Source organism: Canis lupus, chromosome 24 (assembly GCF_011100685.1).
Source record: "Canis lupus familiaris isolate Mischka breed German Shepherd chromosome 24, alternate assembly UU_Cfam_GSD_1.0, whole genome shotgun sequence".
In the NCBI taxonomy this organism is placed as follows: Eukaryota; Metazoa; Chordata; class Mammalia; order Carnivora; family Canidae; genus Canis; species Canis lupus.
In genome coordinates, this window is record NC_049245.1 from 33,702,901 (window position 1) to 33,763,848 (window position 60,948).

General features: G+C 48.0%; 4 protein-coding genes across 11 annotated transcripts; 2 read left to right on the forward strand and 2 right to left on the reverse strand.

The window, feature by feature from the left end:
• Window positions 1-8,343: 8,343 nt before the first annotated feature.
• Window positions 8,344-23,241, reverse strand: WFDC3 (WAP four-disulfide core domain 3). 4 transcript variants are annotated; one of them, XR_005377925.1, is made up of 7 exons: window positions 23,116-23,241; window positions 20,439-20,756; window positions 19,829-19,960; window positions 19,080-19,226; window positions 10,545-10,672; window positions 9,152-9,336; window positions 8,344-8,573 (listed from the first exon to the last, which is right to left on the reverse strand). XR_005377925.1 is itself a non-coding variant. In XM_038572467.1 (7 exons), the coding sequence occupies exons 2-6, from the start codon at window positions 20,515-20,517 to the stop codon at window positions 9,152-9,154; spliced, it is 675 nt and encodes a 224-aa protein (XP_038428395.1). In that variant the 5' UTR covers window positions 20,518-20,756; window positions 23,116-23,227; the 3' UTR covers window positions 8,344-8,573. The 4 variants fall into 4 exon arrangements, 3 of the variants coding, with proteins under 3 accessions (XP_038428395.1, XP_038428397.1, XP_038428396.1); XM_038572467.1 differs by having other exon boundaries at window positions 10,541-10,672; window positions 23,116-23,227; XM_038572469.1 differs by lacking the exon at window positions 10,545-10,672.
• A 59-nt stretch (window positions 23,242-23,300) lies between these two features.
• On the forward strand, window positions 23,301-47,813 carry DNTTIP1 (deoxynucleotidyltransferase terminal interacting protein 1). Of its 2 annotated transcripts, XM_038572470.1 has the most exons (14): window positions 23,301-23,443; window positions 24,025-24,095; window positions 24,970-25,066; window positions 31,197-31,295; window positions 36,868-36,936; window positions 37,205-37,261; window positions 37,519-37,575; window positions 38,183-38,232; window positions 38,417-38,462; window positions 40,669-40,727; window positions 40,829-40,889; window positions 45,548-45,619; window positions 47,286-47,341; window positions 47,452-47,813. In XM_038572470.1, the coding sequence occupies exons 1-14, from the start codon at window positions 23,339-23,341 to the stop codon at window positions 47,588-47,590; spliced, it is 1,038 nt and encodes a 345-aa protein (XP_038428398.1). In that variant the 5' UTR covers window positions 23,301-23,338; the 3' UTR covers window positions 47,591-47,813. The 2 variants fall into 2 exon arrangements, with proteins under 2 accessions (XP_038428398.1, XP_038428399.1); XM_038572471.1 differs by lacking the exon at window positions 38,183-38,232 and having other exon boundaries at window positions 37,519-37,577.
• Window positions 47,814-48,683: 870 nt separating this feature from the next.
• Window positions 48,684-52,588, forward strand: UBE2C (ubiquitin conjugating enzyme E2 C). Of its 4 annotated transcripts, none has more exons than XM_038572472.1 (6): window positions 48,684-48,848; window positions 49,575-49,602; window positions 50,877-50,963; window positions 51,626-51,863; window positions 51,978-52,037; window positions 52,336-52,588. In XM_038572472.1, exons 1-6 carry the CDS (start codon window positions 48,748-48,750, stop codon window positions 52,392-52,394), a joined length of 573 nt encoding a protein of 190 aa, XP_038428400.1. In that variant the 5' UTR covers window positions 48,684-48,747; the 3' UTR covers window positions 52,395-52,588. The 4 variants fall into 4 exon arrangements, with proteins under 4 accessions (XP_038428400.1, XP_038428401.1, XP_038428402.1 ...); XM_038572473.1 differs by having other exon boundaries at window positions 48,687-48,848; window positions 51,659-51,863; XM_038572474.1 differs by lacking the exon at window positions 48,684-48,848 and adding an exon at window positions 48,920-49,041.
• Window positions 52,589-56,999: 4,411 nt separating this feature from the next.
• On the reverse strand, window positions 57,000-59,659 carry TNNC2 (troponin C2, fast skeletal type). Its single transcript, XM_038572476.1, has 6 exons — window positions 59,536-59,659; window positions 58,063-58,114; window positions 57,796-57,939; window positions 57,593-57,707; window positions 57,320-57,456; window positions 57,000-57,188 (listed from the first exon to the last, which is right to left on the reverse strand). The coding sequence occupies exons 1-6, from the start codon at window positions 59,536-59,538 to the stop codon at window positions 57,157-57,159; spliced, it is 483 nt and encodes a 160-aa protein (XP_038428404.1). The 5' UTR covers window positions 59,539-59,659; the 3' UTR covers window positions 57,000-57,156.
• Between the last annotated feature and the right edge of the window lie 1,289 nt (window positions 59,660-60,948).

The following is a 60,948-nucleotide window of genomic DNA, read 5'->3' on the forward strand; positions in this document are numbered from 1 at the left end:
ATAAACCTTTTTTAAAAATCATGTCTAAAAAAAAAAAAATCATGTCTATCTATGACATACTGTTGAGTGACAAAAGCCTACTGTAGAACAGCAGGAACTTCCTTCCCATTCTTGCTATCCTATCAACGTTTGCCTGAGTACCTAAGGGTAAGGCTGGAGGGATGCGCACCAGTTAGCAATGGTAATCTATGGGTGAGAGATCCTTCTCTTTGGACTTTTCCATGTTGTTTGAATATCTCAATAGTGATCACACATCCTTTCTCAAAAAATAAGAAACTGGAAAAGGAGGAGGAGGGAGAAGGGACAGAGGGGAAGAGGAAAAGAAAAACAAAAAAGATGTATGATCCCAAGCATATCAGCAGCTCTGACAATGCAAGAAAACTGAAGAAGAAAGAAAAACATGGAAGAGGTGAAGGAAGGATGAACGTTTGAGGTTACTGAGTTGGGCTCAGATATCCTCAGAGCTGGGAGGGGCTTTCACAAACTTCTAATTCAGAGATTACCAAACCAGATCATCCATGAGAATTCCCTGATGAGCATTTTTTTAAATGTAGCTACTAGGGGCATCTGGGTGGTTCAGTGAGCTAAGCATGTGCCTTTGGCTCAGGTCATGACCTCAGAGTCCTAGAATTGAGCCCTGCATTGGGATCCCTGCTCAACAGGGAGTCAGTTTCTCCTTTTGTCCCAAACCCTCCCCCTCCCCCTGCTCATGGGTACACTCACTCGCTCTCTCTCTCCCAGATAAATAAATAAGATCTTTAAAAATTATATAAATAATAGTGAAAGGGAATAGAGGGGAAGGGAGAAGAAATGGGTAGGAAATATCAGAAAGGGAGACAGAACATGGAAGACTCCTAACTCTAGGAAACGAAGTAGGGGTGGTAGAAGGGGAGGAGGGCGGGGGGTGGGGGTGACTGGGTGGTGGGCACTGAGGGGGGCACTTGACGGGATGAGCACTGGGTGTTATTCTGTATGTTGGCAAATTGAACACCAATAAAAAATAAATTTATTATTATTATTAATAATAATAATAATAATAATATAAAATGTAGCTACTAGTGGACAAACCAGCAGTTCCTTTGGCCTGCCCCACCTTTGACCAATTGAATCAAAATATCTGGGATGAAATTTGGGAATCTGCACATTGACAAGCCCTCTCAAGTAACTCTGCTCTAAAACTAGCCTCTGGCAACCTCTATTCTGCTTCCTGTCTGTATGGGTCTGCATAACTTAGGTATTTCTTATGAATGGAAGCCTACAGGAGGTGGCCTTCTGTGTCTGGCTTCGTTCACTCAACACAGTGTTTGCGAGGCTCGTCAAGTTGTAGCAAGTGTCAGTACTTCAGCCCTTTTCATGGCTGAATACTACTCCATTGGAGGGATAGGCTACATTTTGGGGGTTTTTTTTAATTTTTTTTTATTTTTTATTTTTTTATGATAGGCACACAGTGAGAGAGAGAGAGAGAGGCAGAGACATAGGCAGAGGGAGAAGCAGGCTCCATGCACCGGGAGCCCGACGTGGGATTTGATCCCGGGTCTCCAGGATCGCGCCTGGGCCAAAGGCAGGCGCTAAACCGCTGAGCCACCCAGCGATCCCCATTTTGGGTTTTTTATCTATATATCCTCTGATGGACATCTGCCTTGCTTCCACCTTCTGGCTATTGCAAACGGCATTCTGCGAACATTCAAGTACAAGTTTTGGGTTGAACACCTGTTTTCTATTCATTTAGTTCTATACCTGAGAGTAGAATCACTGGGTCGTATGGTAATTCCATGTTAACTTTTTGAGGAGCCACCAAACTTTTTACTTTTTTAATTTGGCCACTGGAAAACCTGAAATTACATATGTGACTTGCATTATATTTCTCTTGGAGAGCGCTGTTCTAGATGTTTCTTTCTGCCCACGCATTCCACAGATGCTAACCTCTCATGCATGTATACCACACCATCTGCCAAGCAGGATTAGAGGAACTTAATACTATAAAGTAGATTACAGGAAACTGAAAATCATTATACCAAGAGTAAAAGAGAGCCAAGAGATTAATTTTTCCAGGAAAACGTGAATAACCATCACTGAATGTGCCTTTTGTGTCAGGCTCTGTGCTAAGTGCTCTCTTTATGTATTCACTCAGCAATCCTGTGAGGTGGGCAATGTGATAATGTTATTGTCCTCATTCATATTGCACAGAGCTTACAAGCAGCAGAAGAGTTCAGATTCAAACCCAGACCTTACTGCAAAACCCAAGCTCTAGGCGTCCTGGTAGCCACAGCAAAAATGAAACACTTTTCCACAGGGGTCAGCAACAGAGGAGATGCCAGTGACTTTCCTGCCCATTCTCAGAATGGCTCACGGTCAGAAGGAAACTTTCTCCTGATATTGAGCTCCACAAAGAACTTGCCCTCTGTGACTTTATACAAGAAACACTGATACAAGGGGATCATAAGTGATACAATATAAGTGTTACCAAATGGCAGTCATTCCACAAGGTATGAAAAGAAAGGGCATAACATTAGGTCTTATAGGGGCGCCTGAGTGACTCAGTCGGTTAAGTGTCTGCTTTCAGCTCAGGTCATGATCCCTGGGTCCTGGGAAGGAGTCCCACATCGGGGTCCCTGCTCAGTGGGGAGTTTTCTTCTCCCTCTCCCCCCACTCCTCCCTGATGCTTGTGTTTGTTCTCTCTCTTTCTCTGTCAAATAAATTAATTAAATCTTTTTTAAAAACATATAGTAGGTCTTATAATTGATTAAGTGCAATTCAGTAGGAATCTGGAGTATAGAGCCAGCTGTAACTTTTTCTCATAGTGACTGGAAAAAGCTGGGAAGAACTCAGACAATACTGAACTTTTCCCTTAACTAGGCTTCTAGATTTTAGGTTCTTTTCTCTTGCCTGGAAATAGTCTGTTATTTAGACCTCTGCTGCCCTCTGGTGGCTGTGAGAATAAAGGCACCCAGCCAACAATTGTTCCCACTCAAAACTCCCCCACCCATTGTTGTTTCCACAAGTGTCCCCAAAACAGCTGAGCTCAGGGTCTGAGAAGAGGAGCATCTGAGCTCCTCACCACTCCTCATAGGCCTCGAGCCTTCGCTGAATACCCGCACCCCATTTTCACGGTCTGGGCTCTGCCCCCACCCTCACAAACTGCATTTCATTTGCCTGCCCTGGTTGCACAGTGTCCTGCTTCAGGCGGGAGCCAGGGCCCAGGTCACTGTTGGAAGAAAACAATTCAAGAACTGCTATCCGATATGGTTATGTAAGACCAGGAGGGCAGAGTGACCAGAATATGAATGAGAAAGATGAAAGGGAGGGTATGAATAGGTCACAGATTTCCAGGGCCAAGCTCCTTCCACCTGGGACCTGCTCGGCCCTAGAGTCCCAGGGCTGGAAGGGACTTTAACTCAGGTTATCCCCTTCTCTTTCTCTTAGTCTCCCTCCCTCTCCTTCTCTCCCTCCTTCTCTCCCTCCCTCCCTACAGAGGGAGCACCCTGCCCCAGCTCATGCAGCCAGTCTGGACTGGCACCCAGAGTTACCCCTGCCTATCCCTCTTTTCTTACTTCTCAAACTGTCGCAGTTGATCCCAAACCACTTGCCTACCACCATTTCACGGTGAGAGAAAGTAGTGTACCAAAATTGCCGGAGTCATACAGACCAAGGGTCAAACTACCCCGTGACACCCTCAGTGTCACCCTTGGGCAAGTTATTTAAACGTTCTCGGGGGACGCCTGGGTGGCTCAGTGGTTGAGCATCCGCCTTTGGCTCAGGGTGTGATCCCACAGTCCCAGGGATCACAGAGGGCTTCTCCCTCTGCCTATGTCTCTGCCTGCCTCTCTCTCTGTGTGTCTCTCATGAATAAATAAATAAATAAATCTTTAGGGGGGGAAAAAATGCTCTCGGTTTCCTCGTTAGCTCGTGTGGAAGACACAGAACGTCCCAGGGCCTCTCTGCATGTCCAGGTTCTGAGCCCAGCACTTGGGACCCGGTAGGCACTCAGTGTTAGCTGTTAACTCTTTGGCAGGGGACTTCTTCATTCTTTTCTGATGTTTGTGAATCTATTGGAATCTGGCCTTCTGGGCACCAATTCCCTTGACAAGAGGGCTTAACTTGGGTAGGAAAAGGAAGGTCACCCTCAAGAGCACTCCCTTGCCACGTCACCCCACATATCCCGCCTACCAATGACATTATGCCCCCCAGAGAGTAAGACCCAGAAGAGCAGCACACGGAAGAGGATCCAGGGCCCGTGATATCACTAAAGTGGCACACAAGTGTGCAGCCTGGGGTTTCTACCAGCTGTTGGTCAAGGAAAGGGATGAAGAAAGACCCAGTGACTTGGGTCAAAGAACAGATCTCAGGTGACTCACACTTGAGGACCAGGAAATATCAGAGCCCCAGAAATTCCTGCCCACTGTTCGGAAGTGTTGGAGGTCACAGAGAGGCCATGACCCCCTGTTGACCCCAGGGCAATGGGAGGCTCCTCCCCCTTCCCTGCCCTTAGAATGTACCACCACTCACGCCACTCACGTTCCACAGTGGGAGCCATCTGCCAGGATGTAGCCTGAGGGAGCAAGGTGTTGTGGAGACCCTCTGACAGGTGCCTGTGACTGAGCCCCGTTAAGGCCTCTCTGTAAACTGCTAAGGCTCTGGTGGGTGGGCAGGCGCTAAGATCTGCTGCCCTCAACAAGCATCCTGTGATAGCTCCCTGACTTATTACACCTGCTACCTGCTGATCAGAGCTGTGCTTCCCTCCCTCTCACCAGGCCCTCTGTGAATGGGGAGCTGGCTTCAGATTTCACACCCTAAGGTGAGCCACAGGAAGCTGAGGATGTGGGGAGGAGTGTGTGTGTGTGGTTTTTCAATCTGGCCAGGGCTAATTTCAGGGTGCAAGATTAGGGAGTCATAGGAGCAGGATCCACTGAGCCTATTCCTCCAGGCCCAAAGCTGACATGTCCTTAAACTGAGGAAGGAAAGGTTCTGATAGCTTCTTTGGTTTGGGGTACAACGGTAGGAAAAGCAACCTAGAAAGGCCTGGGAGGAGGGTGGGGTGACATGGAATTGGACCCCATCTCAATCCTTGACGTCCAAATACAACACAATCCCAAGGTCAAATTCGGCCCTTCAGTTCATGCTTTCTCTCTCTCTCTCTCTCTCTCTCTCTCACTGTCTCCCCTCCCCCTTCCCCATATCATTGCTCCTATGTGGACAGAGTGGGCTGCCCCCGATGAGGAGGAAAAATCTGGAAGGGACCTTTCTCCCAATGTTCAGCCTGAGCTGTGCTGGGGCTCAGGCCTTCCTTTCCAGTCTTAGCCCCACCCGCAACAGAAAATCACCCCAGCAGTATTTTAAGATCCCAGGACTGCTGTTTTGCATCAAAAGCTTCTCTGTGTTGATTTTTTTTTACTGGTGTGCATGTGTTGTTTTGTTTTTTTAATAAATCATAACATGATAAGCAAAACCATGGAAGAGTAACCTACCAAAAGTTTAGCAGCCTATTACACTGACCCTGGTGGGTCCTCCTACTTCCTTTCACTGAGCCTGAAGCCCTGAGTGTCCCTGGGATGGCCACTGCGATGCTTATGCCAGCCACTTCCTCCTGGCATCAGGCAACAGAGACATGTCTACTCATCTTTTTCAGTTCTCCTTGGTTCAGAACCCAGGAGAAACCAGAATTTCACAGGCTAGTGTGAAAACAGAGGGAGAAGGGGCACAAAAAGATAGCGTTAGTGGAAATTTTTTTTATTTTAAGATTTTTATGTATCTAGGGGGCAGGCAGAGGGAGCGAGAGTCTTAAGCAGACTCAGCTCACCATGGGGTTCAATACCACATCCCTGAGATCATGACCTGAGCTGAAACTTAAGTCGGATGCTTAACAGAATGAGCCACCCAAACGACCTAGAAATTGTTGTTGTTGTTGTTGTTGTTGTTTGAAGTTGTAACTCACCTTTTTCCATTAGTGTTGGGAATTATAAAGATATTTTTGCAATATTCAAGGTGAGCACTACTATTCTTTTTTTTGTTATAAAATCCCTGCCTACTTAGTAATTTCTGTCCACATTTTGGTTTTTGGGAGGATTTTTTTAATAAATTTATTTTTTATTGGTGTTCAATTTGTCAACATACAGAATAGCACCCAGTGCTCACCCCGTCAAGTGCGCACCTCAGTGTCCGCCACCCAGTCACCCCCACCCCCCGCCCACCTCCCCTTCCACCACCCCTAGTTCGTTTCCCAGAGTTAGGAGTCTTTCATGTTCTGTCTCCCTTTCTGATATTTCCCACTTCTTTTTTCTCCTTTCCCCTTTATTCTCTTTCACTATTTTTTATATTCCCCAAATGAATGAGACCATATAATGTTTGTCCTTCTCCGATTGACTTATTTCACTCAGCATAATACCCTCCAGTTCCATCCACGTCGAAGCAAATGGTGGGTATTTGTCGTTTCTTTTTTTTTTTTTTTTTTTTGTCGTTTCTTTTTATGTTTGTTTAATAATAAATTTATTTTTTATTGGTGTTCAATTTGCCAACATACAGAATAACACCCAGTGCTCATCCCGTCAAGTGCCCCCCTCAGTGCCCGCCAATCAGTCACCCCCACCCCCCGCCCACCTCCCCTTCCACCACCCCTAGTTCGTTTCCCAGTTAGGAGTCTTCCATGTTCTGTCTCCCTTTCTGATATTTCCCACTTCTTTTTTCTTCTTTCCCCTTTATTCTCTTTCACTATTTTTTATATTCCCCAAATGAATGAGACCATATAATGTTTGTCCTTCTCCGATTGACTTATTTCACTCAGCATAATACCCTCCAGTTCCATCCACGTTGAAGCAAATGGTGGGTATTTGTCATTTCTAATGGCTAATATTCCATTGTATACATTAACCACATCTTCTTTATCCATTCATCTTTCGATAGACACTGAGGCTCCTTCCACAGTTTGGCTATTGTGGCTGTCCACATTTTGAACATATATATCCTTTGACCCCATGCAACACACGCAGTTCATTACTTACCTACCCCAAAATCATTCTCCCCTTCTTTCTTGCTAATAGAATCTTGACTTTTATATCCAGGTGGGCTCCTCCCTCAGCTTCAAGGATAAAGCATGTATAATCTAAGAACAGTCACATTTTCCCTTTCCTATTTGCAGACATTTGCTTCTCTGTCCTCCCGGGCAGCAACACCTCTGGCCAATGAGAGGATGAGGAAAATGTGGGGAGGGGTCAGCTTCTGGGGAAGATGGTCGCCATCATTAAAAGGAGCTCACCAGGGGCACCTGGGTGGCTCAGTGGTTGAGTGTCTGCCTTTGGCTCAGGTTGTGATCCTGGAGTCCTGGAATCAAGTCCCACATCACGCTCTGCTTCTCCCTCTGCCTCTCTGTGTCTTCATGAGCACATCATTTGAGGTGAAGGTCTTTCCACCACTCTGCTCACCACAAACCTTCCTGCCATGACATCCAGATCTGCAGCAACTATACCAGGTGACAGTCTCACTGACATTGGTACAGGAGGAAGGAAGGAGTCTGCTCATTAGTATTGTGGGTGAGCTGCTGGACCAGCCTCACAGCCTCTCTCCGGAATCTAATATGAGAAAATTAAATGTCTTTATTGGCTAAGCCACTATTAGTTGGGTTTTCTATTACTTGCAGCTCAACAAATTCCTAATGGAAAGACTCAAGGATTATATTCATTCATTCAACAAACACTAATTGAAGGCATTTTTTGGGGTCAGGCTCTATTGAAGGAACTAGAATTCTACTACAAAGAATTTCCCCAGATTTACCTGCAAAAGTAGGCCAACACTTATAGGTACAAGCATTAATGTCCACCAGGAGATGACTAGTTAAATTAGCTATTTTCACGGTGTCCCATTACAAGAATAATGTGATGACATAAACTTCTCCAAGACATAGAAGGTGATCCATTTTGTATGCATTTTTAAATTATTTTTAATTGTTTATATTCTGAGACCCTAAGAACAACCCCTCCCTACAGCAAAGCTACCCAGAGAGGACAAACTGCCTGTCTTAGAGCTAAGGGACGAGCCCCCAAGGAAGGAACTCCAAGGTGGGAACATCCAAGGGACTACAGTAAACTAGTCGCCCACCCCCATTCCATCACCATTCATACTTTCCAACAAAAGAAAGGTCAGCAGGCCCAAGAAGGAGCCTGATGGTCCCACTCTTGAAGCTTGCGAGAGACATCTGTGACAAGTCAGCCTAGGCTGAGCTCTCACCTACCTGAGCAGCACCCAGGTTTGGTGTTCTCAGAAAGGATGGATTGCCTTAATCCTGTAATCCTGTAAACATGCTCAGACGCCTGGCTCTCTCTCCTCATCCTGGCCCTCAAACAGCACAGACAAGAAGGTGAGCAAAGTCTTTATTGGGGACACTGCACACCATTGCCCAAACCCACAACTCTGTTTCCCATGCTCAAGGCAGCAGCAGGAACAGAAGCAGAGCAAAGAGGGCCACGAGAGCCCCCACGAGGCTCACAGCCCCAGGGCATCACCCTCTCCTGGCAGCCAGAACAAGCCCCCTGCAGTCACCAAGCAGCTCAGGATAAATCAGGACAGCTAAGGCATCGGGCTCTCTACAAAAAGAAGAAACATCAGGTCAAAGCTGTGCCTTCCTGGCTCCCCCCATCCTAGAGATGTTTCCCCTCTACCCTAGAGAAGTTCGGCATGTGTTGCTACCCAGAGCCTTGAATGGTGTCCTGCTTTCCAGACAATCCAGTCCAAACTTGCAGTGAAGACTCTCCTCATTCAGATGTCAACCTTATATCTCCTGGCACAAAAACAGCCCACTCTCACCCACCCCACCCCGCTCCCCAAACACATCACATACATCCCACCCTTTGTGCCTTTGCTAACCACCAGACCACCCATCCAGCATGTTCTCTGTGCTGTCCTCCCTTTGTCACATCCTGCCTAGCCTCTAAGGCCCAGATCAAATCCGGCTTCAGGTGGGAAAAACTACCAAGGAGGCATACCCACTCTGAGAGCCTAGAAGACCATGATGTCAATAAAAAAGGGTTCTCATCTGTGACATAGGATCTTTTTCCCCAACTAGAACTTTGTCTTGACCTTCTGAAATCCCCTACCCAGCACCTAACCCAGTGCTCTACACATAGCAGTTCAGTTATTATCAGTGATGACAGACCATACTCACCTAATGCAGAATCAGACCTGAGGTCCAGTTGGAGTTCATGGCTGGTTCCGGTGGCAGAACTGGAGAGAAACAGAAGCGGCCGCAGCCTGACTTGCAGCATTTTGCCCCAGCCTGGCAGTTCTCATCCATCATGCAGCCAACAATGCACAGGCCCACCAAAATGTTTGGACAATCACCACCCCGCCCTGCAGGATAAACAGGCACAGGTAAAGAGACAGGACGGTCGGCTCCACCCACTCCAAGTTCCTGGCTACAACTGAGACCTGGAAGTTCCAGAGAAATCCATCCCTGACTGTAACTAGATCTTAACCAAAGATCTGCCTGGGAAACCTGGAAGCTAGAGCCTCTGAAAATCGGTAGGGCCCACGAGAACATCTGGACTAAAACTTTTCAAATGATACCCCATAGAGTTCCCCAGAGGTCCCTGGGTTTGATATCTCTGTGTGTGCGGCTGGGTGGGGTGCCAAGGAGCCCCCTTCTCTCTCCCCTCTGCCTGGGCTTCTCAGGGTCACTTCCTCAGGGAGGCCTCCTCTGCCATCCCAGACAAGGCTTGGTGTCCTGGGTTGTGCTCCTCTCATCAGGATTTATTACAATTCCTGATCTGATCTACCTTCCCTGATAAACTACATAATTTCAAGAATATGTCTTCAGAACCTTGAACACTGCCTGGGAATCTACATGTTGTCTAAAAACCACATCTGAGGGATGCCTGGGTGGCTCAGCAGGTGAGCATCTGCCTTTGGCTCAGGTTGTGATCCTGAGGTCTGGGGATCAAATCCCATATCGGGCTCCCTGCAAAGAGCCTGCTTTTCCCTCTGCCTGTGTCTCTCATGAATAAATAAATAAAATCTTTAAAACACACACACACACACCTGAGACAGTGATTCTGAAATGGAAGTTTTACAGCACCTGGTATAAAAGGAGCATTCATAAATATGGATTTGTTTTAAATATATATTTTTTGAAACAAAGAAATCAGATCAGGAATGCTTTTATCTGTTGCAGATATGTTCCTAAGAATTTGGTCAGAAAACCATGATCTTGGGCAGTTCCCTCATTTTACTGAGGAAGAAACTGGCTCAATGAGAGTTTGCTTCCCCAAGGCCACAGAGCCAGTCAGCAGTGGGACCAAGACCAGCAGCCATGCTACCAGTCTTCCAACCTCAGAACTTTTCCTACTAACCCACACTGCCTTCCCCTAGTTCTTAAAATGCCAGCATGGGCTCCGGAGCCTGAGGAGGAAGGGTGGCTTTGGGCTGGAGGCTAGGAGGACAGGAAGGATGAGAACTCTGACTCCCCCAAGGAAGGGAAAGACAATAAGGCCACCAACGGCTCCCTCCCCAACCAACCGTGGAACTCAAGGATTTCTTCCCCAAGGAGCCAACATACCTCCCTTAATGTCTCCACGGCAGGCGTGCCCACAGCCGGTGCTACAGCATTTTTGCCCCTGGGGACAGGACTCATCCCTGTCACATAGCTCCTCACATGGAAGGGGGTCAGCAGGACATTCACCACCAGACTCTGCAATAGAATCAGAGCATGGGGCCCAGAGGTGTTCAAGTCCAGTGTTTCCAGTTGTTTTCATTGTGATTCTTGAGTGCAAAATTACATTCATTGTGTATATTAATCCATAGACATGCTTAAACTTTATATATATATATATATATATATATATATATATATATGTGCATATATCTATATACTCTATAGTCTTTCTATGTATTTTTTCAAATGCTGGTCCTCAACTACTAAACTAATCTCAAGACTCACAGTCTGGAAAACACTATTGAGCTCTAACCTACTGTGGCAAACAGACCTATTGCCCACCTCATATTCACTCTTTCTCCCCCCTTCCTGTGGTAGACATCCATGGTGGTGGTCCCCAGTGAACCACACCTCCTATATTGTCTCTGGGCTGGACTGTGTGACTTGCTTTGACTAACAGGACACCATCAAGTGTGATGAGAGCAAAGGCTGGATAAGCACTTGTATATTGGGGCTTGGGAAACAGCGCCCCCCCCCCCCCCTTGGAAACAGGCTGCTACACTATGAAGCAGCTTGGGCTCAACTGTGGAATGATGAGATAAGCTAGATGAAGAGAAGCATCCTGAAAGGTCCAGCCATCATCAACTTCCCGGCTGAGCTACCAGCTACATGCAGCTACGTGAGTGACCTAGCTGTGCCATGTGGCTATAAGAACTGCCGAGCTGAGCCTGTTTGGGCCAGCTGTGAGAAAGAGTCAAATGCTGTTATCATAAGCCACTAAGTTTGGAGAGTGCTTGTTATGCAGCCATGGATAACTGAAACACCTGCTAATAAAACCGCAGGTTTGTTGTGAGGCAATGAGCCTGGCCAGCTACAATGATTTGCTTCCCCAAATTACCTTGTAACTAGGAGAGACTACAAACTAAGACATAAGCTGGGAAAACTTTTGCATTCTGACCCAGAAAATGCACCTTTCAAACTGCCCCCTGGCTTCTCTTTCTTCCAGTGCAAAGACAGACATAACACAGGGAGATAGAGCCGTCTTCTTTCAACCATGGGGGGCAACTAGACTGAGGATGGAGCTATGGAATGCAAAGGAGAAGGAAAATAAACAACCTCATCCTTGTTAGCATCATGGAGCCACCACCCCAGCCCTGGTCCCTACTTCAGGACTTCTTATATGAGAAAAATGAATCCCTATTTGGTTAATTTTCTGTTGTACAGAGTCAAGCACATCCATGATGCACTCCTTCACCACCCCTCTGAAGATAATAAGGCTCAGAGAAGAGAAGGGGTTTGCCCAGAACTACAGAGTGAGTCAGCAGGAAAGCAGGACAAAACTCAGCCTCTTGGTTTGCAAGGAAGCACTCTTTCTACTACACCATCCTTAAAACATGCAGGCACCAGGCCAGGTCCTCTGGTGCAGGCACTCCCTAGGAAGCCTCATCCAAGCCAAATTGACTTGCCATGACTCATTCATCTCAGTGTTTATTTCAGGTTTTTTTAAGTAGAGAAAAGAAGAGGCAGGCTATTAAAAGCATTGTAGAAAACCAACGCAGGACTGGCCCAGTGCCCTTGAGTAGGGACATGTAATAATTGCATATGTCTGGCTCTGGGAAGTCTGCCATGATGGAAAAGGCAAGTGTTGGACTCCAAGGAAAACACGTACAGCTAAACAATCATGGTCTAATAACCCTGCATCACAGGATTTTCCTGAACAGCCCCTATTTCAAAGGTTCTATGCCATTGTCAGATCACATCAAATCTTATTTTCTAATCCAGAAAATATGGTCACTGCCAGATGTAGCCCTCCACACCTCCCCACCTGCCAGATGAACACTAAAATCTATTTAACAAAGAGCAAAGTCTTTCATCCCACAGTTGAGAAGGCTGGGGGCATTAAAAAAAAATCTCTCTGGTGGAAAAAACCTAGCAACTTTAACTTTTCATGGAATTACACTGAGCAGAACACTTCCCAGATACCATTTTGCTGAGCTTGGCCCTGAAGTGACCAATACCAGGAGCACTCTGCTCTCTGCCCTCATACTGAGGACCAGGCATAAAGACCAAACCTCTACTCTCTTCCAGGCCAGACTTCCTTGAGGTCCCTGGGGTTGTGTCAAATACTAGACAGTGAAGAGACTCTTGGGGAATAGGCTGAAGCCCTGGGGGTCAGAACGCGTCCTTTGACCAGTGCCCACCATGGCCACCCACTACATCACCCATGTCTGATGCCTGAATCCCTGCCAAATAATTCCCTACTCTCAGCTCAAATGCTGGAATTCAGGGGGCCTCACAACCTCCAAGCCAGACTATGCCATCATTATACTTTTTTTTTAAAGATTAATTTATTTAAAAAAAAAAAGATTAATTTATTTATTTGAGAAAGACAGAGCACATGAGCAGGAGGGACAGAGGGAGAGTGAGAGAGAACCTCAGGCAGACCCCACACTGAGCACAGAGCCTAATGCACGGCTCAATCTCATGACCCTGAGACCATGACCTGAGCCTAAATCAAGAGTCAGTTAACCAACTGAGTCACCCAGGCACCCCCATCCTTACACTTTATCCTCAGCTGAAATCTGGCTGTCTAGAAGTTCTGTCCATTGGTCCAGGTCCTATGTCCAGAGACCTTGTGAAAACATGGCTTGTGCCATCAGCCTAGACAGGATCCTCTGCCTCTCACTGTCTCAGCTTTCCCAAACTAGGTAAGCTCAGTTCCTCATACCACATGGTTTCCAGGCACCTCACAGTTATCTTACCAGGAATCAGGATGACAAACAGGAATGAGAGTCAGAATGGGAATGGTCATCCCCACCCTGCAAATATATCCCTATTCCAAGACCCAAGATATCACCAAAAAAAAAGGTGGAATAAAAAGCTGAAGCCCAGGAAATACTCTTAGACTTTACTATTACCCCAGCTGTAACCTTCCACTATATCTGAGGGAAGGACAGTGGCGCTAGTTGAAAAGTGAAATCCCAAAACTTCTTAAGCCAAGGACTCTCTGAGTTATCAAACCTACTCCTCTTGCAAATAGACAGCCAGCCAGCCAGCCAGGAAAGGGGTAGGATTGGCCTGAGGTCAATGGTGGCAGAATTGGTTCCCAAATTCCCAGCTCTGACACTAGGACCAATGATGTGGTCCTTTAAGCCACTCATTATGATTCCCTACACTCTACAAGGATTACACAAGAACAAGAGCTGAGACTCAGTCATGGGGCACCTGGATGGCTCAGTCAGTTAAGCATCTGCGTCCCACTTGGGTCATGGTCTCAGGGTCCTGGGTATAGAGCCCCCTGGGTCTCAGGTTCCCTGCTCAGCTTCTCCATCTCCCTCTTCCCCTCCCCCCACCCTGCTCCCCCCCTCCACCCTCAAAGTAAATAAATAAAATATTTTTAAAAAGAAATAGCTAGGACTCATTCAGCTGTATTCTGACAAAAGTGAAGACCCAGTGGTAGAGAATTGCAGGGATTAGTAAAACCTAGCAAGAAACCAGTGTGTTGGGAGTCTCCAAGACAACTCCTAGGTTGGGTGATGTGTTACGACTCACAAGACTCAGTATACAGTTGTACTCATGACCACGCTATATTACAGGAAAAGATATAAAGCAAAATCATCTCAGGGAAAGGATGCATGAGGCAAAGTCTAGAGGAAATCAAGCACAAGCTTCCATGAGTCCTCTTCTAGTGGATTCCTTTTTTTTTTTTAATTTTTTTTTTTTAATTTATTTATGATAGTCACACAGAGAGACAGAGAGAGAGAGAGAGGCAGTTTCCTATAAGTCATGACAACACAGTGTGAAGGGTTGTCAACCAGGGAAGTTCATTAGAGACCTGGGGTTTTTATTGGGCACTCTCTGCTTAGCAGATATGATTCTTTTTTTTTTTTTTTTTTAAGATTTACTTATTTATTTATTCAGAGAGAGTGAAAGAAAGGCAGAGACACGGGCAGAGAGAGAAGCAGGCTCCATGCAGGGAGCCCAACGTGGGACTCGATCCTGGGTCTCCAGGATCACACCCCAGGCTGCAGGCGGCGCTAAACCGATGCACCACCAGGGCTGCCCTAGCAGGTATGATTCTTACCAGTTAGGGTAGTAGGAACACTTTCAAAATCTAAGTTCCCAGAAGCCAGTCAAGGCCGGTCTTGCAAGTAGACCTTTCTAAGAATATCAATCTCAAGCCTGCTATGTTAAGTCTTCTCTGAACAACCAGCAGTGAGGTTTCAGGAAAAGGTCATCCAAACACACAGGAAGCCCAGGCCATCCATCCACCCAAAGGATATAATTCACAGGTTGTAATAAGCAAAACAATGGGTCACTGGGTTTCATGGGGGAGGGGAGGCACCTTAAGGTAGCCAAAGGAGAGTCGTCTCTTAGGCTGTAATCTGCATTTTTGCTCCAAAACCTCTTGCCTCCAAGACCTCCCATCACTCAACTACTCAAGACAAACACTTTAGTACAGCTCTTGACACTTCCTCTCCCTCAGCACACACATCCACTTATTTCTTCACTTAGTCTTGTCAACTCTACCTTAAAAGTACTCCAAGTCTGTCACTTTTCCCTGTCCACACCATCACCACCCTGGTCTAAGCACCTCCCCCACCAAGCCTGCCTCAACCGCCTCTTAATGGGCCTGCCATCTGCTACATTTGTCTCCATCTCTTCTTCACACACCAACAGAGTGCTTATTTTAAAATAAATAAAATATACATATATTTGAAAAAAGAAAACCAGGGGCACCTTGGTGACTCAGTGGTTGAGTGTCTGCCTTTGGTCAGGTTGTGATCCCGGGGTTCTGGGATCGAGTCCTGCATAAGGCTCTCCACGGGGAGCCTGCTTCTCCCTCTGCCTATGTCTCTGCCTCTCTGTGTCTCTCATGAATAAGTAAAATCTTTAAAAATAATAAAATTAATTAACTAATTAATTAAAACCAAGGGGCACCTGGGTAACTTGGGCAGTTAAGTGTCCAACTGTTACTTTTGGCCCAGGTAGTGATCTTGGGGCATGCAATCCAGCCCTGCACTGGGCTCTGTGCTCAGTATGGAGTCCACTGGAAATTATCTCCCTCTCCTTCTGCCTCTGCTCCTCCTCCTGCTAGCACACACTCTCTCTCTCTCTCTCTCTCTATATATATATATATATATATATATAAATAAATACATAAAATCTTTTTAAATAAAGTAAAACAGGGCAGCCAGGGTGGCTCAGCAGTTTAGCACTGCCTTTGGCCTGGGATGTGATCCTGGGGCCCCGGGATCGAGTCCCACATCAGGCTCCCTACATGGAGCCTGCTTCTCCCTCTGCCTGTGTCTCTGCCTCTCTCTCTCTGTGTGTGTCATGAATAAATAAAATCTTTAAAATTAATAAATAAAATAAAATAAAGTAAAACGAAAACCAGACTAGGCCTCTCCTCTCTGCTTTCATAAGCCTTGCAAAGGCTTCCCAGTGCACTTAGAACAAGGGCTTTGACAGAGGCCCCAGAGACTCACTGGAGGTCTGGACTCTCCCTAACCGGAGCCACTTTCCTCCTCCTTCCCTTTCTCTTTTCTCCAACTCCACTGACCTCCTTTCACTTCCTTGAATCAGTAAGCTCTTTCCTACTCTTCACACACCCTACAGCCAGCTCTCTCTCATCCTGCAGGTTAAAATGACACCTCCCCTATAGCTCTCTTTGATTTTCCTCACAGCTCTCATCACAATCTCTGCCTATTATTTATAACCTCGGCTGCCTTGCTCACACCAGACACACATAATGTCAGCTGTAGACACTTGATAAGTAGTGAGGGAGGGGACACACAGATCTGACTTCAGATGGCAGGAGGGAACATGAGCAGAGAGGTGCTGCGCATCACAGCATGAGCTGCTGAGCATTATTTGGCAGGCTTTCTATAGGCTTTTAAAATAAATTTCTTCTTGGGATGCCTGGGTGGCCCAGTGGTTGAGCATCTGCCTTCATCTCAGGGTATGATCCTGGAGTCCCAGGATTGAGTCCTGCATCAGGCTCCCCGTAGGGAGCCTGCTTCTCTCTCTGCCTATGTCTCTGCCTCTCAGTGTCTCTCTCATGAATAAAAAAATAAAATATTTTAAAAATAAATAAATTAAAATAAAATAAAATACAGTCTTCTAAACTGTATGATACAGGCTGAATGTTGTGTTCCCCCAGGATTCATGTCTTGAAATCTAACCCCTAATATGAGTTTCAGAGATGCGTGCTTTGGGAGGGGGGCCCCCATGAATAGGACAATGCTCATATTGCCCTTTCACCGTGTAAGGGCTCAGTGAAAACATGGTAGTATGTGAACCAGGAAGCTGGCTCTCTCCAGGCACTGAATCTGCTGGCACCTTAACCTTGGGCTTCTCAGCCTCCAGAACTATAAGAAATAAATTTCTGTTATTCATAAGCCACCCAGTCTATGGAATTCTGTTCTAGCAGCCCAAAGGACTAAGACACCAAATTATCACTCTTTGAGGTAAATAAGCTTATCTCCACTGTACAGAGGACAAAGGTGAGGTTCAGAGAGATGAAAAGGATTTGCCTGAGGCCACACAGCAAGCAGTTAGAAGCCAAGGTTCACTTGCATGCTCAAACCAGAACTGCCCCACCTGAGCAGGTCCCAGGGTCTACTCTGAACCCTCAGCCAGCCTGTCCCTCCACCTTACCAAATAGACTAGCACTGGCTACGTAAACCTCTGGCAATGTCAGAGCTGAGGGAAAGCAGGAACTGTTCAGAGCCCAGGACTGACAGCTTCCTGTCCCATGGAGTAGCTCAGCCCAGGCCTGGAGCCGTAGACAGGTCATTAACTACTCTCACCAGACTAGGACGCCCGCTCAGCCAGTAAGTACACTCTGGGAGATCTGCAGGGAGGTCACTATTGCAGGCTGCCTGGCTCCAAGGAAAGAAGAAGCCCCATCTGGGCTGGCCAAGGCCCAGAGCAGCTCACAAAGGGCCTGGCCTAGGTGCCAGCCTCACCCTCAGCCCCCATGACTCAGCCATCAGCCTCACACACTGGAAGACTGTGCTGGGCCTTACAGGCTGGCAGTGAGTGACTGGCCTGACACAGGTTCCCAGGCTCTGGTTCCAAAGCTGGGCCGCAAGAGTCCTGGCAAGGAGTACAACCCTCTATTCTCTCTTATGGGCAGGGAGCCCAAGAGAGCTGTCCAAGCCAAACACAGCCCCACAAGGTCCAGAGAAGAGGCCCGCTACCTGGGGAGGTTTGGCTGGAAAGAAAGAGGTGGTCACATGCTGTGGAGTTCCAGAGTCTTCCACAGGAAGAGGAATCCTTGTTCTTGATAAAAGGGGCTGGTAAGCAACTGCACTCCTAATAAAGCCCACCTTAGCAGGCAACAGGAAGCAAGCTGATGTCTCCTGAGGGCTAAACACTTTACCCACTTTGAATCTTTACAACAACCTCCAAGGCTCATTCTTTCCATTTTACAAAGAAGGGAACTGAGGCTCGGGGAAGCAGAAGACACTTGGCCAGGGACCTGCTGGCCAGTAACTGGTGAGCCTCAGGCTTGAACCCAGCTCTCTGATTACCAAAATCTAGGCTTTTCTACTGGAATAGCTGCCACATGCCCTCAGAGAGAATGGTTCCGGTTTCTTTAGAAAACATAATGGAAGGTGTAAATGAAGACCTCATTTAATGCAGATGAGAAAAAAATAAAACAACTTAGGCATTAACTTATCAAGAAGTATTTGAAAACTATAAAATACCCTGAAATACACCAAATGCACATGGACAATGGGAAGACATAAAGATTCACATAAAAATGTCAGCTTTCCCTAAATTAATTTTTTTAAGATTTATTAATTTGAGAGAGAAAGAGCATGGGAGGAGAAAGTAGCAGAGGGAGAGGGAGAAGCAGGCTCCCTGCTGAGCTCACATTGGGCTCCCAGAACCCTGGGATCATGACCTGAGCTGAAGACAGATAATTAACCTGAGCCACTCAGGCACCCCTGAAATTAATTTATACATCTAACACCTCTCCAATAAAAGCAGCCCTCCTATTTGAGAGGAAGGGGGTAGTGATGGACAATATGATAACAAAATATATGTGGAAGCACAAACAAGCAAATAAACCATAAAAATCCAGAAACAAGAGGGAAATGAGAAGGGGAAGCTACGGAAGATGCATCATCAATTTCTGATACCTTTTGGAGGCCTCTCAGGGACCAAAAGAGGAGGCAAGCAATAGAGCAGAAAGTTCTGCATGCCACGATCCTCCTTCTAGCAGCCTCCTCTGCCTGCCTGGACCCCATTCCCAGATCATCAATGGCTGACCCTTTGTCTATCATTTTTTAGAAAAGTTCTCAGAATATGGCAGCCACTTAATTTTTGTTGTTCAAAGTAAAGTAAAACCAACAATAAGATGGTGCAGGCTTATTTGAGAAAGAAGCACTCAGGCCAAAGAGCCCATGGGCCCCGGGGTAGTGTTTCTTACCCAGCTTTGGCTTAGGGACTGGGACCACACAGCTCTTGTTGCAGCCAAACGTGCAGCATTTCTTTATACCCGGACAAGTCTCATCAGTGACGCACCTTTGAAAACAGGATTGTTTCCGAACAGCCCTGGGGCAATCTCCTTTCCTCCCTGTAGCAAAAAAGGGAGACAGCCATAAAGAGAAGAGAGAGAGAGAAGTGCCTGGTGGCACCCATAGGTGTAGCAAAAGGGAGATTTAAAGGAAGGAACCCCTGAGCTTCTTTGGGACTCTCAACCCTGGCGCTACAGCAGAGACAGTAACAATGATAAGAGCTCACATTTACTGAGTTCACTTTGTGCCAGGAACCTCTCATTTGAAACTCACAGCAATTCCAAGAGGTGCAAACAATTATCCCCATTTTACAGATGAGGAAATCGAGGTAAAGGGCTGTTTAAGTCTTATTCAGCCTGGCTCGGGGTCTACTCTTTTGATAACTACCTCTAACAGGCTTCCCCTCACAACTTTGCCCTCCAGCCTTCGCAGGAGCCCTGAGTTCAAATAAAAGAGATCGTCAGTTGTGTGTTCTTTCCTGATAGAAGACAAAGAACTGAGGACTCAGTGATTGAAGAAGAAACACCAAAATGGAGATGAGGCACTTCAGGCAAGCTAGATTTCAAGAGCCTATCTAGGAGGTTGGAGGCTCTCTGGGTCTTTCTAGCCCAGAGGCAAGGTCAGGAAGCACACTTGGATTTTGCCCCTCCAGTCAACATACCCTCTGGAATGCCTCCTTGGCAGACCCGACCACAGCCAGTGCTGCAGCACTTCTGCCCAGCCAGACACGATTCATCCCCCTGGCACAGCTCTTTACATGGGTTCTTATCAGGAGGGCATTCTCCTTCTTTCACTGCAAAAGATATCACACAAGGTTGGAGTGACTGGCTAAGCCTCAAAAGATGGGGTATAGAAGCCAAGTGCACTTCAAGGATGTTCAACCTCTCCAAACTTTCCTATCCAAAGTACCTTTCCCCTCCCCCAACACAACCACTGACACTCACATAACCACTACTGTAATGTCCAGCCACTTTGTAAATAAAGAGAAGGAAAGGTTGGGGTTGATCCTGTTCACATTTAAAGAGCACTAGGGAACAGCTAGAACCTCTAGTAAGCCAGACTGGAAGTCCTACCTCCTTGTCCAGAGAGAGTAAAGAAAACCAAGAAGACCTACCCTGTCAAGCTGTCCTGAGAATCTGTGCATCCAATCCTGACCTACAGATATGACCATCTCCACAAATGAGGACTCTCACTCCAGGATGAGGAAAGGGATGACTTATTCTTAGTCATTTTCTGTTACTGTCAGCCAGGGATCCCACATAATAGCTCACCATGCTCTCCTGCAGCCACCCAGGATGTCAGGGACCCAAGAGCAAGAAGTGCCTTCAGGAAGAAGCAGCAGCTAGACATGATGATGGCGCGGAGAGTTGAGATGAGCGCTCAGTCCAGGCCGGAGGTGTACACCTCACCCAGAGCATCAATCAAGGGAAGGGCAGGACTAGGAGACTGGCCCAAACCCAGCCCCAAAGTCTTCCCTTTCGCAATATTCCCCAAGGACGTCTTCTCCGGACAAGAAGAAAAGTGGTTGCTGGTGTGTGGGAAAATGCCTGGCACTCCCAAAGGGCACATGTGATGATGGTGATCAAACTCTGTAATGCAATATACACAACACTCATGGGCAGGGATAAGGAACCTGGTTGGTAGCTGGGGAAATGAAGGGATGGCCACTGGATTAAGGATCAAAGAAAGCCCTAAAGGGCTTTGGAAGGACACAGCTGCAGCCAAAGAGACAGAGGGAAGGACCAAAGACAGGACTTAATCATAACCAAACTAACAAAATGCGGTGTGGCTCCTAGCAATCCAAAAAACAGAGTGGAGCAGACTACTTAGAAAACATCAGAAAGGGGCAGCTGGGGTGGCTCAGCAGTTTAGCGCTGCCTTCGGCCCTGGGGCCTGATCCTGGAGACCAGGATCAAGCCCCACATTGAGCTTTCCTGCATGGAGCTTGCTTCTCCCTCTGCCTGTGTCTCTGCCTCTCTTTCTCTCTCTCTCTCTCTCTCTCGAATAAATAAATAAAATCTTAAAAAAAAAAAAAAAAAACTACAGCAAAACCGTATGTGAGTTTGTTCAGAACTAATACAAATGCACCAAACACCTACATCTTGGTCCATCTAGCCCATTCAGGCCATTTTTGGATTGCATGAAGGCTAGCTGACAGAACCAAAAAGAAGTTGCTATGATTCAAGTAGTCTAGACCATCTATACTCCCTTACTTTATCTCCTCTTCTTCTATTTCGTTTTACTTTTATCTGTACTGTTGACATGTCCTGTCCATGATGACTTTGGTCAGACATGATATTTAATGGTATCCACTGACGTTGCTTGGCCCAGTAAGATTAAAGAGCAGAGGAAATTCAAGGCTTAAAGCAAAAATCTCGGGGCACCTGGGTGGCTCAGTGGTTGAGCAACTGCCTTTGGCTCAGGTTGTGATCCCGGGCTCCTAGGATCAAGTCCTGCATTGGGCTCCCCACAGAGAGACGACTTCTCCCTCTTCCTATGTCTCTGCCTCTCTCTATGTGTCAAATAAACAAAATATTTTTTAAAAAAATAAAAAATAGGGCAGCCCTGGTGGCGCAGCGGTATAGCGCCACCTGCAGCCTGGGGTGTGATCCTGGAGACCCCGGATGAGTCCCACGTCAGGCTTCCTGTAAGGAGCCTACTTCTCCCTCTGCCTGTGTCTCTGCCCCTCTCTTTCTGTCTCTATGAATAAATAAAATCTTTAAAAAATAATAATAAAATAAAAATAAAGCAAAAATATCCACTATAGAGCCAGAGTTTGGTGCCAAAGAGTTGCCTTATTGTTTTAAGGTTGATATTGGACCATGGAGATAATTAACATTTGTTGATAACCTAACATGTGCTTTATATGTATTATCTATTTTAATCCTCACAATAATCTTGCAGAGGTAAGAAAACTGGTTCAGAGGGGTTGAGAAAGAATGACCAACGTCATAAAGCTAGTAAATGGTGGTTACTGGAATTTAATAATAGCAGTGACAGATAGCATTGCTTGGGGGTTTACCTGTGCCAGAGTTCTTCACATGAATTAGCTCACTTAATCCTTAAGTGCAACCCTATTAGTTAGGTACCATTGTCCCCACTCTACAGATAGGGAAACTGAGGCACAGAAAGAAACCTGGATCACACAGAGGGTGGTAGACCAAAGGCAGGCAGACCAATTCCATAGTCAATATTCTTAATCACCATATCATGCTGGATTTGAACTCATATCTTTCTACATTAAAAACTCAGGTACTGGGGCGCCTGGGTGGCTCAGCGGTTGAGCGTCTGCCTCTGACTCAGGTCCTGATCCCAGTCCAGGGATGGAGTCCCTCATCGGGCTCCCTCCAGGGAGCCTGCTTCTCCCTCTGCCTATGTCTCTGCCTCTCTCAGTCTCTCATGAATAAACAAAATACAAATAAAAACTCATGTACGTTTTACTATTCCACATTGTGACCTTGGAAAAGGAACTTTCTCTACTACCCGTAAATCGATCCAGTTCTATTTACGGACATCCTACCTCTAAGCCAGAGCTAAGGGGAGCTTTGCGAAACTCCATAGCTGTTAAACCTCTGCATCCCCGCCCATCCCAGGATCACCTTCCTGGAGAGAGAAGCCCAGGTCGCTGGGGCTTGGGAGAGTCCACGGGCCAAGACCCAACCTTCATTATGATGCCTTTAGATGCAAGAGGCATCCCCTGGAGCCTAGGCCTCGAGGGACCCGGTGGGTGTTTGGAAGGGCATGGGCCAGACCCCCTCTTGAATTTTCGGGTCCCCGCATTAGGCGCACTCTACGGCTTTCAAAGACTGAACTGTGGGCCCCGCTGTGCTCCCCTCCGCACCTAAGCTCCAGCCCCGAGAGCCCGCTCTCGTCCTTCCTGCCCCGCACTTCTCCACCCGCCTTGGCCCAGCGGGGAGCGCTCCCGGGCCAAATACCCACAGTCCGCACCCGAGGAGCCGGCCGGGCCGCAGAAGAAGCCCCCGCCGCGCGGCTCACAGCGCCTGCCTGCTTCCGGGCCCCAGCGGGACGCGGCCTTGCGGTTCCCATGGAAACCCCGCGGCTCGCCGCGTCGCGCTTCCGGGCCGGCTCGCGGCGCCCTCCAATGACGTCACAGGGCCACTTTCCGGCCGGTGGCAGAGTCGGGCTGAGGTTGGGGGGCGCCGGAGGAGCCATGGGGGCCACTGGCGACGCCGAGCAGCCGCGGGGACCCGGCGGGGCAGAGCGGGGCGGCTCCGAGCTGGGCGACGCGGGCGCAGCGGGGCAGCTGGTACTCACGGTGAGGGCGCCCCCGGGAAGGCCGGGGCCGGGGCTGGGGCTGGGCTCGGGCCGGCTGGGCCTCGGGCTCCCGGGACCCTGGCCCGCGGGCGAGAGAACGCGGCGGCTGGTGCTGCCCAGGGCGGTGGCGTTTTCGCAGTCCGACCACCCGGATTCAAATTCTGGTGCCGCCCTCCAGGCTAGGCGATGTGAGCCGGTCCTGTCACCTCTGAGCTCCAGTTTCCTCTTCTGTAAAATGGAGAGGATTGGTGCCTGCCTCGTAAAGTTGTTACGGGGATGGGGTGTAAAGGCGAGCAGAGCGCCCAGCACGCTAGCAGCCCCAGAGTGGTCCCTCGGTAAACACTGGTTCCCTTCCCTCTCCCATCCCAGAAAGGGTGGGGTTGGGACTTTTCCAGGCAGGAAACTTCAGTTCCTCCACCCCGGCAGGACCTTTCAACCGCTGCCCTCCCGCCTACCCGAGGGTGGGAGAGATGCTGACAGTACCTGAGAAGCAGAGGTGTCCACGTTTAACTTCATACTCACCGTCCACCTGTACCCTAGTGTCACAAGCCTCGGTGACATCTGTTCCCTTGGTCCCCACAGAACCCTTGGAACATAATGATAAAGCACAGGCAGGTGCAGCGAAGGGGCCGCCGCTCACAGATGACAACAAGGTAAGGCTGGGCCTGAGTATTGACCTCCCCGGCATTGATTGGCTTGGATGGCACCCTTGGGGTCCCCACTACACAGAGCTGAAGAGAGATCAGCAGCTGTTAGAAGGAGCAATGGACTAGGAAAAAGGAGACTCGGCTTTTGTCACTCTGGATGTGACCTTGGTTGAATCATTGCCACCTCTGAACTCTTGTACAAAATAGGAGGAATCATGAATTCAGCAGTGCCTAAGATCCTAACACTCACTCGCTCTGTGGTTGAGGGCTCTAAAGAGGCAAAATAGCATAGAGGTTTAGAAAAAAGTGGGGCTGGGGCACCTGGGTGGCACAGTGGTTGAGCGTCTGTCTTCAGCTCAGGGCATGCTCTCAGTCCAGGGATGGAGTCCTGCATCGGGCTCCCTGCATGGAGCCTGCTTCTCCTTCTGCCTGTGTCTGCCTCTTTCTATGTGTGTCTCATGAATAAATAAAATCTTTTTTTTTATTTTTTTAAAGAAAGAAGTGAGGCTAATAGTAGTATTTATCTCAGTGAAGGGAGAGAGCACAATGGACCCATGGGATCCTGATTAAATTTCTTGACCTGAGTAGTGATTAAGTGGATGTTCACTAAAACTATTTGTTAAAATGAAAAAAAAAAAAAAGTGTATAGACTTTGTATTTCATAAAACACTTTAAAAAATAATACTTATTTTGTAGGGTTCTTATGAAAATGGAATAAAGCCATACATATGTTTCATTTGCACAGAACCTGGGCACATAGCTTGTTTTCAATAGAAGCTATTACTGTTATTAAAGGAGCCTGTGTCAATAATTGGCTGGGCAGACTAGGAAAGATATGTTTGGGACATGACCCCTGACTGTGTCTCCCTCCTGAATGCAGTTTCACAGATCCTGCCATTTCCATGGACCTCCTTCGAGCTGTCCTGCAGCCTAGCATCAACGAGGAGATCCAGACGGTCTTCAACAAGTATATGAAGGTGAGAGGTACAGAGATGCAAGGGCAGACCTTTCCTACATTACAATCCCCCTCGCTCTTTTTGGTACAAACAGATGAGTCAGGTTTTCCAATTCTGAATCCCTGAGAACTTTTTTCGCCCTCTTTAGAGGTAATTTGAATACCTCTTTCGCCAAGCTATTATGAGGATAAAATAATTTAAGTTTAATGTGCTCTGCACCATGTTACAAACAAGTGTCTTTCTTATTTGTTTAACAGGATCAACATTATTATTATTTAAAATTCCTTTCTAGGCCTATAAATAAACTTCCACATGACTCTACCTGATTGTCCCCTAGATGCTTGAAACAGCATGTCCAGAGCTGAACTCTTTCTTCCTAAACCTCTTCCTCTTATGTTTGTTTATTCATTCAAGAAGCATGTACTGAGCACCCACCATTATAGCAGGCACTGAGGATGCAGCAGCAAACAAAATGAACAGTGTCTCTGCCCTCTTTAAACAAATAAGTACTATGCTAGGAAATGCCAGAGAGAAGGGGGAGAGAGTAACCAGTGGGGAACAGTAGTGCTGTTTCATAGATTGTGTCCAGGAAAGCCACATGTGAGCAGACACCTGAATAAAGGGAGAGAAAAACAAGCTGTGTGGACACATCAGGGGAAAACACCCCAGGCAGAGGGAACAAGAGCAGACACCCTGAGGCAGGAGTGTGCTTGGACACTCAAAGCAACAAAGTCTCGGGCAGCCCCAGTGGCTCAGCGGTTTAGTGCCACCTTCAGCCCAGGGTGGGATCCTGGAGACCTGGGATCAAGTCCCATGTCAGGCTCCCTGTGTGGAGCCTGCTTCTCCCTCTGCCTGTGTCTCTGCCTCTCTCTCTCTCTCTCTAATGAATGAATACATAAAATCTTTAAAAAAAAAAAAAGTCTCCAGTGTGGCTAGAGCAGACTGAGCCAGGAGGAGAATAAGGAGAGGTAATCAAAGAAAATAGGGGCCCAGTTCATGCAGAACCTTTGAGGCCATGGTAAGGATATTGGGGTTTACTCTGAGTAAAATAGAGGCCCTTTTAGACTTTTGGGCAGAGCACTGGATCTAAACTTTTTTTTTTTTTATCTAAACATTTTTTTAATATTTTTTATAGATTTTATTTATTCATGAGAGACACAGAGAGAGAGAGGCAGAGACACAGGCAGAGGGAGAAGCAGGCTCCATGCAGGGAGCCCAACGTGGGACCTGATCCCGGGTCCCCAGGATTATGCCCCGCCAAAGGTGGCGCTAAACCACTGAGCCACCAGGGCTGCCCTGATCTAAACATTTTTAAAGGGTCAGTCTGACTGATGTGAATCACCTGCAGGAGAATCAGTTAGGAGGCTTGAGAGGATAGTGGCTTGAGTGTTAGCAGTAAGGGTATTGGGAAAGAATCCCATTCCATATGTATTTTAAAGGGGTGTGGGAGGTTCAGTCAGTTAAGTGTCTGCCTTTGGCTCAGGTCGTGGTCTTAGGGTTCTCGGCTTAAGCCCTTCATCAGGCTCCCTGCTCAGTGGGGAGTCTGCTTCTTCCTGCCTCTCCCTTCACTTGTGCTCACTCTCTTCTTTCTCTCTGTCAAATAGATAAAAATCTTTAAATAAAAAATAAATAAGACAAAGGTATTGCTGATGATTCAGATGTGCAGGGTAAAAGAACAACTAAGGTAATCATGCAAGTTATCTGTCCAGGGCAGCTATAACAACAACGTTGCCACTGACTTGATATGAGGAAAACAGGAACAGGCAGGGGGAATCAGGAGCTCAGTTTTGGACACGTGAAGTTTGAATTGGACTACATTCACTTAGAAACCAGAAACCTAGGGCTCTGCCTTTCCTTCACCTTCTCCACCCAGAGTCCTGTACATTCCACTTCACAATCTGTCTTGCATACCTTTCTTCTTCCTCACCTCTGCCTTGGTTCAAGGCTCCTACTACAATTTCCAACTGCTGCTCTTCTTCCCCTGCATCCATACAGCTGCCAGTGACCTCTAAAGTATAAATATAAGGGTGTCACTCCTCTATTTAAAATCCCTTGGGGATCCCTGGGTGGCTTAGCAATGTAGCGCCTGCCTTTGGCCCAGGGTGCGATCCTGTAGTCCCAGGATCGAGTCCCACGTTGGGCTCCTGGCATGGAGCCTGCCTCTCCCTCTGCCTGTGACTCTGCCTCTCTCTCTCTCTCTCTATGTCTATCATAAATAAATAAAATCTTTAAAAAAACAAATAAATAAAATAAAATCCCTTGGTGGGCACCTGGGTGGCTCAGTCAGTTAGGCACCTGCCTTCAGCTCAGGTCATGGTCTCTGGGTCCTGGGATTGAGCCGCATGTCAGGATCCCTGCTCCCTGCTCAGGAGCCCTGTTTCTCCCTCTTCCTCTGTCCCTCCCCCTACTCATGCTTGCGTGCGCGCGCGCGCTCTCTCTCTCTCTCTCTCTCAAATAAAATCTTTAAAAAAAAATCCCTTGGTGACTTTCCATTACCTTCTAGATAAAACCCAGATTCCTTAACATGGCACATAGGGCTTGCTATAATCAGATCCCAGCCATACTTTGCTGTATACCCTGTTACTACTACCCCTAATTATTGCATATTCTAGACTGCACCATGTATTCTCCTACCTCACCTTTACATATGCAGAAGTAAAGAGTTTAAGCTGCTAGGAAAAGACTAGGCCAAGATTCAGTCCAGGATTGCCTGCCTCCAAAGCCCTCTCCTTATTGCTTCCCAATAGCAGATACCATAATTCAACAACTTTCTCTCCTGGACAAATGCTGGATAGACACAATTTTTAACTCTGGGCTCCCTTCTTAATATAATCTGTCAGGATACCTCTTCATCACCCTTGTTTTCAGACAAGAGGCTGAAAAGATTATATCCTCACTTCAGGTAAGTTCACACTGCTGACTGACCTCCTCTGATCACTTTGTTTGACATTGTCCCCAAATTTCAAGTATCCAATGTCTTAAAAATGGTTAGGATAATAACTTCTAGGTATGGCTGATCTCATCTAAGACATTATTCATCATTATTGCTTTATTTCTGCAATTATTAAATGCATCCCTATTTTTTTAATATTCTAATATATCTTATAAAATAGATTGATGGATGGACGAAGGCATGAGTAAATAGATATGTGATAACATACGGTAAGATGTTATAGACTCAACATGGTAGATGTTAGTGTTCACTGATGGAATAATTCAACTTGATGTTTGAAATTTTTCATAAAATATTGGGGAAAATAATACAGATATTTTAAAAAGTAAAAACCTAAAGTCACTAAAACTTCCTAGAGATACCAAACTATTAACAGTGACCATAGGTCTCCTATATTTATTTATGGGCAGGTACGTGTGCACACGTTCAAAAAGTACATGGCATTATTTTACACACACTGTTCTGCAGCTCAATGTTTTCATTTAATGATATAATTTGGGGGATCCCTGGGTGGCGCAGCGGTTTGGCGCCTGCCTTTGGCCCAGGGCGCGATCCTAGAGACCCGGGATCGAATCCCACGTCGGGATCCCTGTGCATGGAGCCTGCTTCTCCCTCTGCCTGTGTCTCTGCCTCTCTCTCTCTCTCTCTCTCTCTCTCTCTCTCTGTATGACTATCATAAATTAAAAAAAAAATGATATAATTTGGTCATGTTTCTAGATCATGGTTCTTTTTTTTCTTTTTTCTTTTTTTTTTTTTTAAAGTAATCTCTAGGCCCAACTTGGGGCTTAAACTCACAACCATGAGAGCAAAAGTCATGTGCTCTACTGACTGAGCCAGCCAGGTACCCCATCAGCCTGATTTGTTTGTAACAGTTGCAGAGTACCCTATTGTATAGAGGTACCACAATTTAATTCTATAGTCTCAAGAACATTTGGATTATTTTCAGTTTTTCTCTATTACAAATAGTGCTACACTGAACATTTGGAGAGCACATGTTCATTCACTTGTGAGAGTCTCTCTGGGGGATAGATTTCTAGAGATGAATTGGTGGATAGAAAGGAAAACAAGGGCATCTGAGTCGCTCAGTCCATTAATCATCTGACTTCAGCTCACATCATGATCTCGGTCCTGGGATTAAGCCCTGAGTCTGGCTCCCTACTCAGTGGGAAGTCTGCTTCTCCCTCTCACCCTCCACCCCACTCATGTGTATGTGCACACATGCGCATGCTCTCTTTCAAATAAATGAATAAAATTTTTTTTCTTAAAAAAGGAACGGAAAACATCTTCTTCAAGAAAATTTCTGTCCAGAAGCTTGTACAATTTTGTTTTTCTCCCAGCAGCATTTGCAAATGCCTTCTGTGGGACCAGATTTCATTCTTAGGTTCAGAGATTGCTTACAGTCACCCCCTGTATGTTCATTACACTTCCCACCTCACAGGCTGGCTGTGAAGAATCCAGATTGTTTTAGCTAGCTTTCACTTACCCACTTACCCAGTAATCAATATTGAACACTAGTATTAATCTTTAGTTCTTAGGGATTTGTTTTATTTTTGTTTGTTTTATTTTTTTCATTAGGGTTTTTCTTTTAAAATGAAATTCATGGGATGCCTGGGTGGCTCAGTGGTTAAGCGCCTGCATTCAGCTCAGGGCATGATCCTGGAGTTCCAGGATCGAGTCCTACATCGGGCTTCCTGCACGGAGCCTGCTTCTCCCTCTGCCTATGTCTCTGCTTCTCTTTGTGTGTCTCATGAATAAATGAATATAATCTTTAAATGAATGAAATGAAATGAAATTTCATCTGACCATTTGTTTAATTTGGCCTGAAGAATTTGTGAGGTTTCTAATCCAAACCTTCTTGTTCTTCTCCTTGGTTGGACATTAACGATAGCAGGCATTTGACCTTGCTAAATATAAAATGAAAGTACAGGGATCCCTGGGTGGCGCAGCAGTTTGGCGCCTGCCTTTGGCCCAGGGCACGATCCTGGAGACACTGGATTGAATCCCGCGTCGGGCTCCCAGTGCATGGAGCCTGCTTCTCCCTCTGCCTATGTCTCTGCCCCTCTCTCTCTCTCTCTCTCTCTCTCTCTGTGACTATCATAAATTAATTAATTAATTAATTAATTAAAAAATAAAATAAAATAAAATAAAATAAAATAAAATAAAAGTACATCCCCTTGGGGAGTAGCTGGCTCAGGCAGTACAGCATACAACTCTTTTTTTCTTCTCTCTTTTTTTAAGATTGATTGATTGATTGATTGATTTATGAGAATGTGAATGGAGGGAGGTCAGAGGGAGGGAAAGAAGCAGACTTCCCACTGAGCATGAAACCTTGTGTGGATCTCAATCTCACAACCCTGAGATCATGACCTGAGCTGAAATCAAGAGTCGGCCTGCTCAACCAGGGACCCCACGCATGGAACTCTTAATCTCAGGGTCATGAGTTCAAGCCCCAGGTTGGGGGGTATGGAGCCTACTTAAAATTTTTTAAAGAAAATACATCCCCATAGTTGTCTCCCATAATAGGAGCAGTGGTTATAGGTGCAGAATTTTTCTGTATGACATTGTCTTCTAAAGACACTACTCGGACTCTTATTATGAATGTGTTTCCAAGTGCCTCCACTTGGGACCTCCCATCACCTCTTCCTCAGTGTTTTCAGGCTCCAGCTCTCCCTCATCCCCAGTGGAGGAACCTTGTCCCTTTACCTTCCCCTGCTGATTGAGACTGCTGGTGTCCATGGACTCTGACCAAGTCTCATGCTGCCAGTCCCAATTGGGCAAACTCAGAATTCAGGGAGGACCTTCTGCTCTCAGACTCTTCTGGCTTGCCCTGGGTTGTTCACTGCAGGCACTGTCATTCTTCTCTCTTCTGCAGAACTAATACAGATATATTGTAAAAATTGAGAGACTATAGATAAGCAAAAAAAGAAAGAAATCATCCATAATGTCACCACACTTTTAACATTAATGCTGTAATGACCAGACTCTGGGCACTTCGATGATCATTACCCTCCTTAAGACAGGATAAAGTACAGCCTAGGATTGAACTCTAAATCTGTCTGATGTGAAAGCCACATTCATAATCGCTTTTCCCTTCTGTATGAGAGTAAGATAAAAGCTTCTCTTTCATAATCAGTTTCCTTCAAGTTGTTGAAAATTAGCAGATCTTCTGACATTGTCTTCTGTTGCACTTCTCCCTAGTTCTTCCAGAAGGCAGCACTGAACGTCAGAGACAATGTCGGGGAAGAAGTGGACGCAGAGCAGCTGATCCAGGAGGCCTGTCGGAGCTGCCTGGAGCAGGTGAGACCTGAAGGGACAAGAGATGCAGAGATGTAGGCCTGGGCTTAGTCCTCAGGGCTTTGCTAAGAAGTGTAGTCACTTCTATGATATTTTGGGAGATGTCTGACAAGCCACTAACCTCCAGAGAGGACCTGGAGCTGTTGCTGATAGAAGGGAAGTGGCTACTCTGTGCCAGGTGCCAGGATAGATGCTTTCACACGCTTTAGTTCATTGGCTTCCCAGGAGGCATATTTTAATCCCTAGTGTCCAGATGAAGAAACTGTGGCTCAGAACAAGCCAGAGGTAGAATAGCTGGGGACTCTCTCACCTCTGCAAGTGGTGACTTCACTCTCCAAGTAGTCATAGCCCCTTTTGGTACTGTGGGGCCTGTCACCCTTTCTGCCTCCCTGCCTCATGGGCTGTGCTCAGGAGGCATGACATCAGGTCTAAAAATGCCCATGTTCCCAAAACAGAAGTGAACCTGTTTGCGCTGTCAGCTGTTCTTATTAATAGGAATTGTCAGCATCACCCAGATTCTGTACTTGACTGTGAAACCACTAGCTGTTAGAGATGGAAATTTCTTCACACTCAGAGCCACAGACTGGTTTGAGCTTAGTCCTAAGAGGGTGATTCTCAGGAGAGAGAGAGTAATGTCTTCTGGAAGGTAGGCTGGCCAGCCTGCTCAGGCACAGCCTCAGAAATGAGCAAGACCAGGGCCTGCGCCTCAGCTTTGGAGAGGGCGGAACTATATCATTAGTACAATAAAAGCTCATCTGTTTCTCATGGTCTTACATTTAAGCTAACCAGACTCGTAGGAGGCCAACTCATTACTTCACTCTGGGACTGTAGTATGTTACAGTCATTTATAACATCTGCTGATGATAAAACATGGCAGTTTGTTAATGGTCTTATAAGTTTGAATTGAATCAAAATTAAATTGATAAACCTTCAGTCTCAACCGCATCCCAGAATGCTTTCTTGAGTTTTTTACCTCTCCAGCTAATATGTACTGAGAGCTTCCTGTGTGCCATTTCTGTGCCAGGCCCCAACAGCGCTGTCAAAACAGACATAGTCTTTACCCCCAGATTCCTGACGTTGCTCCGTTAATTGTACAATAGATCTGTAATTAGGAACTGTTCTAAATGCTCTCAGCATATGAGGCAATGAAGAGTACACTAAAAGGTTCAGAGCTTGGGGGCAAGAGAAAGCAGAGTCCATCCAAGAGACACAAAGAAGCCAAGGTTACTAGTTTCAGAAAGTGGAGAGAGAATGATACATGGTGAGGTTGGAAAGGTAAGCAGAGACAAATCAAGCCAAATGATAGGTGTAGAGTTTTAAGCAAAAGAGCTACCTACTGAGATTTGCATTTTGAAAGCTCACTCTGGGGGATCCCTGGGTGGCTCAGCAGTTTGGCACCTGCCTTTGGTCCAGGGCGTGATCCTGGGGTCCCGGGATCGAGTCCCGCATCAGGACTGCATGGAACCTGCTTCTCCCTCTGCCTGTGTCTGCCTCTCTCTCTCTCTGTCTTTCTTGAATAAATAAATAAATAAAATCTAAGAAAGAAAGAAGAAAAGAAAAGAGAAAAGAAAGCTCACTCTGGTGGCCATAAGGAGATTGGTTTGGGAATCTGCCCTAGAGATTGGAAGGGAAATGTATGAAACTCTTCAGGAGTCTCCATGAAAGACAATATTAAAGTGAACTGGGCATGATCTGTACTCCCAGATCGTGGATGGGTACACCTTTACAGTCTCCTGAGTCCCTGCAACTACCTCGTGCGCAGTCCCCCTTGCCAGTTTTGATATGACTGGGAAGCTGGAGTGTGGAACAGAGACAATGGGTGATCAGAGCACAGGAATTGGAACACAGGAAAGTAGAAAGCCCAAAGTCCAGCTGGAAACCAGACAAATCAAGAAACTTCAAACAAGTCTTTTTTGACCTTTCTGTTCCTCAGTTTCCTTATCCCTAAAATTGAGAGTAGGAATCCCAGTGGTTTGCTTTGAGGATTAAATGAGAAAATAAATACACATCTACTACCAGCACAGTGTGGGTGCATACAACACAGAACCTGCTAGATATTAAATACTTGGAAGTTCTATTCATAATTATAATACACAACTGCCTCACAACAGAGCCTGGCTTTAGGTTGCCCAGGATACTTGGAAGTTCTTTGGGGTCCCCTTGTCTAAACTGCATACAGAACTTCTTGTTGCATGAAGAGATTCTTCAGACTGGACATGAGACAATTAGAGAGGGGTTTTTGTTTGGGTTAAGGCTTGATTTGCTTGTTTGCACTTGAAGCACCACATCATTGGCCATCTCAGTCATGCTCCCTAATCTCCTTAGCTACCCCTTTCTGGCAATTTCTTAGGGAGAAATGGCTAATCTATTCTGTAACCCTTTGCCTTGCATTTTTTGTTTGCATGGTAGTTGTTTTTGTTTGTTCATTTTAATCAAGTAATATACATCTGTTAAGAAAAATGTGGCATGGGGCTCCTGGATGGCTTGCAGTTGAGTGTCTGCCTTGGGCTCAGGGCGTGAACCCAGGGTCCTGGGATCGAGTCCCAAATGGGGCTCCCTGCAAGGAGCCTGCCTCTCCCTCTTCCTGTGTTTCTGCTTCTCTCTCTCTGTCTCTCATGAATAAATAAAATATTTTTTAAAAAAAAGAAGAAGAAGAAAGAAAAAAGAAAAATGTGGCATGATAGTTAAGAATGCAGGCTTTCTCTTGATTTGCACTGTCCAGATAGGAGGTCCTGACTTTACCACTGACTAGCTGTATGACTTGAGGTGAGTTACCTCACCTTACTAAATCTCAGTTTTCTCATCTGCAAAATGGATATATAGGATTGTTTTGTTTTGTTTTGTTTTGTTTTGTTTGTTTGTTTTTTAAGGTTTTATTTATGAAAGACGCAGAGAGAAAGAGAGGGACCTGGGACCTGTGGTAATACTCTTAAAGCATAAGCATTTAGATCAGTAACAAAGACTCAATAAATGTTACCTGCTGCTGGTTTATATTAAGATTAGACAACATAGGGATGCCTGGATAGCTCAGTGGTTGAGTGTCTGCCTTCAGCTCAGGGCATGATCCTGGAGTCCCGGGATTGAGTCCCGCATCTGGCTCCCTGCATGGAGCCTGCTTCTCTGCCTATGTCTCTGCCTCTCTCTTTCTGTCTCTCTCATGAATAAATAAATAAAATCTTTTTTAAAATAAATAAATAAAAATAAAATTAGACAATATAAATCATAAGGAAGAAAACTAAGATTTCTAATAATCTCCTTACCAGCAATAACTTCTATTAACGTTTTAGTACATTTTTTTTTTTAGTTTCCCTCTGTATATTTTTGTACACATGCATTCATTCACTGGGCACTAGGAATACAATGAGGAGAAATTCCACTCTTGAACCCATGGTCTCCTTTAGCTGCCACACTGTCTCTGTTCCCTTTGACAGCTCAACTTTGGGGAAGGTGGCTATTGCTGGTTCCACTTTGTCACCTCCTGTTCATTCTTTTGCTCATTTTGTTCAGTCCCCACCACTTCACTGAAACCCCTCTTTTATATCAGGATGATCAGTAACCTCCATGTTTTCAAATCCTGTGGACCCTAACTATCCTCAGTTTACCCAACTTCTTGGTGGCATTTGTCACAGGGATCATTTCATGTTTCTTGGAACACTCCTTTCTCACTTCCAGTGCCTTGACTTTACATCCACTCATCCTTGGCTTCCTGGACCAGCTCGTCTTCTCTTCTGTGGTTCACTCTCGTTCTAGCTGATTCCCTCCAGTCCTGACACTTTAAACCAGTTTAACTGCTGTTAATTCCCAGATGTGTGTATCAGCCCTGAGATGCTTCCATTCTTGCCTTCTCCCCATCCATTCTCACAGCAGGCAGACCTATCCTTTTAAAGATGAACCAGAGTGTGTTCCTCTCCTCTTTAAAACCCAGTGACTTCCCACTGCAAGCAGAATAAAACCCTGATATCTCAACGTGATCACCAGAGCCCTACCTGGACTGGCTCCTGCCCATTTCTTTAACTCATCCCATCCCATTACTCCCTCATTGGCTGTCTTCTAGCTGTACTGGAATCCTTTCTGCTTCTCCATTTACACCAAGCTCAGGGTCTTTGCACTTGCTGTTCTGTCCTTAACTCTTTCAATAGCTGCCTCCTTTTCTTCAGATTTAGCTCAAATATTGCCTCATCAGAAAGGCCTTCCTTGGCCACTCCATCTATAGTAGCTCCCCAGGGACACCTAGGTGGCTCATCAGCTAAGGTCTGCCTTTGGCTCAGGTCATGATCTCTGAGTCCTGGGATTGAGCCCCAAGTCAGGCTCCCTGCTCAGCAGGGAATCTGATTCTCCCTCTCCCTATACCCCTCCCCACCGCTCATGCTCTCTTTCTGTGTCTCTAAAATAAATAAGTAAAATCTTTTTTAAAATAAATAAAGTAGCCCCCCCATCTCCTTCCCCACCTTCAGGTAATCTCTGTCACCTTACTTATTGATGAATTTATTTTCTGTTTCCCTTTCCACCCCCACCTCTGCTGAAAGCTTGAGCTTTACAAGAGTTCACTGGTTCACTGCGGTATGCCCAGTCCTAGAATATGACTGAATGTGTGGACACTGAGTGTGTGCTAAATGACTGCATGCATGAATGAAGGAGAAAATGAAGGAACAAATGGCAAAGGACCACACAGGGTTCCTATTCTTCTAAAACCTACAGTCTGGTTAGGCAGACAGTATGAATTACTGCAAAACATGCACATAATTTCACACAGAGGCTTGTACACTCTTCACTGCAATGTTTGGAGAAGGTTCATGAACCCAGTATTGGACTTAGCAAATTTGGGACCTCCACACAACAGACACCAGGAAGACTGTTATATGAATCTGGAGCTCAAAGAAGAGGCCACAGCTCAAGAGAAAAAATCATAGTCAACATTGTGTGTCAACTGTACACACATTTTTTTAAAATATGGGCGTCATCAATTTATTGATGTTAATTGAAGCTGTGAGCATGATGAGAGCAGATAGAGTACCAAATGGAAGAAGACAGAATGAACCACATTGAGGATGATAAGCCACCAAAGAAAGCCAACAGAGAATGGCCAGGCAAGTAGGAGGAAAACCAGGGAAGTGCCACATGCTCTACCAGCTGAGCCAGCCAGGCACTCCCCCATATAAACTTTTGACTCCAAAAAACTACTAATGACTTATGTTGACCAGAAACTTGACCAATAATATCAACAGTTGATTAACACCTATTTTGTATATGTTTTACAGATTGTATTCTTATAGTAAAATAAACTAGAGAAAAGAAAATGTTACTAAGAAAATCATAAGGAAGAGAAAATACATTTGTAGTATTGTACTGTTTTTATTTAATTGAAAAAAATATAAGTGGGCCTGTGCAGTGCAAACCCATATTGTTCAAGGGTCAACTGTACTTAAGGTTTAAAAAAAAAAAAACATATCTACATATATGCACATCTTGGGGTGCCTTTTACTGACCATGAAAACATTTCAACCCAGTTTGGAGTTTTAACCCAGCTATTACCCACCAAAATAGTGACTGTTAACACTTGGTCTTTTCCCTTCAGGCTAAACTCCTGTTTTCAGATGGAGAAAAAGTAATACCCAGATTGGCCCATGAGCTTCCAGGGATAAAGGTCAGAATCACTTGTCTGTGTCTGGGGTGTTAGAGGGGGAGACCGATGCAGCTGGGAGGCAGATGAACTCTGTGGACCCGGGGAGCTTCCACAGATTACTCATTCGTAGGACCAGGTCCAAATGGCATCATGCTGGGAGAGCTTCCGAGGCCCAGCCCAGGGAGGGGCCTGAGTGTACAGTCCAGGACTCTGTCTTCTCCAGCCCCCAGGGACCTGCCGCTCCCAGGCACTGACTCTCCACTGACCCCTCCCTTCTATTTTTCTTCAGCGTGGCCGACAGACAGAAGAGGAATGTGCCCATCGAGGAAGCCCTGTTCCCAAAAAGGTAACTCATCTCCATATTTTCTGCCTGAGAAAAAGCCCTACAACTCCAGAAGAAGGTAGAGGGCTTTTTCCACACATGTGGGGCCTTTCTAGCATGAGAAGTATGACCCCTGGAGACTGTTAACTCTCCCTGTTTGCTCTCAAGCATCATTTGGTCTCTTTGGAAGGCCATCTCCAACAAATGACCCTGGGCCTGCCAGTGTGGTGGGCTGGGGCTTCCCACAGGGTCAGGCCTCTGACGGCTGTTCTTTCTGGCAGAGGAAAGGACGGCCTCCTGGACACATGCTGTCGAATGACCGGGCAGCCGCTGGCATGGTGTGAGTAGGGGGCAGCAGTGTGTTGAGAGTGGAGCGAGGGTGGGCCTGGAGGGAGAGAGGCCAGAGTTCCTCACCTGCTGAAATCAGATCCAGCTATTTGAGTCGCCATGGAGGAGGGTTAGTCTGGTTTGAGGGATGGGCAAAGAAGGCAGCAAGAAGAGGACACTATTTTATCCTGCTTTTGCCCCAGAACTGTTCAGCCCAGCTTGATTAAATACCAGAGCTGTTTCTAACATTGCATAACTGCTCTAAACACCGTACATTATCTTTTAATCCTTGCAACCACCCTCTAGGGAAGGTGTAATTAATTTTGTAAATCGGGAAACAGAATTTTTATCCAAGGTCAACCAAGCTAATGAGCAAAATAGTATTACAATGGTTTTTGAAGCAACGGAATAGTTTTTTCAAATAAAACTTTATGTGGAAGTCTGATCGAGAAAGCCACACCGGTCTGGTTGGGAGCAGCAGGGACAGTCTGAAACCACTGGCTTAAGAGACAGAGCAGTGAGGCCGTCACATCATGACTGGGTCCCCCCCTTGAAGCAGCTCTGAGGCTCACAAACACAGGAGGAGGGACAGTTGCTGTTGTTCCTTCCTTTTCACAGAGGAGGAAACGACAGCTCAGAGAGCTTCCTGGACCTGCCTGCATGGCTAGGTAATCCCAGAGCCAATCCTAGAATGGCATTTTGTCTTCATACCTCCTCCAATGGGTTACAAGGAGGAAAGACCACCAGGGCCAAAGCAAGAGTGTGTGAGGAACTCCCACCACCACCAGCAGGCTTGGTCCAGCCCTAGGCCTCACCTCGGAGGAGTCACCTTTCTTCTTTCCTTCCAATCAGATGGAAACCAAAGTCCTGTGAACCAATTCGCCGAGAAGGCCCCAAGGTATGATTATATAAGCACGGCAGTGACCACTGTCCCAGAGAGACCCAGTCAAGGCCCTGGACCCACCATGAGGGATGTGTGCACGCCATTCCAGAGCCACTGAACCTATTCCCCAACCCCCACCCGGCACCTGCAACCCTGCTGGCCTCCCAGAAGATCTTAAACTGGGATTGGAACTAGGGGTGCTTAATATATGACAGACCCTGCCCTAAATCTTTTGTATGTCATCTCATTTAATCTTTATAACAATCTTACGAGATATATTGTTACTCTGTTGTGGTGTAGTGTATTAAGTGTTGTTATCTTAAATTAAGGCTTAGAGACCTGCTCTTATATTAAAGCTTAGAGACCTGCTCAGAGTCACAAGCTGCCAAATGGTCAAGCCAAGTCTCAAAGCCAAGTTCCATTGCCACCAGAGCCTTTGCTCGTAACCATTAGCCTCTGTTGCCTCCAGAATGATTGTTGGCAAGCTCTTTTAGCAATAGAATCTTCTCTTCAGGTAAAATCACATATGGAAGCCTAGTAAGGTAGGTGAAAGTTCCACGTGCCTGGTTGAGGCTATCCCAGTAGAAATGCTCCACCTTCGGGGTTACTGGCCCTCTCTGATCCTACCTGGTGACCATGCCTTTCGTCTTAAACTCTCCTTTAGAGCCAAAGATCATACATTTCCCTGACCTTTCTGTTTTTCTCCAGACATTCCTTCTCTCTCTCGTGAGTTCTTCTTCAGCAGCGATCCATGTAGTGGGCATTCCTCAGAATTGTCTCACTGGCCCACTCCTGCTTCTAAAGTTGCTATGAATGATCTCATTCACTCTTAGGATCTCAGGGACCTGAGTGTGCAAAGCTGCCATACCTCTTTGTTGCACATGTCTCTTGTTTAAAATTTGTCTCCTGGGGCAGCCTGGTGGCTCAGCGGTTTAGCACTTCAGTCCAGAGCCTGATCCTGGAGACCTGGATCAAGTCCCACATCAGGCTCCCTGCATGGAGCCTGCTTCTCCCTCTGCCTGTGTCTCTGCCTTTCTCTCTCTCTCTCTCTCTCTCTCTCTCTGCTTTCATAAATAAAATCTTTAAAAAAATAAAAAATAATAATAAAATTTGTCTCCTGCTGTCTGCTAGGCTTCCCTGCCTGGAATTTCCCTAGCACTTCAAACTCAGCCTATCCGAAGTTACAGTCAGAATCTTTCTTCCGAGACCCTCTTTGACATTCTTGACTTTAGTCATCTTTCCCTCTTCCCCTCATTCCGTCTACGTCCACTCAGGTCCTGGTTGATTCTGCTTCACAATAGATCACAGCTTCTCTTCCCTTGTTGTCATCCTTATTGCTGTCAGAGCTCAAACCCTCATCTTCTTTCAGAAACCTTTAGTACAGCAGCCTCTAAACCACTCACTGCCTGTCATCTTGCCACTTTGAATCCATTAGCCACATTGTGGGTGAGTGAGCTGTCTTTCAAGCAAATCTGGCTCTCCCTGTTGGGAAACCTCAGTGACTCCCCAGGGCCTACAGAATAAATAAAATGCAAACCCCTAAAAGCAGCACACCCAGGCCTAGCCCCTCACTGCCCCTCTCCAATCTCATCTGTTACCACTCCCTAATCTGTGCTCTCTCGCCTTATAGCTGCACAGAATTGCTTGTGGTTTCTCCAGCATGCCAAGTCCACTCTCACTTCCTGCCATTCATCCTATATTGGTCTTTCTTCCTCCCATCTGCCCTTCCACAATTAACTTGGGAATTTGCTCTATAAGGGAACCTTCCTATTGCCCTCCCCCATGGCATCCTTCACATCCAACACCTATATCCCCACCTGTCTCATGCTGGTATAATTATATATACAGGGCACCTGGATGGCTCAGTAGTTGAGCATCTGCCTTTGGCTCGGGTCATGATCCCAGGGTCTCAGGATTGAGTTCCACATCAGGCTTCCCTCAAGAAGCCTGCTTCTCCCTCTGCCTATGTCTCTGGCTCTCTCTGGCTCTCATGAATGAATAAATACAATCTTAAAAAAAAAAAAAAAAGGTTATACATTACGTCTGCGGCCCCAGACCAGAGACTATATCTTACGTCTTTATTGTCAGTACTTGGTTTCTTGAATCAGCGGTTTGGAATAGTAGATGAGGATGGATGGTGGTAGGAGAAGGCAGGAGAAGAGTATTTCTATCCTGCCCACCAGGTCAGCCTCATCCTCATCAATCTCTGTCTTTTGCATAGTGGGACCCAGCCCGGCTGAATGAATCTACCACCTTTGTGTTGGGATCTCGAGCCAACAAGTAAGTTTAAGAGCTTTGGCACTGAGGGAGGGGGCACCCCAGGGGCTCACCCATAGGACTGTAGCTGCTGGAATCCTTACCACTCCTCCATTCCTTTTCAGGGCCCTGGGGATGGGGGGCACCAGAGGGAGAATCTACATCAAGCACCCGCACCTCTTTAAGGTAAGTGAAAGCTGGGAGGCAGGCAGGCCATTGCAGTGTGCGTGTTGGGAGTTCTGGAGGGCACAGAGATTCTGGGAACAAATACTGATCTGGGAGTCAGGACTTCTGGGTTCCAGTTACCCCTCTGCCCTTAACCTTCACCTCTTGTAATTTAATGAACACCTCTGCCCCTCAATAACAACTACTTTCCTGGGTGTCTCAGGCAGTTAAGCATCTGCCTTCAGGTCAGGTCATGATCCCAGATCCCAGGACCAAGACCAGTATCAGGCTCCCTGCTCAGCAGGAAGTCTGCTGCTCCCTCTGCCCCTCACCAGGCTTATGCTCTCACTCTCTCTCAAATGAATAAAATCTAAAAAAACAACAACTACTTTCCTTATGTGCTTGTTGCAGACCAAACAGCATTTCACCTGCTGCACTTGCATTACCTCTGGGAGCTATCCTGTAAAATAGGGATGGCTGTTATTGTTTTACAAATTAAAACACACACACACACACACACACACACACACACACACAAGGCTAAATGACTTGCCCAAAGTTTTCAGCCAGTACATGGTGAGTAGACTCAGTCTTGGTCTGTCTTCAGCAAAGCCTGAGCTCTTAACCATTACCTTATTCAAGCAGCAGTTCTAACCCTTCTCAAAGAGAGGTACTTTGGTCTCTACTATTTAGAAAATAATAGGGAACATGATATCAGTTACCCTCTTCAATGAAGTGGGTTTTTTGTTTTTTTTTTTAAGATTTTATTTATTTATTCATGAGAAACACAGAGAGAGGCAGAGACATAGGCAGAGGGAGAAGCAGGCTCCATGCAGGGAGGCCGATGTGGGGCTTGATCCCGGGTCCCCAGGATCGGGCCCTTGTCTGAAGGCGGTGCTAAACCGCTGAGCCACCCGGGCTGCCCGAATTTGTGTTTTTTTAATCACAAAAGTATCCAAATATATTGGAAAAATAGTGCATGTGTGTTCAAGATATGCATTTTTGCATGTATACCTAAGGCTTGGAGTTCCAGAATTACAGCTCTGTCCAATACATTCTGTGCAAGTTAAGATTCTTTGAAGGGCAGACCTGCTGCTTCTACTTCTTCAGTCTTACACCCTGAGATCCTCAGCACCTAGACACTGTGGCCTACGTGCTACTTCATTTTCCTTCAAGTGTCTTCAACTCCTGCTATTCCCTCTGATGACCTTCCTCCCCTCTCTGCCCCTTCTGCAAGATCCACCTCTTCTAAAACCCTTCCTGCATCGTTCCCCCCCAGTGTATGTGCTCTGGGACCTCCTTGGAATTCCAGGAGCATAGTGGTTAAGACCATGGTTTCAGTCCTGGTTCCACTACTTAGCAGCTGTATGACCTTGGGCAAGTGGCTTCACATTTCTTTTTCTTTTTTTTTTTTTTTTTAATTGTTTAGTTAACATATAGTGTATTATTAGTTTCAGAGATAGAGTTCAGTGATTCATTAGTTGTATATAACACCCAGTGCTCATTACATCACGTGCCTCCTTAATGCTTGTCACCCAGTTACCCCATCCCCATCCTGGATCCGGGATCAAGTCCCACATCGGGCTCCTTGCATGGATCCTGCTTCTCCCTCTGCCTGGGTCTCTGCCTCTCTCTTTCTCTCTTTCTCTCTCTCTCTCTCTCTCTCTCTCTCTCATGAATATATAAAATCTAAGACAAAAAAAGTGATTTTAAAAACTTAAAGTGGGAGTGCCTGGCTGGCTCAGTTGGTGGAGCACTCTTGATCTTGGGGTTGTAAGTTCAAGGCCTATGTTGGGTGTAGAAGTTACTTAAAAATAAAACCTTGGGGCACCTGGGTGACTCAGTCAGTTAAGCATCTCCCTTCAGCTTAGGTCATGATCCCAAGATTCTGGGATTGAGCCCCGCATCAGGCTCCCTGCTCAAGGGGGAGTCTGCTTCTTTCTCTCATTCTGCCTCTGTGTGCACTCTCTCTCTCTCTCAAATAAATAAAATATTTTTAATAAAATCTTTAAAAACAATAATAAAAATTAAAATGAAGGATATGTGACAAAGATGTATATGGCCAGCAAAACCTAAAATATTTACTAGCTGGCCCTTTATAGAAAAAGTAAGCTGACTACTATAAAGCTGACCACTTAGAGATTTGTCCATGTTATTAAATTTAATCTCCCTCATTTTATTTCTAACAAATAAGAATTCATAGCATAGATATTCCATAATTTTTCAATACTCCCCTATTAGTGGATATTTATGTTTTTCCAGCAGTTTTGCTATTACAAAAAATGCTGTCTGTCCCAAACATCTCATATGAACATGTGTGGGTGATTCTGCAGGAATCAGAAATCCCTGGAAATAAGATTGAAACTGAGTTAGAAAATGCATACTTTTGGGGTGTCTGGGTGGCTCAGCGGCTGAGTGTCTGCCTTTGGCTCGGCTCAGGGCGTGATCCCACATCAGGCTTCCTGCATGGAGCCTGCTTCTCTCTCTGCCTGTGTCTCTGCCTCTCTCTCTGTGTCTTTCATGAATAAATAAATAAAATCTTAAAAAAAAAAAAAAAAAGAAGAAGAAGAAGAAGAAAAGAGGGCAGCCCTGGTGGCGCAGCAGTTTGGCGCCGCCTACAGCCCAGGGTATGATCCTGGAGACCCGGGATTGAGTCCCACATTGGGCTCCCTGCATGGAGCCTGCTTCTCCCTCTGTCTGTGTCTCTGCCTCTCTCTCTCGCTCTGTCTTTCATGAATAAATAAAATCTTTTAAAAATAAATAAAATAAATTTTTAAAAAATGCATACTTTCAAATTTTTTTATATTACTTGGGAAGTGAAATAATTATTTAAACTCAAAGGCTAGGGATCCCTGGGTGGCGCAGCGGTTTGGCGCCTGCCTTTGGCCCAGGGCGCGATCCTGGAGACCAGGGATCGAATCCCACGTCGGGCTCCCGGTGCATGGAGCCTGCTTCTCCCTCTGCCTGTGTCTCTGCCTCTCTCTCTCTCTCTGTGACTATCATAAATAAATAAAAATTTAAAAAAATTTAAAAAAAAATTAAAAATAAATAAACTCAAAGACTAGTAGCCATACAGATTTCTCAGCTTTGTCTCTATTTCAAATGTTCTACCTATTTTATAAAACTTTTATTGAGCACTTACTGTGTGTCAGATACTATCTTTACCATTTTTTATGCACTATCTCCTTTATCCTTAACAAGCCCCAGATAAGATAAATATTAATACTGTCTGTTTCACAGATGAAGAAGCCGAGTTTCAAGGAAATTACTGTCCAGGTTGACACCATCTAACAAAAGGCAGGAACCAGAATTTAAACCTAATTCCAAAACCAAGTTCTTGATTTTAGGGGGGGACATCTCTCTATCTCCTAGATCTGAATGCCTGTTTCCCTTCCCAAGTTAGGGAAGTTCTCAGCTATGATTTGTTCAGATACACTTTCTGGTCCTCTGTCCCTTTCGCGCCCTCTGGAACCCCAATTAAACGTAAATTTTTCCTTCTGAGGCTGTCATTTATTTTCCTTAACCTCTCCTCGTGATCTTTTAATTGTTTTTCTCTTTTTTCCTCAGCTTCCTTCCTTGCCATCAACTTGTCTTCTATGTTACTCACTCATTCTTCTACCTCATTAACCCTCGTCGTTAGGACCTCCAGTTTGGATTGCATCTCATTTAATTTATTTTTAATTTTGGCCTGATTAGATCTAAATTCTGCAGTCATGAAGTCTCTTGAATCCATTATGCTTTTTTCCAGAGCCACCAGTAGCTTTATAATTGTGCTTCTGAACTGGTTTTCTGACATTGAATTGTAATCCAAATTCTGTAACTCTGTGGGAGAGAGTTGCTCTGATTCTTTCTTTTGTGGGGAGTTCTTTCTAGTCATTTTGCTCAGTGCAGAGTGGCTAAAAACGAGTTGTACTTGTTAGAAGCATGAACTCTTCTCTCTGTAGTGTTCCAGCTATTTAATTCTCAGGCTGAATTCGTAGGTTTTCAGGATGATTTGAAAGTTATCTAGGTAAGTTGGTGGGGACAGGTGACTTGGGGACTCTACTCTTCCACCATCTTGTTCCACCCCCCTCCCAAAACGAAAGTTCTTTTTTTTTTTTTTTTTTTTTAATTTATTTATGATAGGCACGCAGTGAGAGAGAGAGAAAGAGAGAGGCAGAGACACAGGCAGAGGGAGAAGCAGGCTCCATGCACCAGGAGTCCTACATGGGATTCGATCCCGGGTCTCCAGGATCGCGCCCTAGGCCAAAGGCAGGCGCCAAACCGCTGCGCCACCCAGGGATCCCCAAAACGAAGTTCTTTTAAGTGCATCTGCCTCCCCCAGAGCATGACCTGTCCTGATTTTTGTTTCAGAAAATATGGTCACCATAACAGTTGACATGTGTGGTAAACTACCTCAGGTTATTTGAAAAGGAATAGAGCTCTAGAATAATAGTCACCAGTCTGACCAGCTGCCAGAGTGCTTGAGAAAGGAAGAGGTAGAGATTAGACATGTGCTAAACCTCTGGGATTTGGGTGCTATCCCCTGGCCTCCTGGGCTCAGCTCCGCTTGCTGTGAAGAGGTTGGCAAGTGCTCTGCATTCACCAGGCTGGGCCGAGGTCTTGGTGAGAGCTGTTCCGGGACCAAATGAGGAAACTTCCTCACACTAGGCTAACATCTGTGACTTTATCCCTCACAGTATGCAGCTGACCCCCAGGACAAGCACTGGCTGGCCGAGCAGCATCACATGCGGGCAACAGGGGGGAAGATGGTAAGCACCATTCACGCGTGCACTGTCAGAAACCCACCCAGCCCAGGGGCCAAGGCTTCAGCTATTGGTGGCAGCTTCCCTCCATGTCTGAGATTCTCAAGTCCTGATAAATGTGGAAAGGGAGACTTGTCAGGTGGAGAGAGCCCATTCCTTCATGCTGAAGACCAGACTTAATCCCTGGATTCCCTTCCCACACACCGGTCCCTCACTCCCTCATACATCATCCCTCATATTCAGATTATATTAGCTGTGCATAAGAATGGCAGGTATATGACACACGTAACACTACTTTTCCCTCGTGGGTCCATTGTCAGACTGCACTCATGGATCACAACTCTTCCACCAGACACAGCTGTAGGATCTTCTCCCAACACAGTGCTCCAGGCAGTATCTCCTGTCCGTCGGAGTTAGCACATGCAGTGGAACATGTTTGCCATGCCTAGCAGCCCCATCCAGAATCAACTCTGCTTAAACAGTTCATAGCTTATTGAGCTACAGCCTTGGGGAAATCACTGTTGTGTTCTAAAACTGGCAGGGCCTTGTCCATCACATGCAATGTGCCCCATCTGAGGACTCGGTCCCACCATGGGGACTGTTCCTATTAGAATTCAGTGGCCTTGCAGACAAACCAATGTGCCATCTCCTTTCTGGCAAGGAAAGCTGTCTTCTGTTTTACTACTCTACTTATTCCTATACCCTGTGTGAGATTTCAGGGAACTTAGCACTGATACATAAAATGCAACATAACACAAGTAAGAAATAGATGGGAAAAAGGAGACAGGATGTAAAGCCATGAGCAAGACTAGCTTTAAAATGGGTAGGTGTTTTTCATTGCTGACTTGGGAAACTAGCATGCTTTCATGGGTTTTCTCAAATTTAGCTGTAGGCTCTTCTCAAGGACATCTCATTGGTTACATAGTTCACAGTCCTCATAAGATGAAGGCAGATTACTCAGGGGACACACAACCCTGACCCTAAGACTAGAAAGAACTGTCTCCCACAGAAGACTTTCTCATGTGATGAACAACACCCCCTGTGTGGTAAGCTTATGAGAAGGCTCTCTCCCACTGCAGACCGTGGCATTGTGCCAGTGCCATGCTGCAGGCCCCTGGACAGTACAGCCCAGGAAGAGACAGCAGTGCAGCTTCTCCTGTTTCCCTTTTTGCCAAGTTCAAAACCAGATCATCTCAGTTCCTAGAGTTAACATACAGCTTCCTCCTCCTGATTCCCTGTTCCCTTGTGTGTTTTGATAACTCTCTTGCCATTTCACTTTATGCCACCTCAGAGTCCATTTTTAAAAGAGGAGGAGGCTGGGGGCGCCTGGGCGGCTCAGTCAGTTAAGCATCTGCCTTCTGCTCAGGAGCAGAGGAGCCTGCTTCTCCCTCTCCCTCTGATCCTCCCCCCCTGCCCCATGCTCAAGAGGAAAAGGCTATAAATAAGTCACACCAGTCCCCATTCCCTAATCCATAAAGTTTCTATTTGAGTGAAAGGTTGACTCAGGGAGCTATTCTCCAGACAGTCTCTCCCTACTCACTACTCTCCCCTCCTAAACTGTGAATTATGCCCCCCTCCCTTCCAGCCCTTACATTAAACACACATTTAATCAAATGTTAATGAGTTGAAGTGAACCAGAGGCAATGACCACTCTTCTTTGCTTCTGCCCCAGGCCTACCTCCTCATCGAGGAGGACATCCGGGACCTCGCAGCCAGTGATGACTATAGGTAAAACTGGTTGTCTGTCCCCTGCCCCACCCACCCCCACAGGAGCCCCTTGGGGTGACCCTGGGACCACACCCTCCTTTGCTTTGACCCCTCCTCAATGTCTGTTCCAGAGGATGCCTGGACTTGAAGTTGGAGGAGCTGAAATCCTTTGTGCTGCCCTCCTGGATGGTTGAGAAGATGCGAAAGTACATGGAGACACTACGGACAGAGAACGAGCATCGTGCTGTTGAAGCGCCTCCACAGACCTGACCGAAGCCAAGACCCCTGGCTACACTTGGCAGCCCTCCTCCAAGGCCCTGGCACCCACGTGGCGGAGGCCACTGCTGGGACTGCACCTGGATGGATCTCAGCAGCATTAAGCTGTGCCTGGGCTAGTCTGTAGTGACTCACTACAGAGCACCCCCAGACTGGCGTGTGGTTCTGTTTGTAAAGTTATCGGGTTAAGAAACAATTAAACAGTTTGTAATAGTGAGCTAGATGTGCAGTCTGTGTTGTAGGGGCCAACAAAATACCGAGGGATCTAGAAGTGGGTGTAGGAAAAAAAGGACCAGGTATCCCTCCCCCATCACAGGTAGACCCAGTAAGGTCCCCCTGCCCAGGGCATTTCTGCTTCTGAGACGGAGCTGGGAACACCACGGAGCACCGTGCCAACCTTCCCTGGCTCTCGGCTTGTTTCTTCATCCCCTAAGGTACAGAAGTGGCAGGATGTGATGGCTGGCACCAGGAGGTCGATGACAGACCAGAAGAAAAACGCGGAGAGGCTTTTATTACCCCCGTTTTACACGTTGAAATACTAAATGCCGTGCCCGAGGTCACACAGCAAACGCTGGGAACGAGCCTGTTTGTCGCAGTCTCCCGCTCTTGCCGTCATTCCCCTCCCATGAGTTTTCAAACACTGGACCCCACGGAGGTGTCCGGGACGTCACGATGTGTCGTAGGGGTTTCCGGGGAGAGGGAAGGGTACCAATGTCGTCAGGCCGGAGACGCTGCCTTCCGCCGGGAAGTAGGGAATCCCGCTGGGCGCGCCGGTCGCTCCCTCCCCAGCCAGGCGTTTAACCCGAAAGGGTTCGGCCCACGTGGACTTTTTCTTGGCCCTTTAATGGTCGGCGTTTTCCAAAGGCCACCACTCCGCCGCGGAGTCGTTAGTTAATGACAGCCTCTTCTGCCAATCGCCCTTCAGAAGCAGGTTCCCGCCGCCCAATAGTGCTGCGCCGGGGGGCGGGCCTAGCAGTTGCGCGGTGACAGAGCGCCCCGGCGCGCCCCATTGGCTGGATCAAACCCAAGCGAGCCGCTGATTGGCCGGTGCTGCCGGAGGGTTACGATTCAAACGCGGGCGGGCGGGCCCCGGCCCCGCAGTTGCAGGCCGTGCTCTCCGGGTTCCTGCCTCCCCCCCCTGCGCCGCCGGGATGGCCTCCCAGAACCGAGACCCAGCCGCCGCCAGCGTCGCCGCCGCCCGGAAAGGAGCCGAACCCAGCGGGGGCGCCGCCCGGGGCCCCGTGGGCAAGAGGTGAGGAGTATGGAGGTACCATTGGCCGGGCCGGCACGCCCTGGGCCCTGCGGTCCAGAGCTCGGACTTCCGGGCCCCCACCTCCTGGAGTGGGCAGGTATGCGGGGCCGGAGGGCACGCCGGGAGCTCGGGCTGCCCCCAGAGGGGCCCCGAAGGCGGACAGGAGGAGGCGCGTGGCCGGGGCCCTCCGCAGGTGAGCCAAGATGAAAGTGTGCCTGGGCCCCCGGTGGCTTGGAGTAGGGGGAAGCGGGGACGGAGTGGGGAGAAACAGGGATCCGGCACAGGGAGAGGCGTCAGAGAAGCTGAGGGGCCAAAGAACAAGGCAGAACAGGGATCCCTGGGTGGCTCAGCGGTTTAGGGCCTGCCTTCGGCCCAGGGTGTGATCCTGGAGTCCCAGGACGAGTTCCTGCATCGGGCTCCCTGCGTGGAGCCTGCGTGGAGCCTGCTTCTCTGCCTCTCATGAATAAATAGTAAAATCTTAATTAAAAAAAAAAAAAAAAAAAAGGCTTAACTGAACTAAACTGCCTGAGCCTGGAATCAGGAAGGGAGAGAACTCTGCCAGAAATGGGGTTGAGTGTGCCCCTGCCGCGTCTGGCTGGCCTCAGGGTTGGAGAAGCCTCTTTGACAGCTCTTCCAGGGACCCCGGGGTTGGGATTGGGGAAGCGGCACCGGGTGGAGCGCTGGCCCATGCAGGCCCCCAGATGACTCCCAACACTTACGTTGCAGGCTGCAGCAGGAGCTGATGACCCTCATGGTGAGTGACTACCTGCCCAGACCCCAAGCCAGGTGATCCACCTTCCACCTCCCATTCACTTATCAGTAGTGGCCTCTCCTACATCAGGCTTTTTGCTAGACACAGCACAGGAGATAAAAGGATGAGTCGGGTTTCCTCTCTTCTGGGCCCCACCTACACCTTTCCTTCCAGCAGTGTCTACTCCAGGTCCCCCTCAACCACCACTACCACCACCACCACCTTTAAGTTCTCTCTAAAATACAGCTCCTGGGATCCCTGGGTGGCGCAGCGGTTTAGCGCCTGCCTTTGGCCCAGGGCGCGATCCTGGAGACCCGGGATCGAATCCCACGTCGGGCTCCCGGTGCATGGAGCCTGCTTCTCCCTCTGCCTGTGTCTCTGCCTCTCTCTCTCTCTCTCTCTGTGTGTGTGACTATCATAAATAAATAAAAATTTAAAAAAATAAAATCTTTAAAAAAAATAAATAAATAAAATAAAATACAGCTCCCCCCAAAAAAATAAAAAATAAAAAATAAAATACAGCTCCCGAGGATCCTGGATGGCTCAGCGGTTTAGTGCCTGCCTTCAGCCCAGGGCGTGGTCCTGGAGTCCCGGGATCAGGTCCCACATCCAGCTCCCTGCATGGAGCCTGCTTCTCCCTCTGCCTTTGTCTCTGCCTCTCTCTCTCTGTGTCTCTCATGAATAAATAAATAAAATCTTTAAGTAAAATAAAATACAGCTCCCTTGCTATATGTTGGCAAATCAAACTCCAATAAAAAATACATACAAATAAAATACCGCTCCCTGATGCCAGGCAAGTCCTTCTCTCTGTGCTGCCTGGTCCTATTTCCCACACCCAACTCTCCACCCTTACTCTTCTTAGGGAATATACCTGTCAAACTTTCAAATAATTTTTCCTAGATGACCTTGTCTACTTTAACCCTGAATATCCAATTTAAATCCTTCTATGCTGATGTTGTATATCTCCCCGGTCTGTGAATGGTCCTTAGGCTTCGTTTGCAGCCAGTACTAACTAGCATGTTGAACCCAATTCCCAGCATCCAACAAGCTGCCTTCTGTTTCTCTGCATAACCCCTCCGCCCTTAACACATCCAGTACTCCTCCCCCACGGGGGCAGGTTCAGCCCCAGGAATCGAATCACTTCCTCAAAAAAGCCTATCAGTTTGGTCTGGTTGCTTTATTTTGGATCAAAATTTGACGAGCTTAAGGGGAAGGGTTTTACCCACTGATCCCCAAAACCATATTCTGCAGCCCAGCAGGTGTTGTTTCTTCCCCAGATGTCTGGTGACAAAGGGATTTCTGCCTTCCCTGAATCAGACAACCTTTTCAAATGGGTGGGGACCATCCACGGAGCAGCTGGCACAGTAAGTATAAGGTTGAGGTGGGTGAGTCTGGGGAGAGGTATGAGGTGAAAACCAAGTGCAGGTCAGCTTAAAGCCTGGCAGGACACTTCCCTGTTCTGTTCCTGTGCTCTGAGCCTGTGGCCCTTGTCTCCCTCTGGATAGTAAGAGGTTGGGTTTAAAGCGTAGCTTTCCATCTTAGATGCCTAGAAAGGGCAAGACGGAATGAAGAACAGAGGGTACGTGAGGACTTCAGCCAGTGGAAGGGCACAAGTCCCAAGATGGCAGCTCCCATTGCTGCACATCTGGTTTAAGTCAGAAATCCAGGGGTCCCCTGCGGGCTCTGTCAGTGAATGAATGTAAAACGCTTGTTCTCAGGGCTGTGCCCTTAAGCCCCACACTGGGGCTTTTGATTGCTTAACAATAAAATCTTTTTAAGAAACAAATTCAGGTGTATGTCTAAACTACCCTGATTTTCACATGTTAGCAGCTGATGTTGTGACTGACTAAAGCACAGCTATGGTAGCCCTCAGGATGCCAGTTGACAGCCCACAGACCAAAGGATCACTGATGTCCCTACTAGATAGGAGAGAAAGTACAGAGCCATTGTAACACTCTGTCTCTTATCAAGTCCCAGACAAACTCAAAGGTCCTTGTAAGCCGTTTATTGGGACTTGGGGTGGGAGGCCTACTCCCCACCCCTGTTTCTCCATTGCCAGGTATATGAAGACCTGAGGTATAAGCTCTCCCTGGAGTTCCCCAGTGGCTACCCTTACAACGCACCCACAGTGAAGTTCCTCACACCCTGCTACCACCCCAACGTGGACACCCAGGGTAACATCTGCCTGGACATCCTGAAGGACAAATGGTCTGCCCTGTATGATGTCAGGACTATCCTGCTGTCCATCCAGAGCCTGCTAGGAGGTGACTTCTGAGACCAGCCCCTCCCCTGAGCCTGGGAACCCGTCAGGACTCCCAGGACACCCCTGCCTGGCCAGCCTTTTCCCTTCCTACTGACCATTCTCTGTCCATCCACAGAACCCAACATTGATAGTCCTTTGAACACACATGCTGCCGAGCTCTGGAAAAACCCCACAGGTGGGTCCTTCATCCTTCTCAGGCACCAGGTGGTCCCTTCCCAACCTCCAAAGTATCCCTCAAACAGAAGGATCCTGCACATGACTTGCTCACTAAGGCCCCCAGCCGCCTCCCCAGCCCCCCTGGGAGCAGAACCCATCCAGGAGACCTAGCTGAGTGGGCAGCAGAAGGAGAAGCTGTTGTCGGGAAATCCTCCCCAGCTCCCCAGACTTCTCCCACCCCTGTATCCTTGCCTGCCCCCTGGCCCACCTTAGCCCCTGTCCCCACCACTCCTTGAGACCTGCCTGTTCTCTTCCAGCCTTTAAGAAGTATCTGCAAGAAACCTACTCAAAGCAGGTCTCCAGCCAAGATCCCTGACTGTCCAACCTACTCTCCTTGTGTTGTCTTTTTATTTTCTCCCTACATGGTCTGTCCTTCTCTTCATTTCTGTCTAGGACTCTGTATCTGAAGCTGTGGTGTCGTTTTTGTTTTGTTTTGTTTCTGTTTTTTAAATTAAGTCTCTGTTTGAGCCCTTGTGATGAATATATTAAATAAATACATTGATTTTTTTTTTTTTTTTTTTTTTTTTTACAAGTTGCCTTGTAGTTACCCTAGGGTTGGGCGTGCTCAGGGTCAGTGGAGTGGATCCAGGCTCTTGCCCTGCTCATCTAACCCACAGCCTGAAGGCAGCTGACAGGCTGAGCGGCTGAGCAAGGAGGTGACAAGGATTCCTTCCCTTGTGACCTTAGTCATTTTATGACTGCATCCGTTTCCTCTTCGATAAGATGGTGTCATAAAATGCCTCTTTCTGTCGAGTTGTGACATGCACCAGGAATGGCAGTGGATATTGGAGCTGTCCCAGCCGAGTTACAGATGAGACTGAACCAGACCTTAGAGCAAAACAGCTGTAGAGTGTTATGTGCAGACACATGCATGTACAGCAGGGGCTTGGGGGGTGAGCACCAGCTACCAACTCTTATGTCGGGGTGTTCTGGCCCTGAGACAGACAAGGCGATCGGGTCACCACCCTACAGCAGGCCCAGACAGCGAGGGAACCCCTCTTCCCTGCCAGACACCCCAGGACAGCTCTCGACCCACCTCTTACCCCAGGCCCTCCATGGATGGCTCCACACTCCTGCTCATCTCCACCAGTGATAACTCCAGCTGCTGCACCCACTGGCCAGGGGCCTCCAGCCCTGAGGCCTTCTCAACACTGGTTTGCCACAGGCCCTACCCTTGGAGCCCCTGAGAGGGAACTCCTATGCTGGCCATTTGGGGTCCCTCCAGGGGCAGGCAGGGGGAAGAGCAGGCTAGGGTGATGGCCCTGGTCCAGGTGCTGCAAGATCTTCAAGGTGGACTGACCCAGCAGCCAAGTGCCCTCCAAGCCCCACCTGGATCTTAGCTTCACCCAACCTAGTCCGCTCTGCCAGCAGCTGATAGTGCAGGCCTGGGGGAAGGGGCAGGGGAGCAGAGGAGGGCATCAGGTTCTCGCCTTCCTTGTGCTCTGCCAGCCCAGGCTCCTTTCCTGCCCTGTGCCCCCATGAGTAGCACTGGCAGGCAGGTCTGGGATTGGATTTGATGTCCTCTGCACGGTTTTAAATCTCACACATGGGGGGCGGGGGCAGAGTGGTGCTTGGAACAGTGCGACCCTGTTACTGCAGATAAATCTGCCAGGGGTCTAACAAATGCAAATTTTGATTCAGTCACTCTGGTGGGGCTTGAGGTCCTGCATTTCTCTGGAAGGTAAAAGTGTAGAGCAGAGCTCTCTTCCAGGTGTGGCCCTCCCACTTGCACCTGGAACTTGTTAGAAATGCAAAGTCTTAAGGGAGGCTTGGGTGGCTCAGTGGTTGAGCGTCTGCCTTGGGCTTGGGGCATGATCCTGGGGTCCCGGAATCAAATCCCACATCGGGTTCCCTGCATGGAGCCTGTTTCTCCCTCTGCCTGTGTCTCTGCCTCTCTGTCTCTCATGAATAAATAAATAAAATCTTTAAAAAAAAAAAAAATGCAAAGTCTTGGTTCCAACAAGCTCTCCAGGATTCTGATAGCTCTCCCAACTTTGAAAACCCCTGGCTAAAAAAAAAAAGAAAAAAAAAGAAAACCCCTGGCTAGAGGATGTCTTAAGAGGAAGCTCAGAACATGGCACTAGTGGTTCTTACTCAATGCTGGCCAAATGGGCATATTTTTTTGCCTGCCTTAGGATGCCTCTGTGTGTGGTCCCCTTGATCAAAGTGTTTGCTCCCCCACCCCCAAATGGCTAGCCCGCCAGCCTTGTGTCAATCCCAGGGGCTGACTGGTTCAGAACCAGTGTTCCCTGGAATTAATTCCTGGGAAAAAGTAAAACGATGTTACTAATTGGGATGCTAAAAGAGGAGGAAGTCTGGGCAGCTGGAGCACACAGCTGCAGATGGAAAAAAGCCAAGCACAGAGAAGTAGCTAGCTATGAGATGGAGGTGACATTGAGGCTCTGGCCTCCAGCTGACACCTTAGCATCCCAGTTTCATGAGCTAGTAAATCCCTTTTTTAAGTCTGTTTGCTTTAGGTTTCTGGCACTTGCAACAAAAAAGTCTAATACCGTATCAGAAGGTATTGTTACCATTCACCCCATACAATTACTGTAAAAGCCCTATGCTTGGGGCAGAGGAAAGGACGCAGTCCTGTCCTCAAGAGGCTGAGGTTCCGGGGCCAGATAGGCATGTCAGTGGGGTGGAGTGCCATACAGAGTGCTGGTTAAGAGCTCAGGCCCAGCAGGCAGAACAGTTAGAATCCCCACACCACCCCATGCTACGTGCATACACTCAGACTTAACCTCTCTGTATAATGGAAGTGTTAATAGCTACCTCATAGGCTCAATGGGCCTTAGAATAGTGCCTGACATGTTAGATAATGAATGTCAGCTGCTAGACTCACATGTTATGAAAGCTCTGAAATGGGTACCTAATGAAGACCAGGAGGGTCAAGGAGGGCTTTCTGGAGAAGGAGATTGGGCCACTCCGGACAGCAAGAAGTCCAGGGGTATAGAACACAGGCAAAATAGCTTGGAAGTCAGGCCACACAGGGCTTGTAAGGCCTTTAAGGCTTTTAATTAAAATGCGGGGGCTTTACCCTGAGGCAGCTAACGAAGCCTTGAGTAGGGCAATGATGTGATCAGGTTTGGTTTCAGAAAGCTGCTTCTGGATGCCTTACGGGAAGTGACTGGCAAGGAGGTTAACTACTCTTCTGCAACCTGGTGAGCAATGGCTTGGCCTGAGTCACAACAGCCAGTGGGCTCAGAAGGGAGGGATAAAAGGGTAAAGGAAAAGAGAGAAAGTAGCAGGGCAGAGTAAATTACAGGTGGAAAGGAGGCCGATCTCTTGGGGTGCCATCTCTGAGATAGGGAACACTGCAGAACAGGATGGAAGGTGAGGGGATTTATCAGTTTAGCACAGGACCAGCTTGAAGTACTCAGGATATGCAGGTAGAACTGTCAACAGGTAGCCGGTGCCATGGTTAAGAGCCTTGCTCGTTTCCACCAAATGTCTGTGTGCCTGGATAGGTACCTTCACTCTGCCTTAGTTTCCTCCACAGTAAAATAGGGAGAACAGCATCCGACTGCCTCTCCGGTTGTGTGGACGAATGAGACCCGCCTGCAAAGCACAGGGCACTGCACACAGGAATCAGTCCTGGTGACAAGCCCTGATCCTGGCTGGAAACGTGAACTGGGAAATTAATGTGTCAGAAAGGGCAGCCGAGAACACGAAGGAGTTGGACAGGGAGGACCATGACAATAATAGTACAGGTTAATGTTTCAAGGTGACAGTAATGATATTAATAATAGCATTTATTAATAGTGTTTAGTCTGTGCCACGCTCCATTCTAAGCACTCTGCACACTAGCTTGCACTCACAACCCTGCAAGGTAGATACTATCTATCATTGTCCCCATTTTACAGAGTAAAGGAAACTGAAGCACTGGGTGATCTGTCCCCAGCAATGAGGATTCAAACTCGGGCAGCCTGACACTAAAGCTAAAGCACCGCTGCACTGAGTCAGCTTGGCCCTGAGGCCTGCTAGAACTGAGTTGTGTGCAAAGAGCTATAGAAGCCAGAGCACAGCCAGTGGCAGAGGGATCAAGGGAGAAGATGGTATCTGAGCTGGGCTGAAAAATTTGCCAGGCTTATTAGAGGAGGAAGGGCATTCCAGCATGAGCAAAAGCCCAAAAGCTTCAAAGTGCACCTCCACTGTCCAGAGCAGTAAGGATAGATTACCCGGTGTGGCTGGAACCTGAGAGGGGTAGGAGGGGAAAGGAATTTGGACTTGATTCTAGAAGCGAAGGGGAGCCCTGAGGGTATTTCAACAAGGGAGCAGCCAGGTCAGATTTCTTTTAGCTAGATCTTGCTAATGGCCCCATGTTGAGCACACTGGCATTGGCGGGAGCTGGAGGCAGGGATGCAGGGTGGAGATGATGACGTCAGAACCTCCTTCCCGGCTGTGTGCCCCTACCCTCCTCTCCCATCTCCAGTATGGAGCACCTATAAACGCTCAGAACAGACGAAGTAGAAAAAGTCAACCAAGAGTGAATGCTGCCTGGAACGGATGGATACGATACCCGCTTCTCCATCGCCAGCCCGGTAGCTTGCACCCCAGACCCAAAGGCTCCAGAAAGGAACGACGGCGGGGAAGGAAAGGGGCCTCACCTCGGCCTCCCGCGGGTTCCAGCCTCCTGCCGCGCCCTCACCCTACCCGCCATCCCCGGCACCCTCACCCCGACAGCTCCAAGCGCCAACCCGCACCCCCACCGCCGGCCTCCCTCCTCCAGCGCCAGGCGCCGCGGCAACCCCGCCGGCCGAGCTGTGCACGCCCAGCGCCAGCGCCCGGGAACCTGCCCGGGGTCCCGCGCCTCGGTGCGTCCCGCAACTCGGGTGCCCGCTCCTTGGAGCCCCGAGGCGCTCGGGTGGTGCCCCGGACGGCGGCCCAGCCAGGCGGGCCCTGACACCCTCACTCAGGCTACGCGCTTCGCAGTGTCTGCTTTTATTCCCCTGCACACAGAGCCCGCAGGGGCCGCGCCTCCCTCCTGGGGCTGAGGCCGTGACGGGGCGGGGCGGGGGTGCCGGGCCCGCCCTCGCCCGAGGGACGCGCGTCGGGGCGGATGCGGGGGCGACTTCTTACTGCACGCCTTCCATCATCTTCAGGAACTCTGCGGGGATGGAGCGCGGAAGCGTCAGTCGCACGCACCGCCGGGGCTCCCGCCCTGCGGACAAAGCCACGGACGGCCGCGTGGGAGCCCCGCCCCGCGCCCCGCGCCCCGCGCCCCGCGCCCGCCCTCACCGTCGAAGTCGATGCGGCCGTCGTTGTTCTTGTCGCCGTCTTTCATCAGGGACTCAATCTCCTCGTCTGTCACGTGCTCCCCGGAGGCCCTGAAGATTTCAGCCAGCTCCTCCGCATCGATGTAGCCGTCTGCGTTCCTTGGGGCGAAGGGACAGGGTGTCAGGACAGGCGGGGGCGAGCCGCCCCCCACACCCCCACACCGCCCACCCGCGCCGCCTGGTCCGCGCACTCGCCCAGCCCAGCGCCTTCTCGGCTCCCCAGCCCTCAGTGCACCTGTCGAAGATGCGGAAACACTCGGCCAGCTCCTCCTCGCTCTTGCCCTTCGCATCCTCTTTCATCTGGCGCACCATCATGACCAAGAACTCCTCGAAGTCGATGGTGCCGCTGCCTGAGGCGAGCAGGTGGCGAGTGAGCCTGAGCCCTGCGGGCCCACCCCGCCCGCCGCAGTCGCAGCCCCTGGAGGGCCACCTGCTCACCATCCTCGTCCACCTCCTCGATGATGGCGTCCAGCTCCTCTTTGGTGGGGGTCTGGCCCAGCATCCTCATCACCGTGCCCAACTCCTTGACGCTAATGTCCCCGCCACCATCAGCGTCGAACATGTCGAAGGCAGCCTTGAACTCTGAGCGAGGCAGAGGACCGAGGTGGGCCTGGCTGGACTGTCAGCCTCACACCCTCCCTCCCACCCTGCCCAGCCCCCAGCACTGCCCAGCACGCAGCCACCCGCCCGCCGGCCCGCACTCACCAGCGATCATCTCCTCGCTGAGGTAGGACCGGGCCTCCGCCTGCTGGTCCGTCTGCAGGAGACACAGAGTCAGCCAGCAGAAGGGGTGGCCCCAGAGCTCATTCTTGCCTTAACCCCCTTCTCTTCAACCCCTTTCTGTCAGTGCCCTTTGGTCTTCCAGAAGAACAGTTCCAAACTAACAACACCTTCTGCATGCTCCCGCAGCACCTGAACCCCAGTTTTGAAGAACAAGGAGGAAACAGATTATGCCCAGGGTCTCCAAACCTGCTAATCAGATGTCAAGTCAGGAATCCCCCTTTCTAACCTTGGGCAAGTCACTTATTCTACTCTAGCTCTTCTCAGCTGCTTTTCAAGAATGAAAAGATCAGAGACGTCAAAGAGTTTTGTAAAGTACCAGCACTATTCCAGCATCATTTTTCAGTGTCCCCCAGCTCCCAGTAGAGCCTGGTACTATAATAGGGGCTCAGTAAATGTTCTCAATAATGCAAGGCAGAGTCATTGAGCCCCAACTAAGCGTCAGGCCAGACACTGGACACTGAGGCCAAGAAGACCCAGACACCCATCCCTTCCCTCCGACAACTTGTGGAGATGGAGATTTTAAGCTCCCTTCTTATCACTTAGCCATTGGAGTAAATCATAATCATGCTGGACAGAATATAATGGGGGCCTTGTGGAGGTGGAAATAAGATTTCGGGGGAGGCGATCTGGCCACATCCAAGCCAAGCCATCTGGCTATGGGACTTTGGACTGAGGCTGGCGGGGAGGAGGGGCTGAGGTGGCCAAGGCCTTCTTCGGCGGCCAGCTAGCCACTGCCCTCCTCCTTACCCTCCCCTCCTCCCTCCTCCTTGACCATGCAGGAGGGCAGGCTATTTTTAGCCTGGCATGGGCAACAGCAGCTGTCCTGTGGGGTCTAGTTACCCCTTGAAGTGGGGAGAGGGACCTCAGGGGAAATGACCTCCCTCTCTGGGAGGCTGGGGTCTCTAACCTTGGTCTATCATCTTCTGCCCCTTCTCTCCCTCATAGCTCTTGGGATCCTGCACCTTAGCTGGCTTGAAGCTCTGTAGGCCTCCCTTCTTCTAGAGGACTCCTCTCACCGGCAGTAGGATGATTTGGCAAGACCTCCAGCTAGCTCACCCCAGCCACTGGCTTGCTAGGTGACTCACTCTGGCCCTCAGGGTCCCCACCTCCACCGTGAGGGAGACAAGCTAACACCCCCCTCACAATTCCGTGGCCAACACTGCCAAAGCCTTAGGTCTGCAGGGAGTTGGCAATCCCAGAGCACCCAGCCCTCCCCTTCCTAGAGAAGTCCAAGGCCTTCTTCCCAGGCTTCCTCCTAGACATCTAGGCTCCAGGAGCCTACATGTTCCATCTTTAAACGTCCAATTACTGAACTACAGAGCACCCAGATCTGGCCTGGAAGAGGTCCAGAAGTGCTCCAGCAAGCAAAGGGATGAAGTTCCTTCTTGTCCTTACCATGGTTGCAAGTCACTGGGCCTCCCCTGCTTCAGGTCAGTCACCTCCTCAGCACTCCACCACCCAAAGATACCCTGGCCTGCTCCAGCACCTTGGATTTGTAGGGGCACCCTCTCCTCCCACCTCTCTGCTCCCCAGGACTAATTGCCCTGGCCAATCAGATCCTGGGGTCAGTGAGCACCTCCTCCTTTCCTCCCCCACCCCCATTCCAGAGTCCTGGCCCATTACCTAATTTAGCCAAGGGCCCTTGCAGAGAAATTTAAGCCTGTGAGCAGGTGGCAGGCCTTGACGTCCTAGATTCTTGGGAGAAGAACCCGCCCTGCTCCACTGCTTTAGGGAGCCCCTGCTCAAGAAACACGCTTGCTCCAAGATGGGTGAGGATAATCAGAATCCAGAAAAGTTGAAGCAGCATGGCAGACAGGAAAGAGCACGAGCCTTGAAGTCTTAAACCCAATACTTTCTTTGCAAGCTGTGTACTCTTAGGCAGGTGACATGCCACTCTGAGCTTCAGTTTCTGAGCTTCAGTTTCCTTCTCTGTGAGGTGGAGATGGGGACAGTCATGACCCGCCCTCACAGAGAGACCAATGAGAAATGGGGCCCAGGTGTAAGTCGCCGAGCTTGTGCCTGCTCTATAGGGTTGGTGCTTGGCAAGTGGAATGTCCTGTCTGAACCATGCTAGAGGGCAGGGGAGGGGAGGAGGAGAGAATGACAGCCAGTCACTGAACCTCTAGGTTCACACTCCATGCTAAGCATTTTAACCATGTGATCTCACCTAGTCGTCATCTATAGGGGAGAAGCTATTATTATTCCCTTTTTACTGGGGAGCTTTGTTAAATCACAAAGGTCTATAGTCATGTCAATGATTCTTATTATTCCTGAAGGGAAGTTGGGACAGCCAGGAGGGGACCTGTCCAAAGGAGAAATCTACAGATCCAGGAGATGGGTATGCATTTGGAAGAGAAATAAACATTGAGGGATGCCTGGGTGGCTCAGCAGCTGAGTGTCTGCCTTTGGCTCAGGGCATGATCCCAGTCTAGGGATGGAGTCCCACATTGGGCTCCCCACAGGGAGCCTACTTCTCTCTCTGCCTATGTCTCTGCCTCTCTCTCTCTCTCTGTATCTCTCTGAATAAATAAATACAATCTTTTAATTAATAAATAAACATTGAAAGCAGATCTTTCGAGTTTACCTGCTCCAGGGAAACGGTGTTTGTGATTCACTTTTTTTGAGGGAGAGGGGGACTGGGGGCAGGTTCTCTAGGTGGGTAAAGGGGCAGCAGGCCCTTTCCTAGAGCTCGGTGAAGAAGTCTGGAGCAGCTTGGCCGGCCATCTGGAGAGTGAAGGGATGGGCAGAGCAAGTCTAGTCCATACTGAGCCCAACACCCAGGGTCTGGGCTGGGTGTTGGAGAGGTAG

Bases quoted from the DNA above. Each gene is read 5' to 3' on its own strand.
- WFDC3 (XM_038572467.1), bottom strand. From the start codon at position 20,517: ATGTCTAGCTGCTGCTTCTTCCTGAAGGCACTTCTTGCTCTTGGGTCC. The intron at 19,227-19,828 runs GTATGTTGACTG...TTTTTGCTACAG, and splicing joins CCAAGGAGGCATTCCAGAGG to GGAGGAAAGGAGATTGCCCC. The intron at 9,337-10,540 runs GTATGTTGGCTC...TTTATCCTGCAG, and splicing joins CCGTGGAGACATTAAGGGAG to GGCGGGGTGGTGATTGTCCA.
- DNTTIP1 (XM_038572470.1), top strand. From the start codon at position 23,339: ATGGGGGCCACTGGCGACGCCGAGCAGCCGCGGGGACCCGGCGGGGCA. The intron at 24,096-24,969 runs GTAAGGCTGGGC...TCCTGAATGCAG, and splicing joins CGCTCACAGATGACAACAAG to TTTCACAGATCCTGCCATTT. The intron at 38,463-40,668 runs GTATGATTATAT...TCTTTTGCATAG, and splicing joins TTCGCCGAGAAGGCCCCAAG to TGGGACCCAGCCCGGCTGAA.
- UBE2C (XM_038572472.1), top strand. From the start codon at position 48,748: ATGGCCTCCCAGAACCGAGACCCAGCCGCCGCCAGCGTCGCCGCCGCC. The intron at 51,864-51,977 runs GTGACTTCTGAG...GTCCATCCACAG, and splicing joins CATCCAGAGCCTGCTAGGAG to AACCCAACATTGATAGTCCT. The intron at 52,038-52,335 runs GTGGGTCCTTCA...GTTCTCTTCCAG, and splicing joins GCTCTGGAAAAACCCCACAG to CCTTTAAGAAGTATCTGCAA.
- TNNC2 (XM_038572476.1), bottom strand. The intron at 57,940-58,062 runs GTGAGTGCGGGC...TGCCTCGCTCAG, and splicing joins CAGCGAGGAGATGATCGCTG to AGTTCAAGGCTGCCTTCGAC. The intron at 57,708-57,795 runs GTGAGCAGGTGG...TGCTCGCCTCAG, and splicing joins CGAGGAGGTGGACGAGGATG to GCAGCGGCACCATCGACTTC.